Source organism: Nansenia antarctica (genome assembly GCF_963989245.1).
Source record: "Nansenia antarctica genome assembly, chromosome: 9".
NCBI lineage: Eukaryota > Metazoa > Chordata > Actinopteri > Argentiniformes > Microstomatidae > Nansenia > Nansenia antarctica.
In genome coordinates, this window is record NC_137679.1 from 23,705,372 (window position 1) to 23,777,460 (window position 72,089).

Sequence of the window (72,089 nt, forward strand, 5' to 3'; positions counted from 1 at the left end):
ATCAGTCTCATTAACAGTATCATCTTTGTAGTAATACAATTAAAGATTTCTGGCCCAGTCCTGATTACATTTGTCATACAGTGAACAAGTGTGTAGGTTTTATAAACATCATATTATTAATTAATTAATTAATTTTGCCATTTAGCAGACGCTTTTAATCCAAAGCGACTTACAATTACGAATTACAGGGACATTCCCCCTGGAGTAACTGAGGGCTAAGTGCCTTACTCAAGGGCACACTAGTAGTGGTGTGGTTTCAGGCGGGATTTGAACTCACAACCTTCCGATCACAAGTCCAACTCACTATCCACTAGACCACCACTACCCCATATTATGTTACTATACACTCAACTCAAAAACTGCTTTAACAAAAACAACTATTCTTCCTCTTCTCTTGCTCAAGAAAGTAGTGTACTGTTCTTCTAATGCTTCATGTTTCGATGGCTCTATACTCTCCTTGGTCTAAATCTCACAAGTACCTTGCTCTCTGTTCTTTTTCTCCCTATTATCCAGATACCCCGTCTTGGACAAACCTTGGTATGTTGACGTGCTTGTGTGTGTGTGTGTGTGTGTGTGTGTGTGTGTGTGTGTGTGTGTTTCTCTCTATTTTTGTGACTATGTGTGTTTTCATATGCATGCTTGCTTGCTCATCTGAACCTTATCTAACTTGACATCACTGCTCATACTAAGCCATTAGTCCTTTTCAGTCAAGGAATGAGTTGCTGACCTGACTGACTCACAAAAGAGAACTTTATCACAGTGGCCTATTGCTGGCCAAGACATTTACAGAGTAATTATAAAATGTGTTTGTTTTTGTAAAGGAAAGCTGTATACCTTGGACATGAAGTCATGTGGTCAACTAGGCACCAAGTCTACAGTATCATTTGCCACTAATGATATCATGGAAAGAAAAAGCACTTGGTAGCACCTTACGTGACACAATGTTCAAGGTAGTGAAATGTTCACTCTTTGAGCAAAATGTGAGCTGTGTATTGAACTATGGCATCAGTTTTGCTCAAATGTACTGACACATTTTTTTGTGATGGAAACATACATTTACACAGATATTTTTAAAACAACTGAACTGTTTTAACTATGCCCTTACATTTGGGTTTGTGAACTTGTGGTTGTCATGTCTCTTTAATGTATTCTCATCATTTTCCTCACAAGTGTGATAACTTCAACAACAAACAAACACACATTTACATTTACATTTTTGGCATTTAGCAGACGCCTTATTCCAAAGCGACTTACAATGCATGTACGCACGCACACACACACATGCACACACACACACACACACACACACACACACACACACACACACACACACACACACACACACACACACACACACACACACACAGTTCAAGACCCTATGTGGCCTATTATTGTTCCATCAGTAAGGTACTGTTGGTCATCTCCTTCATTACTCCCATGCCTTGCAGGTGTACTAGTTTCCATAATGGTTGCCTCGGTGCTGGGACTTGTTCTCATTGTGTCACTCCTTTGCTGTCTATTGAGGCGAACCAGGTAAGTAACACGAAGGTACTCTAGTTAGAGAGACCCACTGATTGTTATGAAGCCTAAACCTAAACCAGGAGGGGCAGATTCAACTCCTGAGGGGCGGACACCTGTTGATGTCCATTCTGGCCTCACTTAGACCTGGAAAACCACATGTGTTTATCCCAGTGGAGACAGAAATCAAAGGACGGGCACTTTGTAATGCATGGGACAGAATGAGGAAGGGTCTACCTTCCTCATTCCATGCATTACATTGAGTCTGTCATCCGATTTCTACCTTCACCAGCCTCCCCTTGTTGGCTCTGTACGAATGCAAGAATTATAGACAAGATTATAGGGCAGTACTGAAAAAACAAAAACATCTTTCCAAACCTCTCACTGACCTCTCAACCCTCTCACTGAAAATCACAGCAACACAAAGTGTCCAAGACTAAACAAGTGGCCTGATGTCTGACAGGGTTATGTAAACCTACTATGACATCTTAACTTTAGATGACAACATCACAACAACTGTAGTTCTGTAGTTCGGGCGATGTGCTCGCTTATGCCACTGTATACTTGGAGCATGATGATGTCAAACTAGAGTGTGCAACGAGACCATAACAAAGGGCACATAAACCTTCTATATTGTCCACCTTCTTGGGTTTTGGAATGGTGTATCACCTGTAGCAACGCAGTGGGCACATTTATTGAGGAACATTCAATGACACTGGGGTCAGTGTTGTAGTATTGTAACTTCAGGGTTCTAACCATCCAGTTTCCATTTCCTGTTGTCAAAGCAAATAAAGGCATGATTCAGCACTGCACACCTGTTCGAGACACAACCTCCCCTTTTACATTTCCCCGATAGTAATGATGCAAAGCTCTCTCTTGGAGATGAAGGGCTGGGTTGCAGTCTGTGGACAGATGGGCTGGCACTGGGCTTGACTGACAGGTGCTCTCATCCTATCTGCATTGAGGAATTATGGTCCATTTACCATGGGGACAAAAAGAGAATACCAAATCAGCAGAATCCCTTTTCTGTATAATGTCCATACAGGCATTTTTTATCCAACGCAGATATACTGTAGCATCAACCTTCCTGCATCATAATAAACACTTAAGTACAACAGGGAAATGTCATTGTTACAACAGCAGCAGAGAGAAGTTAATATCCAACACTGCATTTGATGATATTATGTATATATTTGACTGAATTTGGCATTAACAGCGGAATAATAATTTATGTTTTTGAATGGATTTTTTATCATTTTGTCTCCAGGTCTGGAGCAGACCAGGAAAAAAGTAATGCTGTTGGGTTCAACCGTGGAGCTAAAGAAGCCCAAGTATAGCTCATCACACTATACTTACCTCTGAAGACACCTGAGTAACAAACAAATAAACAGCCCTCAAGATAAATCCCCAACATTCATCGTATCAAGCTCAATCCCAAATGGTAGTCATTAAACCAGTCATCTTTGTGTTTCTGACGTTGACATAACCCTAACGTTGACATAAAGTATGGGTCAGTTTGACAATCATGGTTACATGGGTATATTTAGATCAGAGGATGAAGTGTTTGGAAGGCGGGCTGTTTTGCTCTGGCCAGTCTGGACTTCCTTTATCATTGTCGGCAGAATGAAACCGGGGAGGGGACTATGGATGTCTCCATCTGTTCGTACGTTCATATGTCACACACAATGTCACAGCCACCACTGGGATAATGACATTGATAATTGACATAACTTGGGTGAATTGAGTCTTGCCATTGAGATCCAGCATTTATAAAATTACACTGATTGGTCCAAGGGGGGTACTATAGTAAACAACTGAAATATCAAACTTTGAATAAGCTTGTCTTCTGCCCCATTTGAGCTATAATCAGCATATTTGATGCATATTTGCAGCCCCTCATGAGAAACAAGTTTCCTATTATGACCTATATCATTTTGATACTTACCGTGGAGGACAACATGTTTACTGTATACTTGTTTGTTATTAGTAGGGGCAAGTGGAAAATGATATACAGTATGAGTGAAGAGGGGATGTGTTGTATTTACACTGTATTGCCTTTTGGCAGAGTTCATAGCTGTCCCCCATACAATATTATTTGATCCTCCATCGTCCCCCATCCACAAACGTTGTGTGTTGAGTGATACTCAGTACACAGTATCACTAGTAAAGCTTCTTGCCATGGAGAGGAGACCAGAGGGTGACCTGACAAACCCAGATTTTCAACCCAGAGTCAAGTTTGGCCATGCAACTGTTGCCTCTTGCCATCCAGACATGGTGGAAATGCACAACCACAGACCAAACAATAGGGTGATGAGAGTCGGTGGATGTCCACTGATGGCAGTGTGGCCTGAGAGGGATGGGCAGTACCAGTTATACCCAGCCTGTACTTAGAGCTTCTCTATGGATTTCATAATAAAAGGGCGCGGAGCTCCATGCGAACAGAGCCACAGTCCCTTCCCTGTGAATAACAGTGAGAATAGGCCTTTGTTCCCCAGACTGCATGTGGGCTGACCCTTGACCTCTCTACGACTATGATCATGAGACCAACTCCCCAGCACTTCAGTGACCTTCTCTGTTAGACTGTACCTAGTCTACCACAGTACGACTGTAGAATGAATACCATACCATCACTCCCTCACAGGGCAGACACCGACCATCACAGTCTGAATGCAATGCTGTTTATGTTTTATGTTATTACAAATCTTGTTAACTTGTTATGACATTCATGCATGCATGCACATACTATTGAAATGATATGATGAGGACATCACACATCTGGAATAGATAAATAGATTTTGATTAAGCATTGGAAAAGTAAAAAAACTACAGTGCAAAACTACAGTGTTGACTTTCTTATCCTCTTGATATTGATATTGTACTTCTCACATTGATTGATATGAAAAGACAGAACTGGTAGATAGGATCTGCAAGTTGAGAGTTACCTCATAATTTAGCTTTAGTCGTGGCACTAGATGTTTCATTACACAGTGTTATTTACAAGACTACTTACCATTCGCTTTACTCACTGCTGTCTGTGGTCTTATTTCACTACTCATGCCAATGATGCCATGTTTCCATATTCACTGTTACACTAGAAATATGATACCTGAGACACATATGTTCAGATTAGACATAAAACTATATCTGTGTACAGTAGGTCAGCTTTTTGTATCGCAGTAAGTTTCAATTGCAAACGTAAATGAAATGATGATTGCAGTGTCATTCTGGTATGTTTATTTTGTTACTTTGTGTACATTTTTGTAAACATTAGAGTTATACTTTTTATGAAGAATCTGATATTAAAACTATATTGTCCCATGACCTCTGTTTGTTTACTGTACACTGAGTCATTATCCAACTACATGAGCCTTCTCGGATAATATTAGGTCTACTTTAAATACAATATTAGGCCTAATGTAAAAGCTTTAGCGGCACAACATTTCCCTACACAGTTGTACCGGATAGCGAGAATTTAACTCACAAAGCAGTGCGGCGTATGCCTACTATTCCGAAATAATACAGTAGCAACAGCGACATCTATTGACTGATCTTTAGAAGGACAATAATATTCTATTGTGCTTCCGGGTGACTTATACCTGTACCAAAGTGTATGCTTGTGAAATAGAGTGGTTCCATTGATAGAGATTAGTCAAGCATTAAACCAAACAGCAAGGTAACAATGTATCACCAACCGGTGTTGAAGAACCGGCGCACTCTTTTCGAACGGGCGGAGAAATTTATATCTGACACTTATTTCACCGACTGCAATCTCAGAGGAAGGTAACCTAACCAGACACTTCACATTTCCCTGTAGGCTACCCCTTAGTCTAGTAAATAGCATTCAAGCTCTTGTGAGCTGCACTGTACAATCAATAATGATACATTACATTCGTATAGCGCTTTCTCATGGACTCAAAACACTTAACATGTCAAACTTATGAAAGTAAAAACATAGGAGGTCAGTCACAGAACATCAAACACATGCCCTCATCTGAGCTAATATTTCAGGTGGTGGTGGTGGTGGTGGTTGTTGTTGTTGTTGTTGTTGTTGTTGAACAAATCTGATAGCATTCAGGTTAATTTACATGTCTTTCTTATCTTTCTTATGACACATATTGCAGACTATATGGAGACACTTGTCCCTTGGAGTCCCTTTCTTCATCCCTGTCCTTCAAACGGATTCCATTCCTAGAGGCTATCAAGCAGAACTTTGAGCCATATAAAGTTGGTGATACCTTTGGACCTACGTAAGTAATGTGTTATTTTATAGCCCCCTGCACAATTCTATGCCATTTAGCTGACTACAATAAATGTATCATGTTTTTGCAGATGGTGGACCTGCTGGTTTAAAGTGTGTCTGCGGATCCCTGATGCCTGGAAAGGGAAAGAGGTCCATCTTCTGTGGGAGAGTGATGGGGAAGCAATGGTTTGGAGAGATGAGCAACCAGTGCAGGTGTGAATAAACAATGAATAAACCATACTTCACCAACCTTCTACCTACTTCACCAACCAACATTGCCCTACAGCAGCATGTGGAGTAACAATCTTTTGTCATAGGAGAGGGTTTCTGCACCTTTTCACTATAGCTTTGTGTATACACTCAGGTTTTACACCAGTGGGTGACATGCAACACATAATGGATGTCGCTGACGTGTACATAATAGAATGAGTTCATTCGTTGACATTTGGATGGTCACATGATAGCGACATTCAAAAGATATAACTGTTGTGAAAACACTTTTTTAGGGGTTGACAAAAGAGGGTGAGAAGACCAGCTACATCCTGAGTGAGTGTCTGGAGGATGAGGAGCCACACAGGTGAGTGGAGAGCATGTCAGGGGAGGCTGGAGGAGGAGGACGGGCTGGTCAGAGGACAGGCTCCTTGTAATGCATGGAATGGAGTCAGGAATGGTATCAAACATGTGTGCTAACTTCAGAGGTTATATCTAATCTGCTCTCAATCCCTGCATGCCATACCAGATGACGGCAGTGGAAAAAAGAAACATGGTCTTCATTGTGGTATTAAATCAGGGTATCCGCAGTGTCTTGAAAAGTATTAAAAGTTGATCAATCAATTTGGGGAAAATCAAGACCCTTAATAAGTATTAAAAAGTCTTATCACGATTTTATGAGGTCTTGAATTTTGTAGGTATTTTTCTGAATTAGACTCTGTCCAAAGAGTTTGAGTCCTAAAAACCTTTAGTAAAAGTTCGTGAATTTATTAGTTTTATTAAAAAACAAAGATGAACCGGAAATTGTGTTGTATGATAGTGGTCTAGTCTATTGCAAACTAAAGCTGTTAAGTTAAAGGTGTCACTGATGTCAACGGTTACAGCTCGAAGTGGCGGTGAGGTCTGGAAAAATATTGACAAGGTCTTTAAAAAGACTTAGAAAGGTATTGAAATTAACCTCAAGATTCCTGTGTATACCCTGTACATGGGGGAGAATGTGGCTTGCTGTTGTGGTTTCTCATGGTGTTTTTGTGCTTTTTTTGTGCTAGTGTCACCCTCTATGTGGAGCTGGCTTGTAATGGACTCTTTGGAGCAGGTCAAGGATCCATGATCGCAGCCCCAGACCCTAACAAGAAGTACTCGGTTCAGAAGGCGGAGCTTGTGGTGTTAAACCGTGATGTTAGGGAGTTGTTGACCGACTTTGAGATACTGGTTGACATTGTGAAGGTAGAATCTGAGATGCGACATTGGAAAATGACGTTGTGAAATTTAACCGTGTGTTTTTGTTCAATCAAGTTTCTGTTTCTCCTGCTTTCTGTCAGTTATTAGGGGAGGGAGAGCAACGTGGTTACCAGGCATTGTTCGCGGCCAATGAGATGGTAAACCTTTGTGATCCAGCCAATCCCAGCTCTTTTCCTAAAGTCCGTAGTGTTGCCCACAAGTTCTTCAGCCAGCGGAATGGACAAAGTCAGCACATTGTACACGCCATGGGCCACTGCCATATAGATTCAGGTCTCAATCTCTCACTCTATTAAACATTTCCTAAGAAATCCCTATGGATTATACTCCATTAAATAAAGTGACTGTCCTATTAGGAATGGTGACATAAGTAAATAATGACACTTATTCCTACTTCGTTAGCCTGGCTATGGCCCTATGAGGAGACCATCCGCAAGTGTGCCCGCAGCTGGGTGACTGTGATCCGACTCATGGAGAAGAATCCAGAGTTTGTGTTCACCTGTTCCCAGGTATTTTGCAACATACTTCATCTGTATGCTTCCTCCAGTTGTTGTTAGTCAGACATTTGAGAACTTATTGGACTCCCCTGTGGTCTGTATACAGGCCCAGCAGTTTCAGTGGGTGAAGAGTTGGTACCCAGGCCTGTACTCTCAGATTCAGCATTATGTGAAGAAGGGACAGTTCATCCCAGTAGGAGGAACATGGGTGGAAATGGTAAGCTCTATGCTAGAGTCCTTTTTTTTTTTGTGATCAAATATTTCTTTATTTTCTTTTAAAACAAACAAACATAATGACAAAACAAGACAACAAGGCCACATCCATATGCTAGAGTCCTTTGTTGATTTTCCCTTTTCACAGTTTTTATTGTTTTTTTTGTATTGCACTCCTTCACATGCAAACCATGTTAACCCTGTTCTAATGATGTGTGGTGCTGATCTCTCAATAAGGATGGGAATCTGTTCTAATGATGTGTGGTGCTGATCTCTCAATAAGGATGGGAATCTGTAACCCTGTTCTAATGATGTGTGGTGCTGATCTCTCAATAAGGATGGGAATCTGCCCTCAGGGGAATCCATGGTCAGGCAGTTCCTGGAGGGACAGCGCTTCTTTCAGAAAGAGTTTGGAAATTACTGCAAAGAGGTAGGGAAGATTTTTTTGTTTGTTTTGTTTACTCCCTTCCCCATGAATGACAATCAATCACATTTCTTATCATGTAGCCTACTTACTTGTCTATGAAATATGTAATTGGGCACCATATATAGTAAGGATGCTTGTGCTCTTTTTCCCCTCCAGTTCTGGTTGCCAGATACATTTGGCTACTCTGCCCAGCTCCCTCAGATCATGCAGGGCAGTGGCATCTCCCGCTTCCTGACTCAGAAGCTCAGCTGGAACCTGGTCAACACTTTCCCTGTGAGTATTCTCTGGGCATAGTGGCCAAGCTCATACCACTTGACCCCATTTAAAGTACACTTAAACTGGTCCAGTGTCAAATGCTAACACTTTGCAAGCTCTTAGGCTCCAATGGAATTACACTGGGTTCTGTGATATGCTATATATATACTATATATAATGGGATTATTAGTGTTCCTACTACTATGTAGTATATAGTACTATAGTATATATAGTATAGTACTACTATAGTACATGCTATAAATGTGCATGCCACTAGAGAGGATCAGTAACAATGCCAGAAATAATGACCATGATTAGACCATAGGTGGCGCTATAATAACAAATAGAAAATCAAGTAACTTCACAATCCTGGCATTTCTACCCCGTTGTATGAAAATGTATGAAACTTGGTACATATGTGTCTTTCCTCATGGGGAACATTTTTGCCTCAAGAACCCATAACGATTTGGCCAAACGTATAAAAATTCACTTAAAATCAACTGTAAGTCAGATTGGTCCGAAATGTTATATGAGCATGCGTGGTGCCTGTAGGGTGTTAAAGGATAAGAGATCCATTTAAAGATATTGGAGAAAATGATATGAAAAGAAAAACATATGAAAAGAAAAACATTTGGCACAGAATTTTCAAATGCTCTGAGAACAGGCTGATAGAGGGCACTACAATATGTTACTATGTTTAAGCACTCATCTTGACCGCTTTACCTGATTTAGTCAGATGGGGGTGGCATACTATGCTAGGCTTACAGAATATAATGTAAGCACATTATAAATAGTGAAATGCTTGACATAAACTATACAACATGGTCATTTATTGGGGAAGGTTAATCCACAATGCATTTTTGTACTTATGCTTAGTGTATATCATCATAGCATAGTAACCTATGTACAGTATATCAAGCCATAATTAGGTGACTGGTACCTTACAGGCCCGTGGTCCTAGGGTACTTCATAATATCATAGCTTAGTATATCATGAGTTCAACTTGGCCCATATTAGGTGAGTGGTCTACCCCCCTGTCTGTAGGTCTACCCCGTATCTGTCAATCTATAACCTGTCTGTAGATCTACCCAGTGTCTGTCAATCTCACCCCATTTATGGTTATAGGGGCATATCTGTAGGAACACGCCCCATTGCTGCTTGCCGTTATATTTCAAATTGACTTTGGATGTTTGATTAAAAAATAATAATCATTTTGAAATGTGAGTTTTGAACCAATGTTTCAAGTGAAATTCTTAATCAATTGAAACATTTTCTCTCTTTCTAGCACAACACATTTTTCTGGGAGGGGCTGGACGGCTCCCAAGTCCTTACCCACTTCCCACCAGGAAACTCCTATGAGATGAAGGTCACGGTTGAGGAGGTTCGTGAGATTTTCTATTTTATAATAATACATTAGACTTATATAGCGCTTTTCTAGACACTCAAAGACACTTTACAAACTGAAAAGATTGAGTAGTAATAATAAAAAGAAACAAAAAACAAGTAAAAGAAAGTATAGTACACACAGTATATACTGTATGTTACGGTACATGTGGGAATACGGTACATGTGGGAAAACTAGGGTTAGGGTTAGGTGCTAGAGTGACTTGGTACATGCTGGCATGTCTAACCCTAACCCTAACCTTACCCCTAACCCTAACCCTAACACTAGCACCCTAGCACCTAACCCTAACCCTAGTTTTCCCACATGTACCGTATTCCCACATGTACCGTAACATATACACTGCTGTAAGAGATTACACCCTGGTAGAGACATCATGTAACATCACAGTTGTGTTCTGATGCCTTTCCTCTGTCCTCAGCTGGTCAACACTGTGAAGAACAACAAGGACAAAGGCAGAGCCAATCACAGCGCGGCCTTGTTTGGTTTTGGTGATGGGGGCGGCGGTCCCACTCAGCTCATGCTGGACAGACTGCAGCGTGTCCAGGACACAGATGGCCTCCCCAAGTCAGTTCCTGTACCAGACTTTGCTCAAAGTGACTCAGCAACCATCCATAAAACACCCCCAGTCTAGACTGTTAAAATACAAAAGTAGTTAAAGCAGGGCGTATTCCAAAATAACAAATCCTGATTTTATTTTATTTTTTATTTTTTTTGCTGCTCAGTGGGAATTGCATTACATTTACATTTACATTTTTGGCATTTAGCAGATGTCTTATTTACTTACAATAAATACATTTGTCTAAGCAAGTGAATCATCAATTCACCAGTCGTAGTAGGAAGAGTAATCTAGCTCAGGCCAGCAGCCACTGGCAGTCATCGTGATAGAAGAAGAAAGAGAAACAGTACTAGGGGGTAGTAGAAATCTTAGGAGACACAGTGTAGGGGAAGCAGGTGTCTCTGGAGTCATAGTGCTGGGGGGTAGTAGATGTCTCAGGAGGAGCAGTTAAGGTGTAGCCTGAACAGATGGGTCTTCATTCTCCGACGGAAGATAGGGAGTGACTCTGCTGTTCTGACAGCCGTGGCTCATTTGCAACATACTTCATCTGTAAGCTCATTCCACCAGCGGGGAGCGAGTGTAGTGAAGAGACGTGACCGGGCAGCGTGACTGCCGCGTTGGCGTAGAGGTGGTGGGGCCAGTCGGCCAGCAGAGGTGGAGGAGCGAACAGAGTGAACAGGCTGAAGTTTGGGTGGTGAATTGTCTGACATATTTTCTCAGGCATTGACTACTCATGCCTTAGTCCCAAAAGAATTAATCCAGAAAAGATCCCCCGTTATGAGGTGTATCTGTGAATCAATTCATTGTGTTTTTGTTATGTGCATGTGGAATATCTTTGATACAGTTGCAAGACTAATTGCCTATGTCTGGGACAATAAAGCTATTCTGAATCGGAATGTTGTGTTCTCCAGGGTCCAGATGTCCAGTCCTGACAGGCTGTTCTCTGAACTCCAGGCTGACTCTGCTCTACTGTGCACCTGGACTGGAGAGCTCTTCCTGGAACTGCACAACGGCACCTACACCACACAGGCGCAGGTGGAACTGTCTTCTCCTCCTGGGTTCTCACTCTCAGCTTGATGTCTAGGTTTGTTGATACATTGCTACACTGTTGATTTGTGTTCAATAGATAAAGCTAGGGAACCGCCAATGTGAGACACTGCTCCATGACATCGAGGTGGCCAGCAGCTTGGCTCGGTATCGGGACCAGGCCTTCCAGTACCCCTCGCAACAACTTCAGGAGCTCTGGAGGTAGGGCCACACCACTTGACTTGGATAACACAAAGCAGCAAGAGATTCAGGGTTTTCCAGATGGAGAAAGCTGTTTGTTTTGTGTCTTACAGGCTGCTTCTCCTCAACCAGTTCCATGATGTGATTCCTGGCAGCTGTATAGAGATGGTTGTAGAGGATGCACTTAAATATTATGAAGGTATAAACATAAAAAAAGGATTCTCCAGAGTCTAGATTACACAATAATTCATTCCACTGAGTAGTTTTAGAAAAGGTCTCAAGCCTAAACTGGTTTCATGTGGTCTCTCTCTGTGCCTATGTCTGCCTCAGACATCCGCAGTGAGGGGGCCAGGCTGCTACGTGACGCATGTGAAGCTCTGTGGTCAGAAGCCCAGGGAGGTGACTCTAATGCTGTGTTCAACTCTCTCCCCTGGGAGCGGAATGAGGTCATCCTGCTGCCAGAGGGCGCTGCTCAGCCAGGCTTAGGTACCGTATAAACAGACATAATTATGTGACGGCAGCTGGTGAAACCGGGAACAAGTCGGCAACGTTGTTGAAAATCAATGACACACTCGGTAGTCAAGCCAAAATATTGCAATGCAATGGATTCGGTGAGTAATACCCACTACTGTACACTAACTAGGTAGTAGTGGGGATTACTCACCGAATCCATTGCATTCCAATATCTTGGCTTGGCTACCGAGTGTGTCATTGATTTTCAACAACGTTGAAAGTTATTTATAAAGAATCAAAATCGGAACAATTTGATTGGTTGCCGACTTGTTCCCAGTTTCACCAGCTGCCGTCACATATTCATATAGAGTCTATTAAAGAGGTTTTACTGGGATGTCTAATCTCTATGTGTCTCTGTTGTTGCAGCTCTGGTCAGCGTCCCTAGTGTGGGTGTTGCCACGGTCAAAGAAGCTACACAGCCTGGGACTTCTGTCTCTGTCACAGTTCAGGTGCTGCATCACACAGACATTTGTTTTTGGATTTTGATTTGTTATAATACTTTGAAGTGACTCTGATGTCTTTACCTCACAGGCTGATGGTACCGTGCTCATGGAGAATGGGATTTTGCGCACGGTTGTGAATAAGGATGGCTGTTTGGCATCACTATGCCTGGTTAAGGAGAACAGGTAAGACCATGCTAACTAGACTCCTGCATCCAGGACATTACACACTGTTAGGGACATTTTAAAGTATCTAAATAGAAAATAGAAAAAGGTAGCCAGGTCGTTGATGAAACAATGCTCTCTCTTTACTGGTTTGGTGGGTTCAGAGAGGCCATTTCAGGTGGCTGCCATGGAAACCAGTTTGTCCTGTTTGATGATGTGCCTCTGTACTGGGATGCTTGGGATGTGATGGACTACCATCTTCAGACAAGGTGGGAGAAGCGTTCTCATGACAGTTTAAAAAATATATAATATGTCATTGTTTACTACATTGTTAAATGTATTTTGCAAGGCCAGTTGTTTAGCATCATGCACTCTATATGCTCATTGCTGTCAACAGGAAGACAGTGGTGGAGGTGGTGCAACCTGCCCGGGTGGTCTGCTCAGGTGGGCTGAGAGGCAGTGTCACCTTCACTCTGAGGATCAGTGGCAAGAGTACCATCACACAGGAGATCATAGTAGATGCTATGTGTCCTTACCTCAAGTTCAACACACAGGTACTGTAAACAATACACATAATATGTGTATATTATAATATATGTCATTTTGATTAGCATTGATTTGCAAAAGTAAGTCTCTGCCAACAATTTATCACAGACCATTCCCACAGATGTCTCTTTGAACATGGAGTGTTGTGTGGCTTATTCCAGGTGGAATGGGCCGAGTCTCATAGGTTTCTCAAGGTGGAATTCCCTGTACGAGTGCGTAGCCCCAACGCCACCTATGAGATCCAGTTTGGCCACCTGCAGAGACCCACACACAGGAACACATCATGGGACTGGGCCCGCTTTGAGGTACTGCTGCACTGTTCTTTATAGAACTGCATTGGTTACAGCTCGGCGGCTGCTGACTGACATGCACACACAATACCTCAGTGGAGGTAGAAAAAGGAGGATGGACTCATGGTAATGCATGGAATAGAATCAGGAATCAAACTTGATACCATTCCTTATTCCATTCCATGCATTACATAGAACCCATCCTCCTCCGATTTCTACTGTGTGTGTGTGTGTGTGTGTGTGTGTGTGTGTGTGTGTGTGTGTGTGTGTGTGTGTGTGTGTGTGTGTGTGTGTGTGTGTGTGTGTGTGTGTGTGTGTGTGTGTGTGTGTGTGTGTGTGTGTGTGTGTGTGTGTGTGTGTGTGTGTGTGTGTGTGTGTGTGTGTGTGTGTGTGTGTGTGTGTGTGTGTGTGTGTGTGTGTGTGTGTGTGTGTGTGTGTGTGTGTGTGTGTGTGTGTGTGTGTGTGTGTGTGTGTGTGTGTGTGTGTGTGTGTGTGTGTGTGTGTGTGTGTGTGTGTGTGTGTGTGTGTGTGTGTGTGTGTGTGTGTGTGTGTGTGTGTGTGTGTGTGTGTGTGTGTGTGTGTGTGTGTGTGTGTGTGTGTGTGTGTGTGTGTGTGTGTGTGTGTGTGTGTGTGTGTGTGTGTGTGTGTGTGTGTGTGTGTGTGTGTGTGTGTGTGTGTGTGTGTGTGTGTGTGTGTGTGTGTGTGTGTGTGTGTGTGTGTGTGTGTGTGTGTGTGTGTGTGTGTGTGTGTGTGTGTGTGTGTGTGTGTGTGTGTGTGTGTGTGTGTGTGTGTGTGTGTGTGTGTGTGTGTGTGTGTGTGTGTGTGTGTGTGTGTGTGTGTGTGTGTGTGTGTGTGTGTGTGTGTGTGTGTGTGTGTGTGTGTGTGTGTGTGTGTGTTGACCAAAACATTGGGGTTGACATGCTTAGTGGAAGAGAAGAATGAAAGAGATATCAGAACAATTTTAACATGAACCATTTTTTTCAGTCAGATATGGTTCTCATCTCATTTCCTACTGTCACAGGTTCCTACACAGTGTTTACCTCCTGTCTACTGAACCTATTATAATCATACATGTAGCCTCCCATCCTGGCCCGGCCCAGCCTGTTCTGTTGGCTGATGCCCATCTCAATGACACACTGTGTGGGTGTGCAATTTATTCCGACAATACATTCAATTACAGAGAAGTGTTTATGAAGTGTTTATTTTTACTCATTTAGGAATTATAGATAATCTAGGACTGCCAACTGTCATCCAAATCGCAAGCTCCCTTATTCCATTAGCTAACATTTGCCATTTGAGTCTAAATCACACTGATATTTAGCTAGGTAAGATAGTGAATTTGCTATGCTAGCCAGAGTCAAACATGGCTACTGAATAGCTATGAGACGTCTACTGTACAGGGCTGGGGAAGGTGTGCAACAGCTAGCTAGCAGAAGTGTTACAGAAGACAACTGTCAAACTGTTTACTTACTGTACTATTGAGTCAAGAGACTGAGGTAAAACCAAGTGGATAGAGTATTTTGAAATCCAAGGGTTGGAACAATAATGACATTCCTTTTTATTTGCTGTGTGAGTGAGGAGAGTAACAGTTTGGTGTAATTTCGAGCCCTCTGATTGGCTGTAATATCGAGCCGACTGATGTTAAATACAGCCCTCTGATTGGCCGTTAAATACAGCCCTCTGATTAACTGTTAAATAAAGCCCTCTGATTGTTTGTTAATAATGCATGGAACAGAATAAGAAATGGTGTCAAACACATGTTCCATTCCATTCCATACATTACAATGAGCCCGTCCTCCACAAGCCTCCCCTGATATACAGTTCATGTTATCTTATCTATGTTGACGTTACTTGAACATTGTATTGAGATTGTTTTTGTGCCATACAGTCAGTTTGAAGCCAATCCACTGATGAAAGTCAATGCCTGTCTGTTTAATTGGTTGGAACTCAGTGACTGAAATTGATAAATGTAATTGAAGAATGTTATTGATGTATAGTTACAATACAAGCTTACAGTATATGGGATTGAAGGTGCATGCTTGTGTGTGTGCATGCATACGTATGTCTGTACAGTACCTCTACCAGGAATTTTTTAATGAATTGTATATTATTCAGCCTCAAGTACTCGAAAATAACACATTTCTGCCATCTGGATCACTGCTCCTTTTACAGTGCTTTGCTACTGGATCTTAGAACATCATCTATCATTCTACTTCACAGGTCTGGGGCCACAAATGGGCAGACCTGTCAGAGCATGGGTTTGGAGTTGCACTACTGAATGACTGCAAATATGGCCACTCAGTCCATCAGAACACCATGACCCTGTCTCTGTGAGTTTTCCCAATGTTACCATTTTATTTTTTACAATCCGTCAATCCAAATCAATATAAATCTGAGGACATATACAAGACACAACCTATTCACACATTCCTTGATTTAGCTAACAATAGTCCTTCTTTAGGCTCCGGGCTCCCAAGGCCCCAGACGCTAATGCTGACATGGGGACACATCGCTTCTCCTATGCAGTCATGCCACACACAGGTGAGCTACAATTTCGGTCTTGAAAAACTTGATGGAATTTGTGACGATACGTATTTCCTTTGGGCTTTTTACCCAGTGATCATGTGCAACTTGACGTCAAACCCTCATTGGCAGTAAATGCATGTGTTGTCCTGCAGGATCCTTCCAAGATGCATCAGTCATCCAGTGTGCATACAACCTGAACTTCCCTCTGCGGCTGATCCAGAACACCACTGACACTGCCCCCTGGAGCGCCTTCTCTGTCAGCTCTTCAGCAGTCATCCTTGAGACCCTTAAACAGGTGCCGTACCCTCCCAGGAAATGGCTCCAGTTTAACCCCACTCAGCCCAACCTGCAATAACACTGTCCTTCTCCTTTATAGGCAGAGGACAGGAAGGATGCCCTAGTGACCCGCCTGTATGAGGCACATGGGAGCAGTGTGACCACATTCCTCTCCACCTCCATCCCTATCCGAGAGGCTTGGCAGTGAGTATTCTCAGACTACAGTACACTGTCTGTATATTTATTTGTTCATCAGGATCCCCATTAGGTCCTGTACATGCAGCCACTATTCTTCCTGGTGGAGGTAGAAATCGGAGGAAGGGCTCATTGTAATGCAGGGAATGGAATGAGTAATGTTAACACGTGTGTTTGATACTCATTCCATTCCATGCGTTACAATGAGCCCATCCTTCGATTTCTACCTCCACCAACCTACCCTGGTCCACATAAACCCTGGTCGTACCCAGGACCAAACTAAGAACTCAAGAGGACAGAGCGTTTGAGGTGACGGCCCCAAGACTGGCTTACGGCCAAGCTCCACCTGCTGCGTTGCGTCAACTCGCCATCGGCGTGGCGTCAACTTCCCGTTGTCCAAGCTCCACCTGCTGCGTTGCGTCAACGTTGCGTCAACGTCAACGTTCTACTCTAGCTCCACTGGCTAGCTCGTACTTGGAGCTGTCCGTGGTACCACGTGGTACAATTGGTCTCATTGTGACGTCTGCGTCCACCGTCAAAAATCTAACTTTTTTGAATGTCTACTTTGGACGCAGCCATCGGACGCAACGCTGACGCAACGCAACGCTGACGCAACGCAGCAGGTGGAGCACCTTTCATTGATTACAATGCATTTGATCCCAATTTCGGACGCAACGCACATTAGACGCAACGCTGACGCAACGCTCGATGGCCATGGTGGAGCTTGGCCGCTATGTTGCCCCTTTGGGATGTTCCTCTGTTTTTTTTAATCTCTTTTGATTATGTTTTTTTGCGCTTTTCTTCATTTTATCCCTTATTTATGATGTAAAGCACCCTGTGCATTCGTGCTGTGAAGGGCGCTATATAAATAACGTTTTACTTACAAAACACATGACAGAGTACAGAACAGCTATAGACAGAACCGTTACATACGGGAACATAAATATACAAAAACAATATAAGGCAATAACAATGTATTCAATATATATGTATAATGTATACCCTGATGTTTGGAGTACTGAAACCTCTTCTTCTCTCCTCAGCTGTGATCTTCTGGAACGACCTGATCCCACCCGTCCTGCACCAATCACAGCGTCTGGAATTTCTCTGACTTTGAAACCCTTCCAAATTGTGACCCTCCTCCTTATTATGAAGTAATTTTTTTTTACATTGTCTCTGTATAGGACTGTTTCACACTGTCTGCAAAGTTGCACACCACATCTGAAAATGCCTGGATAAGTGTTTAATATGTCAGTAACTGATCAATATGATATAGCAATCTGCTGCACTGCACATTCTGACTACAATGTAGACAATCATTGGTTTGTGTAACGACACTACTGTGCTTTGCAGATCGCATGGAACACAGCCTGGTACTGTCTATGGTTGTCAATGCTAAAGTCTCTCAAGATACACTCATAAAACAGACCAATTTTTTAATGACACTTTGTTTATTGCAAAGCATTGCATTTACTGCATAGCATACATCATTGACAGTTTTGCTAAAAACATTCTAAAAAGTATGACATTTTACTAACATGTATTACAGTATTAAAATGGTCCTATGTACAGTAGTGGTTCTTTGCCTCCTGCTTATTCTTCCTCCCCAGTGAGATTGTGTTATTTATTGATCTGCCTGGCCACTCGCCCACTCCGCCTCTGTAGCACTGGAATACACATACACACAAACATTACATATAACTTTATTGTCATGGAAATGTGACTTCGGCATCACCAGCCACACAGTCACATAAAACATTAAATCACTCATCATTAATAGTATCTATTACTTTTGTATATTTTGTCTATGCCTGGACTTTGACAGACTGTATACTGAGGTTGGAAGAGGTAAGTTGTAGAACAGTTGTGTATCACCTTCAGCTGCCTCTGTACTGCTGCTTTTCCTACGTGCAGCTGGTCTCCTTTTGTCCTGAGGTGTGTCAACTGGCTTCCCCCTTCTGGATCCGGTCTGTGGAACTTCCTTTTCCTTCTCTACCTTAACCGTTGTTTCCTTTTTTACTGTCTCTGTCACACCTTCAGAGAGCTTTTTTTTTGTCACCTGATGAAATGGGAGAAGTGTTAATAATGTTTAATTATAATTTCCTGAACACTAAAAGGATAAGTGAGGGGATTCCTGGTTTAAAGGCTCACTTTTTTCTTTCCTGTATAATCGTGGTCATCCTCTTTCTTCACTCTCTTTTTTGCTTTGGCAGACTTCGAATCTACAGGATGGGGCATAACATTTAAATCAGTCAGATTCTTTTGAATAATGAAGTAACAGACTCCTCTCTGTCTCATTGAAGTGTATGAATACTATTTTTCATTTCGACAAATCATTCTTTACCTTTAGGGGCCATGGGACCAGGATCTCCCTGAAATTAGAGACAAACATATTTCAGATTACTTCAGATGTCCATGCTATCAGAAGTAGAAGTAGCTTCACATGCATTTCTCATAATTTACCTTGAACCACATAGTTCTGCCATTGTGGTCCCGTACTGACGTCATACCATCTACGTAGTAACACTGCAGCCACGCCTGGAAGTCTGAGTAATCCGCCTTCTCTGGGTCATATCCCTTCCCACCTATGTGTGTAAAACAGTCATACAAGAGAGGGGTAGTATGAGGCTCTGAAACAATGAATTTGCGTTACAGGAAATGAGGCTACATTTTTATATGCAATTGTAAACCTAGACGTATGACTCAGTTTGGTTCACAACATTAGTGGGTTGGTGGTCACGTCAGTGAAAATAAAGTGGAATAGTACATGTTGATGCACAAGCCTATATCATTTTGTGAGGAGTTATTCCCGTTCAGTAGAAAAAGTACCTAGCTTCACAACCTCCAGAGGCACTGTGTGACATAGCGTGAGCAGGTCAGGAGGAGTCTCAGTCTCGACCTTCACAGCTCTGTCGGAGATCTGTGAGAACAAGAGTTGTTATTGTGGAGCACAGGAAATGGTGTTTGCATGAGATGGTCATTGAATGACCTGAGTTTGGCCCCTCACCTCTGTGATCTCCTCTTTAGTGGGTTTCTGGTCCTCATGAAACACATCTTTTGACTCAAGTCCTTCCAGAACTGTCCTTGCCTTCACAAAAGGCGGGATGCTCAATCTAAAAGACCGAAGGGGAAATCGGCTCATTCAAGTTTCATTCTTTTCAAAGGCCTCTTTTGTTCTCAAGATCAAGGTGATGGATGGAATCAGAATCACAGTGGTAGAACGCCATTAACATTTTTACATCCACATACAATTGGAGGAAGGGCTTCCTGTAACAACAGTGGACAGATAACAGATGTTTTCAGTGTTTGATTCACAATCTGACACAATACATAGCTTTTTTTCTATTAGACAGAAGACTAAGCTTAACTGGGAAGTTTGCTGTCAGTCACCTGAAAAGAATTTCTGCTCGCAGGTAGTTCCCAATGCCATTAAAGTACTTCTGGTTTAGTAGTACTTCGCAGATGGGTCTGTTGAATGCACTGTCTGACAGGTGTGACAGGACGTTCTCCCTGCAAAATAAAAGTGACAATGTATCATACCCGTTCATGCCTGGGACCATGGATAAGATGAGGGGATGCAGAAATACACCCTACCTGAAGTTATTGTACTCAAACATGATACAAGGCCCCCTGTCAGGTTGCCAGGTCCCATTGTGCTGCCAGCTGCCGAACCTGCGTGCATCCACAAAGCTCAGCACTCTGCAGGGTTTCTCGTTGGAGTAGAAACGTAGATGGGCGTGCTTGGGGAGCTCAGCCTCAGTGGTGAAGCGGAAAAAGCCTGACATCCCGAAGCGGAAGACAATATCCATGGACTGGTGAGCCTGGCCTGCCTTGACCCTGCACCTGCCCTCATCATCACTCTTGATGGGTGTGAGCGTGAGCCTCACTTCCTTCCCTCTGGAGGTGGCAGCGATGCAGTAGGCCTCACAGGTGAAGGGCACGTCAGAATTCTTGCTGACCTCTGACTTCTGCACTGGTCCAGTGAAGACTACACCCTCACACATCCTGTTCACAAACAGACTGGCCAAGTGGAGCTCTGGTCCCTCTGGCATTTTGGGACAGTTGACTAGGGACATTGACAAAAGATGCATTGATTATTTATTAGCATTGCATCTTCAGTAACTGATTCCGGCCCGTTATTATACCAGATCAAATTATTATCAGATCTGGCTGCACCATGGCATGGAGATCCATAGTTAGCTGTATTTATCTGCACACAAAATTCTAGCGCACTTCAAACTAAATGGTATTGTATTACAGACCAGTTGGCAGGCGACATGATTTCTCTTGCGTTTAGTGATTTACACGCAATATCCAAAATGTAAGATTACGAGCGAGGGCGAGTACATGTGGATGTTACCTAAGCTGTAACTTTGACGTTGTGTTCTTTCATTTTAGAAAATAAGCGAAGCAGACCCCTCATTTACTTTTTGAGGTTGGACCTCAATCTCGGTTAAGAGGATACGCTAAATGTATCACATGTTTTGCAGTGTTTTAATTTAACTCTACTAGATATTATTAGACTTACCTAAACAGTTCTGCCACTGCTACACTGACTCACATTAACCCACCAACAACAAATGTAACGTTGATGATTGGCCAGTAGTAAACGCATTGGCTGTTGGGAATTGTAGTTCGTGCACATGGCGTGGTGGAGAGGAGAAAGATAGGAGATGGTATACTCTACCAACATATTTTCATATTCGTTACTGATGGATTTTCACATTTTCAAGTTACTTTGTGGATAAGCCTATCCATGAAAAATATATATTTTTAATACTGAAGATTCAAATTTCTTGAGATGACAGACACAATCCATTGTTTTCCTTTATTTTTCAGTACATTAATTAAATGTAGACACAACATTAAAATACATTACAAATACAAACAATCAATGTATCAAATAGTTCAAAAGAACGTGGTCCATCCATACTTTGAATGGTACTGCTTTCCTTCTTGGTTTCTTCTCTGATATTGTGTGTGATGTATGTTTGGCAAGAGTCTTTTTTCTAACAGTCTTTTTTCCCACAGTCATCTTCAGAAAGAGTGAATGTCCTGTAATACTCTTGCCTCATTGTAGCGCATTCATCATAGCTTGAGCTTGCTTGAGCTCTGAGAGGAAAAACAATACAAAAGAAACAGTGTTAGACCATGACGAATAAGGTTTTAAAGGGTGGCGCGGGGGTCATGGGAAGACTTATTTTCAAACCATATACAGAATATACTCACCCATCAGCAGGACTCTGAACTTGTCTGCAGAAATAGAGACGACTGTGGTTTCTGTGGAGCCTGACTCGGCACCCTGTGCCTGCAGTCTCAGCTGTACTGTCGGTTCGTTCACCTCCTTCAGCTCACTGGAGCTCAGGGTGTAGTCAACCCGCCAGGACACAGTCTCCAGACGCCCCACTACAACACAGGGTGACAGCTCATATGCACCATTCTGCATGGCATACGGGGAACAGATCCCAAACAGATCCTCTTCAGTGAAATAAAAGTGATTGACATTTAAAGTAATTCTAAATGACTTGGAGGCAGGCACATCTGGCTGTAGATGTTTTGACTGATTCATATTGCGCCAACATCCCTGATGTTGATGACTTATGATTAATATTTAGATATGTTTTGATTATGTAATTTATTGTTATGTTTTTTTTTATGTCTACAACCCTGCTATTGTGCTGCTGCATGTCTTGGCCAGGACACTTGTAAAAGAGATTTGTAATCTCAATGAGACTTTTCCTGGTAAAAAAAAAAAAAAAGACAACTTACATCTCAAACTGGTCTCCCTCAGTTTATCTTGCAGGGTGGTGTGCTTGTCCTCATATGATTTACAAAGGCCTGTGGTGTGTTCTGAAAGAGTCACAGTGACACAACATGCATGTCCAATAAGTGAATGGCATTATTCACATCATAACAATAATACATTACATTAAGCCTGTGCTTGATAAAGTCTGTAGTGTAACTTCTGAAACTTCAACTTCTTATTTTCAACCATTACTATCGATCCCATAGGGTTGTCTCGAGTCTAGACAATAAACAACCCTATACATATTCTTGCTGCGTTGGCAGTTTACATTTGCAGCGTGACAATGACCAGTACCTTTAGGAAGGCCAAGCTGCTGCAGCTCACTGGAGAGGGATTCACTGTCAACATCATGTTTTGCTGCGCTGGAGAGGATGAAGCTCAGCACTGCAACGCTGGCTTTAATGTCTCCACTCTCTAGGAGAAACACAGAGACGTCACCAAAAACTGATTGAGTTCTGAGTATTATGATTATTATGCATGCTAACAGTTTAGACATTTAAGTTGGTTATTTTGAGTTAGCAGGAAGGTTACAGCTCTTGACCATTCAACCAATGCTTAGGCTACACAGAACGTAACATACCAAACTTGGCATCTGCAGTTAGCTTTGCAACTTTGTCATACTGAAAGAGAAAATACATTCATTATAACGGATGCTCTCAACGTGAGACAATTAGATGTTGCCGACCAATTCATATTGGTTGTTAGATGAGAAACTTACATCAATGCCCTCTCCCAGCAGATCTTTCAACACTTGGGCACAGAGGAGTTTCATCTTGACGCTTGACTGTAAATCATAATTGTTTCAATGAGGGAATGACAGGCAATTCGCAGAATAAAGCAAGATGAACTGACTGAGCGTGTGTGTGTGTGTGTGTGTGTGTGTGTGTGTGTGTGTGTGTGTGTGTGTGTGTGTGTGTGTGTGTGTGTGTGTGTGTGTGTGTGTGTGTGTGTGTTATGCTTACTATTTTAGCCAAGGTGCTGATTTCCGCTAGAACCCAGTCTGGGCAGTCTAAATCTCCACAAAAACGAAATCGCTAGAAACAGTAAAGAAGATAAATCAATAGGAGACAGTCAAAGACATTCAGACAGATAACACGGTTCATTAATGGTTACATTACTAGCTAGCTAGACGCTGTCCAGTGAAAACTTGCTATCAAGCTGTAAATATCCAGGACAGCTGACTTGTTAGCTAGTTAGCTGAGTAGCAAATATATGGCTTGGAAACAAACATGTAATACATGACTTTGTGACAATATCGAAATAAAAACCAAGCTATAGTTAGTGAATAACAGCATTTACCATGTTCACAGATCTATCAGGTCAGGTGATAATTGTAGCTGTGGGGAGACAACCAAATGCTGAACACGGAAGTGGGCGGGGCTTTGCGCTGAGTCCACGCCCCTTAACTTAAGGCTTAAGGCTACAGTCCTTATTAACAACGTAGTATATGTCACTAAGGACCTCTGTGCTCTGATGTGATTACGAACATCGAAATGAAATTGTTTGTTGAAATATATCTTTGCCTTACTTGGAATTTTCTATTTACTTTGGAAATGAGGGATATCCCAAGACTCATTCTCCAAGGTAAGCGTCTGACTTGTAATTGTAGCTAGTCTGCATCTGTCTTCATCTGACAGTTGTAACTAGCCTTAAACCAATTGGGCTTTTAATCCTTGTACAATTCGATTTCATTCATTGAATTAATTCGGTTTATTGAATTAGGCAGAAATAGGCTTTGATCAATTATTGGTAAAAGTAGTTCATCAATGACGTCTGAGTCTAACCATTGTAATATTAGATAGTAGGTGTACTATCAGCCAAAGAGCAGATTAAAGTCTATTAGCAGGCTTAGTCTAAATCCCCATGTAAAGTAGGCTACTGTATTCGATTGAATGTTCGATTGAATGTTGAATGAATGTTGAATAATGCATCATCATGACTGAATATAATTATGTAGATAATAGTTCATTCTGAGCTTTATAGTTGTTTTTCTATGTGTCATGTTGATGCGTGAAACATCACTGTAAATAAGTTAGGCCTATTCGTTATTCCACACATTTCGTTTTTCTGCTGTATCCCATTTGTTCTCTGAAGCCTGTTTTACCTTGGTATTACCATTACTCTCTCCAGACAGAAGTGACACAGTGACATATCCCATGCACCAAAACCACACAGTGTTCTTCCATCCTGAGGACTCAGATCATCTATATGTTGGAGGAACTGACTTTGTGTTTCAAATTGATCTGGGGAACAGTACTATCATAGAGGTTGGTACTTGTCACTGTATACTCACTGTTCCCTCACTCAGCCTAGATCATGAAATGCTTTTGTATCATGTTAAAGTTAAGTTAAAACTATCTCTACCAGTTCTTTTTAGGCATCTTGACCAGTTATCAACAGCATTGCTCTTTTTGTAGACACATCTTGAATAATCTTACTGTCACTTTCCTGTTGATCTCTGACATTTTAAGTAGAACTTGTCTAGAATATAATTGTACTTGTTTTATTAACTCATTAGCCCGACACCACTGAGTTAAACAGGGCTAGTCTTGCAGAAGCAAGTATATCAAATGGCCATTGTGTTACATACAATGGTAGCCACTAAGGCATAATGGCAATGCCACCTCCTGCTGTACATCAAGCTAACAGCTGAAGGCGGATGACATTTCAACAATGGCAGCTGACTGCTTCAATGTCAGCAGCTCATGATTAACAAATCATCAGTGGACAAAAGCTATGAACAGTCAACTCAACATGCATTTTAAAAATGATAAGATGATGGTAAGATAGAATACAGCAGCTAGTGTACACTATACAGTCTATTTGACATCTTCTTATCAATGGAAAGAATGTTTTGGTAATAGTCACACAATAAATACAGTGGGGGAAATAAGTATTCAACATAAAAACATTTATATATTTTTTAATTCAACTTTCTGAATATTTCCATTGCAGTTATTCATTGCAGTTATTCACTTGAAATGTACCAGGCATTGTGTTACAACAACACTATACAATGTTTCCAATTATTTCAAATATTTGAGATGGTGCCAACATGGACTCAAAGAACTGGATGGTGATAACAGTATGCATACCTATTTGGACAGCCAATGATGGGGGAAACATGTTTGGGATTTCAAGTGGCTTATGATATTTATAAAAAGATATTTACTGTAGCTATTGTAAATAAATAAAAAATGGGGAATGTGATATTTATTTATCCAATAATGTCTTCTGCAGGAATTTCCTCTGAACACAACAGGAGAACAGACATGTGCAGAGGTTAGTAAATAACAATAGCATAGATGAGAAAGGCAGATAACCTCAACCTAATCTCAGTAACCCTAAATCCCTATGGAATTGGTTTGTCTGACTCTAGGGCCCATGTGAAAATGTCATCACTGTCATTCAGAAGTTCCAGGATAGCCTATTTGTGTGTGGGACTAACGGACATAAGCCCCAGTGTTGGAAGTTGGTGAGTCATTTTACAATACATTACTGTGACACATCTGTCTGGCATATGTTCACCACCCATACTGTATTACTTTGGGATAAATACAGTAAAAGAGCTGTGGCCTCATTAGGAACTCTCTGTGGTCCTTTAGTGTTGACTGATTAGACTGTAATTAAACGTCTGTGGCTGGGTGTGCAGGATTTTTGGGTTGAAGACCATACAAGGATGTGTGAGAAAACCTCACAATACTCATAATAGTCATGTCACTATCCAGCTTGTTGAATATGCTATAGAGTACCATCAGGGTTCCTGTTTTCTTTTCCATTGTGTTTTATCTTTAGTCTCTTTCTTTATGTGTATTTGCCTTTTTTCCCTCCAAAGTATTCCCAGGTGAATAATCAAACATGTGGGATAGTGGAGAGTTATGAGGGGACTGGAATCTCTCCACACGTTTACTCACACAACTGCTTGTCTCTTACAGTAGGTATGTTAAATGCAAATTGTGGTCTTCAGTGAAAATACTAATAGAATTCTGTGCGGTTGTTGCTAAGAGATGTAATCCATGGCTTTCATGCATATTTAAACTTGTCGCCCTTGTTGTGATGTCTTTATGCTATTTTTAGAGGGAGACTTGTATGCCGCTGCACCATTGGATAGTGATGGAGGTTCACTTCAATTCAGAAGGAAAGCAGGCACACGAACAAATGTTGGGATGTATGACAAGTGGGTGACAGGTCAGTCAATTTCACAAGAATAAGCATATTCAGAAGCAAATAACCAATGCTGCTCTAGTCCACAAGATTCATGATCCTTTGTTATCAGTTCCTTAATCGCCATTAATGAAAATATCTGTATGTCTATCTGTATGTCAGCTCTTAGTTTTGACTCTGTCATTCTTTGTTTAGCTTAAGTAATCACTCTGTCGCCTAATCAGGACAATCCCTGTCTGGCCTTCATGTCTTTGCCATGGCTACTGCGTCATGTGTCAAGGTGGCTGGCACTATGCTGTAAACAATGGACCAGGTTGGATAGAACTCAGGGTTCATCTGGGTCTAAACACATCCAATGCTCCTGTTACACTCTGTTTTGAGTGAACATTATGTAGATACAACACATTTGAACAGTGTTTGCACAGACCATTGTAGCCAGACATTTATTTGGATTGTCAGAGTGGGAACTATTTAAACGTTCATTGAAACTGAAAGAAGAACATCCAAAGCATATAAGAGGAATCAGTAGCTTGATTGACGGTATCAGCCAGGGCTCTTATCAAGTCTTCCCTTTTCTTACAGAACCCACCTTCATCTCCACCTCCTGGGTCAAGCGGCAAGAGGACCCAGACAATGAGAAGATCTATGTATTTTTCCGGGAGAAGAACTCTGACAGTAGTCCAGATGCTGACCCTTGGATCTCCAGAGTAGCCAGCGTGTGTAAGGTATGCTGAGACCGTTGGCTGAGACAGGGGACCTTTAGTTACAGAGTGTATGTCATGGCTTAGAGGAAAGCTCTACCCTCATCAAATAGATGGAAAAATCCTCTGCTTCAAGACTTGTTGCCTTGGATTTGGAAGGTCAGCTCAAGGTAGTTGAGAGGAAAACAGTGTGGCCCTGGACACACATTTTGTCAGTTTGTTATAGAGAACTTGAAACTTGAAAGCCATGTATTTTTCTATCGTTAGAAGGTTGTATGTTGTCGGCTATGTGATAGGCAAACTGTATTCCCATGCATAATGTATACTGCAATTCATCAGATGACAAGTCACTTGAATAATGTTACTTATTCAACAGTCCCACTGGTATTGGATGTGACCCCACAGAACAATGGTGTGGGTCAGACATTCATCTGTTGTATTGTGTTTGCCATGTATTGCTATTCCCCAATACAGAACAGCACAATATATCTTCATGGTTTCAGATAACATGACTACCCAGTAGGAAATTAATTATTTATGAGTTTGGACGGTAATGGGGAAGCTGAGGTGATGGGAAATGTACCAGGGGCATTGAGACTCATAGGTCATGAGAACTTGAAACTCAGCTGATGCTAGGTTTTGGCTAGTGACTAGAGCTGAATTCCGTATTCGTTCAGCTCAAATGCTGTTCAGCAGTGACTGCAATACTATCTTGTGGCCTAACACCTGCACTGATACAGTGCTACACATTTCCCACTAATCTAGAACAACTGCCAAAGCACCGTTGCTATTTATGCTGCTGTAGTATCATGTTCACCAAGGACTTCACGAACAGCCCAGCATTGTTCTCTGTTGTTTTAGGACATATCATATTATGATAACCATGTTCAGGGCCACCTGTCCACACAGGAATTGGCCTTCAGAGCTAGATATCCACTAAGAGATGTTTTGCTTGGCTCCATGTTTATTAGTTACTGGTCCAAATAAACTGTTGAGGACTGCAAGTTCACATGACATAAAGGCCCCTGTAAGACATTGATTATGTTGAACTTTGTATCTTTATTCTTCTTCAATGATTGTGCTATCATAATATTATTCTGCAGGTGGATGAAGGTGGGTCGAAGAGATTCTTCCAGAACATGTGGACATCATTCCTCAAGGCGCGTCTCGTATGTGGCATTCCAAAAGAGTCCCTCTATTTCAACCGTCTCCAAGACATCTATGTCCTGCATGCTGAGGACTGGAGGGAGTCCAGAGTGTACGCACTCTTCACGAGCAGCTGGTAAGCTAGTTCCCCTGTCTGTGTGATCAAAGAGTTAAAACTGAGAAGAAGTGTGCTGGCCGAAGGACCTGTGAACATTATTGCTCAAGAGAAGGATGTGTTCCATGGCACATATATCCAGTGATATATTTCAGATGCAAATAGTTTGTGGCTTACAGACAAAACATTTGCTCCACAAACAACATCAAAGAAATGTCTTTTTTTTTTAAGAAGTCCACCGCAGGTCCACAAGCCTCCCAACATCTGTTTGTCCTCTCTGTAGAAATACATGCAGTACATTCATGCAGCACTGCCTAAGTCCTAAGTGCCTCTAACCAATATTATTAATTTTCATAAAATTGCCTGCTTGTCAAAAGGACAGATGGGGAAATGATGGTCACGTGGGTTAAAGTGTTTTCAACTACATTTTAAAGACTCAAAATCAATAATGAAGGATCAGACTGTGGCTCTGCAGAGTATAAGATGATGTGCAGAGTATAAGATGATGTGCAGAGTATAAGATGATGTGCAGAGTATAAGATGATGTGCAGAGTATAAGATGATGTGCAGAGTATAAGATGATGTGCAGAGTATAAGACAGGTGCAGACAAAACAGGTGCAAAAGCAGCAGACAAGACAGGTGCCTCTGAGAAAATTCTGGATCAGCCATTTCTTATTTATTGTCCATTCACATTTATATCAGATTTAGCGTTGCACTGATTGGTCTTTTCTTATGGGAGGAATCAAAATCAGGTTTTCATTTTCAAATCAACAGTGAGCTCTTTACATACATTTGTTGCAGGATATGAAGTCACATGCAGATGTGAGACATTGACCAAATAATCAGCTCCTACTTCTCCCTGTCTTATCTTCCACTGTTCCAGACTATGTGGACCTCAAAGTCTCTAGTATTCAAATACAACAAAACCAGAATCACTATGCCCCCACTTTTATGTCTAGGCTTGTATTTACTTCTGATCTATGACACACACACACACACACACACACACACACACACACACACACACACACACACACTATGAATGATCATACATTTCACACTACAGCAGGTTCTGTACAATATCTAACTACACTCATTCTTTCCACTTATAGGAACTCCACTGCTGTTTGCATTTACTCTATGGCAGAGATTGACAGAATATTTGAGACTTCCACCTTCAAAGGCTTCGATAAAGAAATTCCCAACCCAAGACCAGGAATAGTAAGAAGTCTTTCATAGAAACAATATCTCACTGTTTTTATCTGTTTTTACTCTGAACTTAATTTCCAGCAACCATATTTAGCTTCTTTTGGGCTATTATGACAATGGAATAACAGAGGGAATTTTGAGTCAGACAATGGAAAGGACTCATGATCCATGGGTGGATCTCATGTGGAAAATGTGTGTCTCTTGATTTAAAGGAACATCTGTATCCCAGTGACTAGGTAAATAACCATACAGAGCTCAGTTTACAGTTTCCATATTTTGGGGTATGAGCGCATACTGTCCTGGGTGACCCTTAGTTAGTTTATGGCCAACGCCTTGTTCGATTTTATGAGCAGTCCTTTAATGTTGTGTATTACAGCATTAGAGTTGTGACATTTGCCTCCACTCAGAGGTCCAGGTTTTATGCTTACAGTGTGGCCAACTTTATTGTTTGAACAACTTCCTCAATCTGACCTTCTCTTCCCTTCACCCTGACCCAACAGTGATCAAGCTTCCTTTGTGAATGTATTGTTTTTGCTGCCAATATGACAAAAGACATTGTGTTGTGGCTTTTTTGGTAGTATACAGAGATGTGTGTACATGTAGTTTTGGTCACATTTAGCAGTGCAATCACAAACTCTGCATACCTACTTGCACTATGAGATATAAGAAGAACATAAACATAAAGCACTTCCATATTGCTATGGTTCTGACATTGCTATGCTTTACACTGCTTTACATTCCTTGCTAGAGCATGTCGTGCAGGTTGTATGCCTATATTTGGACTGAGAGCTTTTCTGTGTTCCTTATCTTTCAGTGTGTCAAACACAGTAAGAGCCTTCCACTGGCTACTGTCAACATTGTGAAGGACCACCCAGAGATGAGCAAGTGGATCCACCCCATCCACCCCTACACTCCCTTCTACATTAGCAGCAACAACTACACCAAGATAGCTGTGGATAGAGTCCAGGCAGCGGACCAACACATGCACAATGTGCTGCTACTAGCTACTGGTATGTGCATGCCTGTAAATCTATTTTGACATGAAATTAACTTCCCCTTTCTAAATCTTATTGAGGTTCTGCATATGGCTGGAGTAAACAGACCATAATCACTCTTTATTTAGCACAGAGGAGGATATTAAGAACAATGGGCTGACAATGCTGTGTTTGTCCTAACAAATACACAACAATAGACCATGGTTTATTTTCAGCTCAGCTTTCATCTTGTGAACATCACTGCACATTGTTTATCCTATCCATCTGCTCCTTCAGAATCTGGAATGATCCACAAGATCCTAGAAGATGGCTTTAAACCTTTTATCATCTCAGAGATCCATCTCTCCAACCACTCAGCCATTATTAGATCGATGAAACTGGATTCCAAAAAGGTGATTGGAATATGCAATACAAAGTGCTTTTAAGGGGTATTTATAAATATATTCAGAAAAAGTAATTCTACATTGATTTACTTGCTTTCCTGTTATTGTATCCAGCAGAGGTTAGTTGTTGGCCTCTCAGAGCAGATCTTCAACGTGGACCTGCAGAGATGCCAGGAATACAATGCCTCCTGTGCAGATTGTGTTCTGGCACGTGACCCCTACTGTGCTTGGTCAGAGTCTGGGTGCTCACCTACAGTCTTGTAAGTTGGACAGAAAGCAAACATGATTACACACATACTCACATATCTAGCATTGTGCTCTACTGTATCTAAACTGCTATTTCCTGATTAATAATCCTTGCTGGTCAACAGAATGTTTGTGTGGGTAAAATTGCTGTGTTTTGTCCGTAGGGGAGGCATTCAAAATATTGCTGGAGGAAACACAAGTGTGTGCTCTGAACCAGCAGAAGGTACATTCAACACACTAATAACAATACACAATAAATAACTAAATACAATAACAATATTATTGTGCAATATATGTTGAATACATGGCTGGATCAGCTTATGTTAATATGGAGTTTGATAGACGTCTACATCTCCATTCTGTTTCTATCTCTGCAGAGCCAAAGAAACAAACCAACAAAACCAAGCGAGAGGCTGAGCCACGTTCGTCAGACTTTCTGACAGTGGCCCACTCTATCCCCCTGGATGCCCCCTTCTACCTGTCCTGTCCCATAGACTCTTACCATGCCATCTACACATGGGAGCACAAAGGCCAGAGCAGCCCCTGTCAGCGCATGCAGTCTGACTGCCTGCACCTCATCCCGGCCATGACCACAGAGAACTACGGTGGCTATCAGTGTGTGTCCAAAGAGAGAGACTATACTAAAGTAGTGATAGCATACAAACTTTCCCAAACAGACTTAGACAAAAACAGCAAACATTACATTCCCATGCCCCCAAAGGACAGCAGTAGTGCAATAGCACTCATAGCGCAGATGGGATTGATTGTGAGTTTAGCATTTGTCCAAACAGGCATCTTACTGTAGGCATGATGACACTTTCCATCACCTTCTTTCTTGCTCTTCTCCTGCATTGCACCTTATTAAAAGCATCTGTCAGAAGTTTTGAGGGAAAGTGAAAGTTTATGCAGGCAAAGTAAGTCATGTGTAAGACACAGCTTCGGCTGTTGGTGCGATGGCCAGCTAGGGTCTGTGGGGCCAGGGCATAGACAGGTGGTCCAGCCTACTGTAGGGCCAGCTGTGCCAGGAGCTGTGCCAGGAGCTGTGCCAGGAGAAGCCCATTCTCACATCAGAGCAGACTCTGGCATAGTCTCTAAGAAACACCTCCCATCAAGTGCAGAGGGACATCAGTTAGAATCTTAAATCTAAGGTGTTTTATTCATCCTGTGGCAGGAATAGTATTCCTAATAGCTAAGGTGGAGTAGGCGATAATGCTTTCTGTTCTCTTGCCCATTGATTATGAGTAAGATTTCTTGAGGGAAGAAAAACGAGTTGACACAAGCATGATTACATTGAAATGTCAACAGGAAGTTTTCAAGTGCAACGTTTATACAAGGTTAATCTTGGTCTTTCCTATTGAACCTGTACTAACAGTCGGCTTCCTGATACATACTCACAATGCATTATCAATGTAGGCTACAGTAGTATTGAGTCGGATGTATTTTTCACATGTTGTTTAAAGGCCTGGCCTGTTTTGTTAATTGAGGTGGTGAGAGATCTCCAGGGATATGGAAATAGTTACAGGAAAGGGTGGAGTAAAGGGACAATGAATGCTTGGGGATTTCCTTGTTTTATTTGAACTGGCCTGGCACCATCACTCCCTGCTCTGATAATTATTTTGAGTTTGACACGTTTTTTGTCATTATCATTTTGACCAAAAATGAAGGATATGAATGTGAAAGATAGTAGCCATGTCAGCTTGTAATGGCATAGGATGTCAAGGGGAATATTTTGCTAAGAATACTATGGCCTTTCCAACAACTCTCACATGTATAAATGGCATTTATACATGTGAGAGTTGTTGGAAATTGATGGATAGAAAGATTGAGTAAGTTGCCTGTAAGGTTGAAGCGGTTATCAGAGTTGAAAAAAGAAATTTAATTTATTTATTTACTTTACTTTGTTTGCCTCAAAAGCCTTGAATAATATGCAGTAAAAATAGCAGCATATTATATCAGCGGAGTATAACAGTTTGCTGCCAGCAATAAAGCCTAAGCAGTTGCTTTGGCTATGGACATGGATCAATCAATAATACATTTTGTCACACCGTAAAAATTGAGCTGAAGTTTGTTCTATTCACTGTTTATGTTTCAACTGTATTATTCTAATATATTTATTTTCCATACTGGAAATGTTCATGCTTGTCATTCAATAAGTTGCTCCCTGTGTTGTGGCAATGTGTTTTATACTCAGGTGTATATTTTCATAATATTACTATATTTTGGGGTGATTGAGAATTCTGGTATTCATTTGAGATGTACTTATACACTAATAAGTAAACAATAATATCCTGGAAAATACTGTTTTGGTAAGACTGGAAAGTGATGACACTCGTTTAAAGGAACCCATCTAGTAATTGGATAGCATGTTGTTGTGACATTAACTATTTATGTTAAAGTAGCCTACAATGAAACCCAGAGAAAGAGCATCAATAAGGAATGGAGTGGGTGGTAAATAAACAAGAGAGAAGACTCCCAGTGACTATCACAAATGGCAGCCTTTGAATACCTTTGACTCATCTGCCACGTCATCAGCAGTAATGCACTCAACCCCTCTGCCTCTTTGAGCTATTACTGTAGGCTGGTCATTGCTTATCAGGACACACAGATGGTATACAGACTCCTGGTTGTGACTGTGAATTAAGTTGTTGGTTAGAGACTATTAGTGGAACAAAGTACTGTGACAATCTATTTTAATCAGGCTTAGTCAAGGGTCTCTGTCCCCAGTCATACTGACCTATTATGACACACAAGGTGCAAGACAGTAGAGTCTAGTAGAGAGATGCTATACAGAGTATAACAGCACCAATAAGTATAGGGCATAGTTACAGTACATATGAGTGGATTTTGAGACCAAGGCCCAATCCCAATTCATCCCTACGGCTCAGTTTTCACCCCTACGGCTCCGCGTTCACATTTAGGGTAGGGGTGTCCCAATCATGTTTTCATCGAGGGGAAGGGGGAGGGCTATCCACGGCTCCGTTCTGAGATTTTTCGGCACCACGTTCGATCCGGAGCCATAACCCTACCTCCCAGGATGCATTGCGACTGATTTCACTCTATGCGGAAGACAACCACAAATGTCATTACTTTTTCTGTAATTACTTGTTAATAAAGATTTGAAAAATTATGATAACCATCTTATTATCTTAGTTTAATGTCATTTCAATGCATTATAGACCTTTTTTTTATAACAAGCAGAACAAAAAATCGCTATTATTCCGATGTGCTGTGCCTATGCTTAACATAGAAATACACCATTCCACCGTTCCAAAGTCCAGCACGCTTCAGCCAAGTTTAAGATCCAAGGGTTTTGGTGCTCAGCAGTAGAGGACAATAATAGCAAAACTATTACCTGGGCACTTCCATTAGACTACCAAAGCAAGACACCGGAGCACTCATATCTGTGCGTTTGTCACCCTGTTCCTCTGCAACAAACGCAGAGATTGTATGAGCGCCCCGGCGTCCCAGTCCAATGGAAGTCAGGCACAGCCTCCCCATAGAAATACACCATGTCATCGGAGACTGATTCACATTTCCGAGATGTACAATCCTGTTTATTTAGAAATAAATTATTTTATGTGGTGGTTTGACAGAGGATGATGGTAGGCATATTTAATGTAAAGTTATCTATCTAACATTAGGCTGATTTGTGCATGATAGATTAGATACTTAAATATTTCCCTAACAGTTGTTTGATCGGTTGATAGCGTAACAAATTTAAGTTAAGAATAAATCGTGAACGTCAATGCTTTTCTATTATACTACTGATGACGTACCAGGGTCTTGAAGGGTTGTCCCATTTGTGACTGCTCCTGGTGTTTCTGGACACCTCTCGGAAATGAGAAAGACGTCAAATTCGTCTTTAAAGTTTTTTTTTTTTTTCTTCAAATTTTCGTTTTTTTAGCTAACATTCACCTCGAAGATGTGAAGTACCCACTCGTTATTTTTCCGAACAGTTTTACGTTCATTAAATAAGTGTAATCTATAACACAATGATTTCGTTTCTTGTTGTTTGATGGGGATTCATTATCTTTGATGGGGATTTTCTGTGCTTAGTGATTTCCGGTGTAGCAACTTTCAAATACTCATGTCGTCTTCAATTTGTTTCCGATTTCAATGTATGATGCATCATTTGAAAGCTTACAATCTGTAGTTTAAGCACATGTAAAAAACTGAAAAATGATTTCGCCTACAGGTAGCCGTTTTCATTGGGCTGTGTCACATTTGATAGGGAAAGATTTCAACCACTATGCCTTGTGGCTCTGTTCAGAGGCCTTGGCTCCAAAGCAAGTGGCACTCCCAAAACGAGCCGTAGGGGTAGGGAAGGGAATCGGGATCGGGCCCAAGACTGTAATTTTCTCATTGAAGTTAGGCTCTAATGTATATGGATTAGAGGTTCTCTTTGAATACCACGTGGAGTTAATGGGACAGTAGAGCCATTAAGATTCTACAGTATGTCAACCGTAAAAACAGTCACAAAGTGATGTAGAACTCTGGTCATACATTGAATGATGAGCTGCCAGGTTTTAAATGGCATAATCTGTCTTGTTGATTTATTTAGGAACTGCTTTATAAGCTCTCAGAAGGGGCCACTGGAATGTCTGAGACAACAGCTATGTCCAACTATGCCAACAGAGCATGAGGAGGCTTCCAGCCACAGTAATTATATGTCTGTTGTTACGGCCTCCTCCCTCCACTGCTGTCTTATTCATTCTGTCTTATATGTTCCTTTGTTTTGGCTTGGTTTTCATCCCAGTACCATTTGTCTGGTTAAGTAAAAAAAGTGAGCTTTGACCTCAGGTTACTTGAATGATGATCATGGTAGTCTCAGCTTTAAGCCGGAGCTGACACGGAATGACCCACAAAACCATTTCCTAAGGCTGCTGATAACATCTCCACAGTAATTGGCGTAAAACAGTAGAATAGTAGCAGTAACAGTAATAGTAACATAATGACGAAAAGGATGATGGGTATGTGGTTATCATACGATTTGATATCACATGATTTTCTTATAGTAATTACTATTTCACTCCATTGACTGTATTGTCATGTGGAAGGGAAGACAAACCTGTGGATTCATCAACGGAAAGGGTGTAGGCAGGGCAAAATAAACTCTTGAGTTCCTGGTTATTATAGTAACCCTTGGAACTCCTCATGGTCTGCTGCATCAGCAACATTTTTGTCAACCGTAGTTGTTTCACTGTTTCAACAACTCCACACTTCCATACCGTCAGCAGCACCATTGACACAACAGACTTTCCTGCCACTATGAATCAGCTTATAGCTTAAGTGTGTCTGCTGGGACACCCATGAGCCACTTACTGTATTTCTATCTTGGCTACTGATTGGGGGGGGGGTTGTATAAGGGCTGCAGCCAGACATTATCAAGTTACAAATGCATTAGACCTTGAACCCTGATGAGGTTGCATCTATTATGGTGAAGGCTGTGTTCTAACCCCCGATAAGGTTGCGTCCCTAATAGTATACAATCTGTTGTGTTGAGATTGTGGTTTTCGGTTGTTTTTTCCTCTTTCATTTTTCTACAGCTAAGTTCAAAGGGAAAACTGTCCACATGTGAACTGCTACTTGAAACCATAATATTGTCTGTTGAAACAAAAACACAAAACCATACTTTTGCTCTTTTAAGGGACATATTTCTTGAACATTTCCCACTGGACCAAACAGAAACAAGAACAGAAAACTTATTTTAGTCTTATCATCAAATGTGAAGAAGAACTCCTCTCATTGCATCTCCACATTTATGAATACATGTGTGAAGTTGACTTGACCAACGACATGTTGATAAGATGTTAATTGCTATTTATTAGGCATCACAAAAAGAGACAGTGTGGAGGTGTCAATGTTGCTCTGAAATATTCCTTTCACTTTAATCACTTACAATAAAACAGTTTGTAAACTCAGCATGGGGGATGATGACTGCGTTATGAGTAACGGTCTGGTAGAGAATCTCGTTCATTGAAACATTCAAACAAACATTCAAACAATGACTGAGTGATGTGAGGCACAACCCAACCACAGCAGTGAGGTGACTTAGCACATACATACAAGCATGTCCAATGTGCTGAAATGCACAACTGCACTATGACACATCATAGGGTTGGAGAATATCTGGTCATCTCGACTGAAATAGATAACTCAAGTGCTTAATAGATAGACATAGTAGGCTATATGGACCTACAGTGAACACATGTGACACATTCTAGTGTTTTGGTCTGCATGTCGGCAACCAATCAAACTGTTCTGACTTTTATTTTGAAATACAGAACTATGTTTTAACGTTGTTGAGAATCATAACACAAACTTGCTAGTCAAGCCAAAATACTGCAACGCAATGGATTCGGTGAGTAATCCCCACTGCTACCTAGCTAACTATAACACTACTTTACATTGTTAGCAGGCTCACAAAACAAGCTGTGTTAGTCGACTAGAGATGTGTCATTGATTTTCATAAACCGTCTCCAAAGGCTGGTTGACTGACCTGTTGTCATCTGACTGGTTGTCGTCTGACTGGTTGACTGCCTGGTTGTTGTCTGACTGGTTGTGGTATGACTGGTCATCTGACGGGTTGTTGTCTGACTGATTGACTGACTTGTCTGACTGGTTGTCGTCTGACTGTCTGGTTGACTGCCTGCTTGTTGTCTGACTGGTTGTCGTCTGACTGATTGACTGACTGCTTGACTGCCTGGTTGTTTTCTGACTGGTTGATTGTCTGGTTGTTTTCTGACTAGTTGACTGCCTGGTTGTTATCTGACTGGTTGTTGTCTGACTGATTGACTGACTTGTTGTCTTACTGGTTGTCGTCCGCCTGGAGAGGCGCCTCCCTGAAGACCCTGAAGGAGGATTTGATGGAGGGCATGAGCCTGGTGGAGACCAGGAGGCGACTACCTGAATCGCAACAGAGTTTAGACGAAACCACGCCCGGGTGATTCTCACGAAATCTTGGTTTCAAAGATTTCAAACATGAAAAAAAAAAAAGTCTTGCATTAACAAATTTCCTTTTTAGCCATTTATAACAAGGTCTGAAGTAATTATACATGTTAATTTAAAAACATTAACTGGCAATTTAACACCTTTTTTTTTTAGCATATTTTGCTAAACAAGTCCTTAGAATTCTCATTACCGCAACACTCTGAAAACGTCAAGACCATTAGGAAAGCTGATATATTTTCAAATGTTTTTTAATGGATTATTAACAGTCATGCACACAGTTACTTGAAACTCTGAAATAATATACATTTTAAAATTATAATTTCTATCTAATTTTTCTCATTACCGCAACACCTTCCGCAATCTACAACCCAAGTCTGTCAAAATTAACAATAAATATTTAGATAAATAAATGAATGTATGAATAAATCAATGAATGAATACACACAGTAATAAGGAAATAATTAAATATAAATATATGTAATTATAAATACATTTATATATTTATTTATTCTTTTACGCATTCATTCTTTGTTTTTCACATTCATTCTTTGTTTTCCATATTCATTCTTTGTTTTCCATATTCATTCTTTGTTTTCCACATTCATTCTTTCTTTTCCACATTCATTCTTTCTTTTCCACATTTATTCTTTCGAAATTCGAAATTCTTTTTGAAAATGCATTTGCGCGGTTGGACTGGATAAATAGCATTTAGGCGGTATCAAAATGTCAGTGCCTGAAAGTTACAAAATGTGTGAAGTTAAAACACACAACCTAATAGCTACATACAATGTGCAGGGTTTTTATTTTATTTTACAAACATCATTGGCAACAGACATACAGTTTAGGGGGCAGGAGATGGGCACCTGCCCAATAGTAATGAGCGGTTTTCTGACAATATAGGTTTTGGGCTTGTTTTTGGTGGATTTTTAGACTGTGGTTAGGCTGGACATTTTTTCTGGTGCCGTCCTAAGGGTAAAAGTCAAACTCTGCGTATGAATCATAGTTGAGGTATGATATATGGCATATATATATATATATACACACGGTTCTTTGGTGGAAAGGCATTTTTTAAAGCCATTTTTAGTCACCACAAGTCTGTTCAAACCCAGGCAGCGAGACCAGGAGGAAAACACAACTAGATATTGTTATGCACACCTTAAAACTGGAAAAGCCAAATGTGGTGGAACCCCAGAGAAACAGAGACAGAGGCCAGGAGAATATACAATGATTTATTAAGGATGATATACACAAAGAAATAGGCCCTACACTAACTAGTGGAAAAACAAACATAAGGTGTGATGCAGGCGATAGTTATGGGGTGTGTAATTATGTGTGTGTGCGTGTATGAGGTCAGGGGTGTTGTATTATGTGCTGCGATACTACCCTAGTGAGCAAAGTCCGAGATCCAGAGGGGGTAGTCAAGGGGAATGTCCAGGGGTCGGGCCAGGGAGAGTGATCCAGGAGAGAGTAGTCCAGAGGGGAGTCCAGGGGTCGAGCCAGGGAGGGAAATCCAGAAGAGAGTAGTCAGAGGGGGTCCAGGGGTCGAGCCAGGGAGAGAGATCCGGGAGAGAGTAGTCCAGAGGGGTGTCCAGGGGTCGAGCCAGGGAGATCAGTCCGAGAGGGTCCAGGGGGTCCAGGGAGACACAGGAGAGGGTAGCTCGGGCGGAACGAGACACAGGGGTAAGGAGGGAGCCATACAGATAGTTATGTTCAAGCGTTGGATCTCCGTCTGTAGCAGGGTTAAGTAGGCGGCTGTCCAGGTGGTGATTGGGACAGCTGGGCTGAAAGGTAATAGCCCACACCTGCTGCAAACAGAGCCAGAGATCCGGCCCACTCAATCCGGCCGGGAGGGGGCGCCAGAACGAGGCTCACGGGGGCGTGTCAGATTTAGGAGGCACAACAGATATTCTATCATTCTAACTGGATAGTACTTAATTTCCAATCATAGTCAGCTAGATTACTTACTTAGCTAGCTTACTTTTACTTATCAAATGTACATTTTGTGATATAAACGCAGTGCAGACACACTCTCAGCTGTCTTGCATCGTGCATAGCCCACAGCGCAGAGCGCATATGTCTAATTGAGTCAACTGGTATTATGGTTATCACCAAGTTCTCCCATACTGTGCTGATGGACTAGTATAGACCATTGCCGACATGTGTGAAAGGGGACAACACGGGAATAGCTTGGGATGTCGACATAGTTTGGGATTCCATGGAAATTATAGGGTTAAAGAGGGCGCTCTTCCCTTGTGTGGTGATAACTGAGACAAGACTGCGTCGCTGCTTTCACCACATCACGCGCGGTATCAACCAATGAAAATGCGTAGGGGCGTGGACAACATGCAAAATACGCCCCTATATTTGCATACAGATCTGATTATCTGGGAAATAATGAAAGAATGAATGTGGAAAACAAAGAATGAATGTGGAAAACAAAGAATGAATGTCTGTCTAGAGTTTGGTCACTCAAGATCACCAACACTAGCTATTGAGTCTAGTCTGAGTAGAGTGCAACATTTATTTTGAGCTTGCGTGGACTGGTAGAACCAGTACCACGTTTTACACCTTTGACCACTTCACCTAATTTCCAGACACAAGTTATTTTACTTGAGTAAAGTATCAAAATTCCTTTTTGTTCCACTGATATCATTTGAGAAACTAAATTCATGGATCTTTGTATTGATAGAAGCCCTCCCTGGATCCAGTGCTGTTGGAGCCTCTCACCCAGTGCTGCTGGAAGAACCTGGTTAGTTATGAACATTGACCAGCACGTACACTAGTGATGCGCGGGTGGGGTTTGAGTAGGTTACTGACCAAAATAATGAATTGCCCCGTTGTCACACATAGGCTACATGTGTTTCAGTACTTTTCATTGTGATAAAGCTACACCAAAGGGTGATGTGGCCTCTGAAGATGAGCGAAATCCCCTCCTCAGTGGTAAGCAAGATGGATGGGCTGGCAAACTCGTTCATCAGGAAGTGGCTGGGACTGCCAAGATGCCTCTCAGACGTGGGCCTCTTTGGTAGGAACACACTTCAACTGCCACTGCGATCCATCAGCTCTGGATACAAGCAAGAGAAGGCTCGGTTGGTGCTAGAGCTGAGGGAATCCACTGACCAGCTGGTGAGAGCAGCGGGCACCCAGATAAGAACTGGAAGGAAGTGGAAAGCCCAAGAGGAGGTTGATTTGGCAATCGGCCAGCTGAAGCACCGCGAGGTGGTCGGCAGAGTCCAGGAGGGTAGAGCAGGCCTTGGAAGGGGTGAGACTCCCTTGTTCTGGTCAAAGGCTTCCAAAGAAGATTGAAGAGCCATGGTGGTGGCAGAAGTGGCAAGAACTGAGCAGGAACGCCTTAACATAAAGGCGGTGTTCCAGGGCCAGCAAGGACGCTGGACGTCATGGGAAGGTCTCACAAACAGGCCCATGTCATGGTCTGACCTGTGGAAGATCCCCCAAGCTAGGCTCAGCTTCCTGATCAGAGCAACATATGACACCTTGCCTTGTCCCCGAAACCTCCACCAATGGTTTTCTGCCGAAGAGACCTGCCCCCTTTGCAACACCATCAATGCGAGCCTCCAGCACATCCTGACAGGCTGCAAGACAGCGCTGTCCCAAGGCCGCTACACATGGCGACACGACCTGGTGCTGAAAAAGCTGGCAGAGGTGGCAGAGTCATGCAGACAGGAGGCAAACAGCAGACCTTCCGCTCCAGACAGACATCCCATCCAGTTTGCCAGGGCTGGAGAGAGTCAAACCCTCCCGTCAGAGAGATACAGCAAGACTCCTCGCACCGGGTAGTGAGTGGACCATGAGGGTCGACCTGGGGAGACAGCTCCAGTTCCCCAGGGAGATCGTGGAAACATCGCTCCGACCAGACCTGGTCATGTGGTCAGAGGCTTGCAAGACAGTCCTTCTGGTCGAACTCACTGTCCCTTGGGAGGGTGGTTTGGAGGCAGCCAACGAGCGGAAGCGAGCCAAGTATGCAGATCTGGCGGCGGAGTGCAGGGAGGCTGGCTGGAAAGCCGTTACGTGCCCTGTGGAAGTGGGGTGTAGGGGCTTCGTAGGTTCCTCAGCTGCTCGCCTACTCCGTGACATAGGATGCACAGGAGCAAGGCATCGGAAAGTCATGAAAGAGCTGGCTGAGGAGGCGGAGAAAGGCAGCTTCTGGCTGTGGCTAAGAAGGAAGCATAAGGGTTGGGGGGCGAACAACACCTAGGGCATCAGCAGGGGGTGGCAGGGAGAGATCCCTGCCATCGCTCCGCCACCAGGAGATGTACTGGGGTTAAAGGAGCGAAACGTCAATGACTGGTGGTCCCCAGCTGATGACCCAGTTAGGCCCACATAGGTGTTCAGTGAGGTGTCACAGCACACCTGTTCTAAAGGCACTGTTGGAGGTGCGTCAGGCAGCAATGCCCAGCAGGAGTACCATCACCTGTATCATGATTTGTTCACTATGTGGTTATTGATACCAATTCCATTATTGATTCTGCTTATCAATTTGATTCTTTATCGATTCCTCGATTCCCTTATTGATTCCTGTGTGGGAAAAAAGCAGGCATACACAGGTGTTCTGTGTCAATACAACTGTTTTATTTTTTCCAGTCTCTGAACACAGTCTAAACATAGCATTTGAACATAAATAAAAATACATTTTAAAATATGGAAAATAAATTAAATGGTCCTTTTCTTAAAGGGATATAACTAGTGTGTTAACTTAAACAACAAGTTAATATAACTTAAAATAATGGACCATACACTTACTTTTACAGGAATTATTTATTATTAGAACCAAATGGTTTAGTTGAATGGTTTGATGAAAGTTTCATATTTTAATCCGTGCCATATGATCATAATGAACTGCACCATCTCTGTGTCTCTTGCTCTGTTAGCTTGATCAAGAAACTGACCATGTAAGTGCCATGAATGGAACCAGAGGAAAGATATCACAATAGAAATGTGCCACAATAAAAAGGATTGTCAGTCAAATACCTCGTCTGCCACTGTGGTATTCACTGCTACTGCTGCTGCGCTCAACCTGTCCCAGATGGTATCAACTGTTAGATATTGATGGGATTGTCTAGAAACATATATGCTTATGTCACTCACACACACATACACATACATACACACACATATACACTCTATTCTCATGTCACTCAGACACACACATAACACATACCCACACACTTACACACACACATTCTGCTTCTTCCAGGTCAGCCTGATCTTCACGGGTAGCAGTGACACCACAATAGACAGATTCGGTGTTGTTATCTTAAGACCGTGGGGGGTTGTGGGCGCCAGGGAGGGTGAGCTCATTCACAACGTAACATCTGAGATTACATGAAAAGTATTTAAACCTGTCTGTATTTCACAATGATGTCGAATGTCGAATGCTGGTACTCTGCTGACGAAGCTAGTTGGCTGTTGTCTTAATAAATCTTATAGTACAGATTCCGACCCGTGTTGAACATTCTATTTCCTTGTCAAATCGTGTATGCTGCACACCTAATCTATCCTCAGATGACACAACGCATTTAAGATCACGAGTCCTCAATAGATTGATCCATTCCATCTATTTTACCGACAAGAAGATTCTTCACAACCATAGATCTCGGGTCCATCACTGTGGCCTCCTCCAGGAAGGTCTGGACATCATCCTCCTTCGTTTAAAAAAAGGAAAAAGGAAGACACATTCATTCATGTTCAACAATCTGGGAAAAATGTGACGGAATGTGAACTTGTTTTAGTGTCTGTGATATCTGCCACATTCATGGTGAAATTAATAAATGTCAGTCACAGTACCTGGTAACGTGTGGAGAGATCGGTCCAAATCTCCTCCTTGATGTTCCTCTCCAATGTGGAGTCCTCTGTCTGGGCTGAGTAACGGCCCTCCGACTTCTGTAGGATGGGAAGAATCTGACGACAGGTTGGACATAAGGCCGGTTTAGGCTTCTGCGTAAAGTCGCTTACGTAGTCCCGCATGACCGTGCGTAGCCTTGACGTGCTCCTCTCAAAAAATCTAACCACGCGTCAGAGCGCACGTAACCGTAAGCTCTGTGATTGGTCCGCTTGGTAGCACATGATTCAGACAAGATTCCGACTCTCTCGTCGCCCAAAATGCGGAAGTCATGACAGAAATGTCATTCACCTTTTCTGTAATTACTTATTAATAAAGATTTGAAAAATTATGATAACCATCGTATTATCTTAGTTTAATGTCATTTCAATGCATCATAGAACTTTTATTCATAACAACATAACAACAAAAAGATCGCTATTATGCCGCTTAGAGCTTTGAGCTCCGTTGAGTTCCTAACCGGAAGAGGCACAGCACAGGGGCTGAAAACACACTGCCACCTAGCGATGTGACGGTGTAATTGCAGCGCGGCCTACGCAGAAGTGTAAATTGCGAGACCTACGTAAGAATTTACGTAAGCTACGCACGTAAATTCGACGCAGAAGCCTAAACCGGCCTTTAGTCCATGCTAGAGTAGTGAAGAGCATATAGACTGTGTGTGTGTTTACGTGTGTGTGTGTGCGTGTGTGTGTGCGTGTGCGTGAGAGTGTGTAGGATATTTACGTAGGTAGTTGGTTGAAATAGATCACGAGCAAAGCTTCTGAGTTACAGACTATTTATTTAAGCAAAGTTAAGGCCGATTTAGACTTCTGCGTATTATCAACGCCGTAGCCTTGCGTAGTCCCGCGTGGGCCCGCCTTGCCTACAGCGTAGGTTGACGTGCACATCTCCAAAAATTTACGAACGCGTCAGTTTCTACGCAACCGTAAGCTCTGTGATTGGTCCGCTTGGTAGCACATGATTCCGACTCTCTCGTAGACCAAAATGCGGAAGCCATGACAGAAATGTCATTGACCTTTTCTGTAATTACTCATTAATAAAGATTTGAAAAATTATGATAACCATCGTATTATCTTAGTTTAATGTCATTTCAATGCATCATAGAACTTTTATTTACAACAAGCATAACAACAAAAAGATCGCTATTATGCCGCTTTGAGTACACGTTCCAACGGAGCTCCCTATGGAAGCGTCAGGCACAGCCTTCCTGAGCGCGATTCACATTTACGAGATGTACAATCCTGTTTATTTAGAAATAAATGATTAGTTACAGGGAGCTGTATGCCCCATGGCTGTTCGTTGGGTTTAAATTATATTTATGATAGACATATTTAATGTTAAGTTATCATGATTGGTCCGCTTGGTAGCGTCACATTCCGACTCTCGTAAATGTGGAAGTCATGACAGAAATGTCATTTACTTTTTCTGTAATTACTTATTAATAAAGATTTGAAAGATTTGAAAATGTATGATAACCATCTTATTATCTTAGTTTACTGTAATTTCAATGCATTATAGACATTTTCTTTACAACAAGCACGTTTTCTGATCGCTATTATGCCGCTATGAGTACACCGACCAACGTCGAACTATAAACTTGGAGAGCCCTCGCGTAGGCTACGGCGTAGCCGCGCGTAAATTCGACGCAGGAGTATAAATCAGGCTTTACATACAGCAAACTAAAAGGCACTTAATGAGCGACGTCTTCTTCAAATCAAATCAAATCAAATTTTATTTGTATAGCGCATTTCTTACAAGATGCAACTCAATGCGCTTCACATACTGACAGAGCCGCAAGCAGGCAAAAGTAAAAAACCTGTACACTATGTAGCCAGGAAAATTCCCTTGCAGCCCTCTACACATAAAGCGACTACTAACCAGTTTGCCTACCAGCACCCAGCGGTGGACCCCCACCCCCCCCCTGGGGAGCCCCCGCCGCCCCACACACCCCACCACCAGCACACTCGGCCCAGCCAAGCAAGCACAGACCATAAAGGACTGCCAAGCAGGTGCCCCGGCGGCGGAATAGACCAGGCACACGGGGCAGCCGGGGGCCCCCAAGGGGAGGCCCAAGGACCACCGGCGCATAGCAAGCAAGCAAGGGCGAAAAACCTGTACACCATGTATCCAGGAAAAGTTCCTTGCATATTATCCGCATACACACTGTTCGGTGTACACTCTGTTCGGCGTACACACTGTTCTTGGTTGTTGCTTCTTCAGGGACAGAGGTTACCAGCACGTGACCCCTGTTGGAGAACAGCCTTTACCGCTGTCTCAATTACATAGAGGGTATAGAGCTAAAAGGCACTTAATGAGCGAGGTCTTCTTGGTTGTTGCTTCTTCAGGGACAGAGGTTACCAGCACGTGACCCCTGTTGGAAAACAGCCTTTACCGCTGTCTCAATTAGATAGAGGGTATAGAGGTGAGAGATTAATGTAAACTTAAACTTTTTAGCACAATCACATAGCAAGCTGAAAGGCACTTAATGACCGACGTCTTCTTGGTTGTTGCTTCTTCAGGGACAGAGGTTACCAGCACGTGACCCCCGTTGGAGAACAGCCTTTACCGCTGTCTCAATTAGACTTCAACTTTTTAGCACAATCACATAGCAAGCTGAAAGGCACTTAATGACCGACGTCTTCTTGGTTGTTGCTTCTTCAGGGACAGAGGTTACCAGCACGTGACCCCCGTTGGAGAACAGCCTTTACCGCTGTCTCAATTAGACTTCAACTTTTTAGCACAATCACATAACAAGCTAAAGGGCACTTAAAGACCGACGTCTTCTTGGTTGTTGCTTCTTCAGGGACAGAGGTTACCAGCACGTGACCCCTGTTGGAAAACAGCCTTTACCGCTGTCTCAATTACATAGAGGGTATAGAGGTGAGAGATTAATGTAAACTTAAACTTTTTAGCACAATCACATAGCAAGCTAAAGGGTTGTTGCTTCTTCAGGGACAGAGGTTACCAGCACGTGACCCCCGTTGGAGAACAGCCTTTACCGCTGTCTCAATTACATAGAGGGTATAGAGCTAAAAGGCACTTAATGACCGACGTCTTCTTGGTTGTTGCTTCTTCAGGGACAGAGGTTACCAGCACGTGACCCCTGTTGGAGAACAGCCTTTACCGCTGTCTCAATTAGACTTAAACTTTTTAGCACAATCACATAGCAAGCTAAAAGGCACTTAATGAGCGACGTCTTCTTGGTTGTTGCTTCTTCAGGCACAGAGGTTACCAGCACGTGACCCCCGTTGGAGAACAGCCTTTACCACTGTCTCAATTAGATAGAGGGTATAGAGGTGAGGGATTAATGTAAACTTAAACTTTTTAGCACAATCACATAGCAAGCTAAAAGGCACTTAATGACCGACGTCTTCTTGGTTGTTGCTTCTTCAGGGACAGAGGTTACCAGCACGTGACCCCTGTTGGAGAACAGCCTTTACCGCTGTCTCAATTAAACTTAAACTTATTAGCACAATCACATAGCTAGTTAAAAGGCACTTAATGAGCGATGTCTTCTTGGTTGTTGCTTCTTCTGGGACAGAGGTTACCAGCACGTGACCCCTGTTGGAGAACAGCCTTTACCGCTGTCTCAATTAGACTTAAACTTATTAGCACAATCACATAGCTAGTTAAAAGGCACTTAATGAGCGAGGTCTTCTTGGTTGTTGCTTCTTCAGGGACAGAGGTTACCAGCACGTGACCCCTGTTGGAGAACAGCCTTTACCACTGTCTCAGTTAGATAGAGGGTCTAGAGGTGAGAGATTAATGTAAACTTAAACTGTTTAGCACGATCACATAGCAAGCTAAAGGGCACTTAATGACCAACGTTTTCTTGGTTGTTGCTTCTTCAGGGACAGAGGTTACCAGCACGTGACCCCCGTTGGAGAACAGCCTTTACCGCTGTCTCAATTAGACTTCAACTTTTTAGCACAATCACATAGCAAGCTAAAAGGCACTTAATGAGCGACGTCTTCTTGGTTGTTGCTTCTTCAGGGACAGAGGTTACCAGCACGTGACCCCCGTTGGAGAACAGCCTTTACCGCTGTCTCAATTAGATAGAGGGTATCGAGGTGAGAGATAGACAGAGATGAGAGAATGTCAGTGGAGTGGGGAATGGTGTGTGTATGGGCCAAGGGGTGGTGTATACGGACATATACAGCTACATGGGACATTGACAGAGAGCTACATGGGACATTGACAGACAGCTACATGGGACACTGATAGACAGCTACATGGGACACTGACAGACAGCTACATGGGACACTGATAGACAGACAGCTACATGGGACACTGACAGACAGCTACATGGGACATTGACAGACAGCTACATGGGACACTGACAGACAGCTACATGGGACATTGACAGACAGCTACATGGGACACTGACAGACAGCTACATGGGACACTGACAGACAGCTACATGGGACACTGACAGACAGCTACATGGGACATTGACAGATAGACAGCTACATGGGACACTGACAGACAGCTATATGGGACATTGACAGACAGACAGCTACATGGGATATTGACAGATAGACAGCTACATGGGACACTGACAGACAGCTACATGGGACACTGACAGACAGCTACATGGGACATTGACAGATAGACAGCTACATGGGACACTGACAGACAGCTATATGGGACATTGACAGACAGACAGCTACATGGGACATTGACAGATAGACAGCTACATGGGACACTGACAGACAGACAGCTACATGGAACACTGACAGATAGACAGCTACATGGGACACTGACAGACAGACAGCTACAATGAACACGGACAGACAGACAGCTACATGGGACACTGACAGACAGACAGCTAAATGGGACACTGACAGACAGACAGCTACATGGGACAATGACAGACAGCTACATGAGACACTGACAGACAGACAGCTACATGGGATGTTGACAGGCAGCTACATGGGACATTGACAGACAGACAGCTACATGGGACACTGACAGACAGCTACATGGGACATCTCTTAGCAAATACACACATTTTCGTTTTTTACATTTTGATTTTTTTCAAAAAATTGACCAGAGAAATACATGCTGCTTAGCAATAAAATAAAATAAAATGTTAATTCACACCACAAGACAAAACTTGAATATCTGCTGTGCACAATACTGTACAAATTAGCAGGACATTACATTGCTTTTTTGATAACAATCATTGCTTTTTCAATGGATTATTTTGAACATTTGGTACAGAGGACTTACCAATGCGTAGTCTTTCTCCAACTGCCTGACTCCCAGAATGTTCACATCCCAAGACTCTATCCCTATGTATGGCATCATTGTGACATCACATCACTGTGACATCACATCACACTGCACTTGAGCCTGTGGGGGACACTGACAGACAGCTACATGGGACACTGACAGACAGACAGCTACATGGGACATTGACAGACAGACAGCTACATGGGACACTGACAGACAGACAGCTACATGGGACACTGACAGACAGCTACATGGTACACTGACAGACAGACAACTACATGGGACACTGACAGACAGACAAGTACATGGGACACTGACAGACAGACAGCTACATGGGACACTGACAGGCTGGGCCTGCATAGTGATAAAACCACCTACAATGCCCACCTACACAGCCCAAAACAAACAAATACCCCAACTACAACTATCTGTTAGCAAACACTTATCCAGTCTTCATTTTATTCTAACAATATATTAAAAAGCAAACAACATATACATGGAACACTAGTAAGTCTTTTCAGAGGTATTTTGGGAATTCATGCATAATACCCTGAGCAAAAAACATATCAATTCAAGTTGTTCAGAAACATATATTCAAGTTTTGTCTTGATGTGAATTAACATTAACAAACCAATTCATTGGTAAGCAGCATGTATTTCTCTGATGCAATTTTGCTGTGAACAATACTGTACAAATTAGCTGGACTTTACATTGCCTTTTTGATAACAATCATTGCTTTTTCAATGAAAGATTTTGAACATTTGGTACAGAGGACTTACCAATGCGTAGTCTTTCTCCAACTGCCTGACTCCCAGAATGTTCACATCCCAAGACTCTATCCCTATGTATGGCATCATTGTGACATCACATCGCTGTGACATCACATCACACTTGAGCCTGTGAAGATGCAGTTTGGACATTTTCTCTCTAGTTACTATAACTGTTTTAAATCAGCTGAGTTTGTTACAGTATTAACAAACCTCTCTTTCACATTTATAAATAAAATCTGATAGTTGTTTGGAGTAGAAACCCTTTACCACTTCCATCACAGAATGATGATTTCAGTTCTCATAATTTGTACAAGTGTTATACACCAAGGAAATACACCACTTGTAAAATACACCATTCTGATTTCATCTCAAAATAAGACGTGTTGAATCTCTGCTTTTGACTGAATTGGTAGGATGGAGAAGGTTTTATTTCGTTTTGTTCTCAGTTCTAACCTAAAAACACGTCAATACAAATTAATCAGGGGGAATAAATCAATTCCTGATGACTTCCAATCTTACAAGAGAAATACAGTACTATTTTGCTCTCCATTAATTACTTCTGTAAATCGTTGTCAATCAATGAGACCTCACTAGTCAACTAATACAGCTGTTACAGCTGTAACAATGTAGTGTTATAGTTAACTAGGTAGTAGTGGGGATTACTCACCGGATCCATTGCATTGCAATATGTTGGCTTGACCAGCGAGTGTGTTATTGATTTCCCCAACATTTACATTTATTTACATTGTTCATATTAAAAGTCTGGACAATTTGATTGGTTGCTGACTTGTTCCAGGTTTCTCTGTGTGATCCAGCTGTTCTGTCACCTGACTTCCAGCCCCCTGTCTGAACTAATGCTATCTTCAGACGGTCACAACAAGCAGGTGTGCCACGCAACCTCTCTCTCAAAGACGCCTCAACTGAAGAATGTACAGTAGACACGTGACAACAGAGCTTATTGATCATGAAAACATACAGACACAAATATGCCTTTCAACTAACTTCACGAAAATCCGCCTTTCAAGCCAAGCAGAGTTACAGAGTAGCATTAGTGTAGCAGTCATTGATGGTCATTCATCTTGATTATCCGTCTTGTCATTTACTTGGCCTCTTATGTCTTCAACGCCTAAATACCTGAGTAGGGTCCAAAACCAAAATTCCGTGACCACTCTCTGGCTAACATGTTTTGATGATTTATTTGACTTCTAGGGACCTTTTATGAAAAATGTTGCCTCCAGGTCCCTCCCAAAAATCCCGTTTTTTTTTGCCAGAGGGCCAAATCCAAAATACCTGTAACCTTTAAGGCAGGTGAATAGGGTAAAAAAATTAACTAATAGCTATCACTATGAAACTTCCCCAGTTAATCACTTACATTAAGACAATTATTTTTTGTATTACAAGTTTTCTGAAATTGTATGTTTAAATATGCAAATGAGGCGTTACCTAATTAAATATGCGGTAATTTGCATAACATTCAAGAACTTAAATCTGAACATTGGATAAAGCCAGGTTAAAAATTCTTGTTTCATCTTGTTGATAGAGTCAAAGGCTTGATTAATAATTAATAATGGTAGCGTACGATAACAATAGGTATGGGAGGTGGCCAGTGTGCGAATTAAATCTAGTAGTATCTAAAACTAGTCTAGCTGTCTAGTTGTTTAGCTGTCTAGTTGTCTAGCTGTCTAGCTGTCTAGCTGTCTAGCTAGTTGTCTAGCTGTCTAGCTGTCTAGTTGTCTAGTTGTCTAGCTGTCTAGCTGTCTAGCTGTCTATCTGTCTATGTTACTGTGTCCGCGAATGCTATGCTATTGTTGTGCTAGGTGCATTGCCTGACTGTGTCCGCGAATGCTATGCTATTGTTATGCTATGTTGAATGGTGTACTAGTTTTCACTGAATAAATCGCGATTTCTTTCAAAGAAGGTAGCAGGTGTGTTTATGTCCATGTCAAGGAGAAGGTACGACTTGTATGACAGTAGTGTGATTAGGACATAAGTTGAGGATATGAGTGTAGTTGTACTTTAGCCTGTGGAGACGCGATAGCATTATATGTGTTTTCATATATAAACGGGTTATTTTGATAAACCGGATACATTTTGTGAATATATATGGTTACTTTCTCGCCTGAAAACATATTAAAACTTCATAAAATGACATATTAACACTTGTAGAGGCAAATTAAAGCTTTTCGCTAATGGGCTGTCAAAACGGAGGTTTCAAAAACACTAGACTGACGCGTCACAGTCGCCAGCTGGTCGTGACGCGTGCGCGTGCCAGCTGGTCGTGACGCGTTAGGCCGCACCCCCGGCAGCTTTTGGCAAGCGGCAGGTTTTGGCCTGACAGAGCCCAGGGATTAAAGCAAAAAAAAAAATCTCCTAACGGAAAAAATATTTCTGGCCAAATCAGGGCCGGTGGCTTTCCGTGCGCAAAGCGCGCGTGCAATTTTCCGTTCTACGTTCTAATGCTTTGACTTTTCTTTCGAAAAATGTGAATACATTTCCGCGTTGTCGAAAATCAATGACACATCGCTAGTCAACTAACACGGCTTGTTTTGTGAGCCTGCTAAACAATGTACAGTAGTGTTCTAGTTAACTAGGTAACAATGTAAAGTAGTGTTCTAGTTAACTAGGTAACAATGTAAAGTGTTCTAGTTAACTAGGTAACAATGTAAAGTAGTGTTCTAGTTAACTAGGTAGCAGTCCAATCAATTTCGCTGCTGTATTTTGGCTTGACTAGCGAGTTTGTGTTGTGATTCTCAACAACGTAGTTTCACCCTTTTCCATAGTTTTGAATAATAAATGTGTGGACTGACGATGTAGCGCAGCCTAACTTATTCTAATAATTATTTAACATAGTTTTATTCTGATAATGATTCCCCCCTCCTCCCAGACTTACAAGGTCACATTATTATTGGATTGGTTGTTTGGTGCCGGGTGAAGTTAGCTAAACATTTAACCTGCTAGCTAGCAAGAGAAACATAATGTCACTCTCCAAAGGTCTAAAGAGGAAAGTTGACGGTGGAAACAGGGCATTTAAACAGGAATGGACAGCGAACTATGCGTTCATCCTACCTGGTTTCATCAATGCAAAGCCGTTGTGAGACTCACATTTTCCGTGCTCACAATGAATGTTCCCTTCCACCTATACATGCGAGTTGTCCTTTTCATCAATGAATGCGATAAAGACGGACTAGAGGAATCGATTCGTGCATAAAAACCTTGAGAACTGCCGGATTAAAGTGACGTCCATAATAATAATAAATAATAATAATACATTAGACTTATAGCGCTTTTCTAGACACTCAAAGACGTCCATATCACCAGATAGCCAACAAATAGTGACCGATGGGAGATGTTTTCTCATTAAGTGAGATTTAATAGCCTAATATTATTTTTTCTATTTTTAATGAATGGCTCATTGTAATTATTATCCCTAGTAATGTAGCGTGTTTCCTCTGTCATTAAATGTTTTTCAGGAGCATATAGGCTAAGCGGATTCAGCTTTTTTTTTTTTTTGCGCCGATTTAGTTGTCAATGTTTTTCATAAAATTAAACTGCATTTGCTTTGTTACTGTTCACATGTGTGGTGCAGTCACATTCACATAGCCTATAAGTAAACATTAAGTTTGAATTATTTACTGAGCTGGCGTTACTTTTTTCAAACCACACACCGCATGTCGGCTATTTCAGCACCACGCGTTGTCCACCTACTTATCACTATGAGGGGTTCAGCGTCAGTGCACCCCGCTGCAAATTACTGTCGCATAGTTGTAGCCAATAAAGGCCTATATGTAGGCTATATAGGCTATTATATATCATTTATATACCTAATACCAACATCAAAATAGATTGTATGCCTCTACAAATCATATTACACCAGGTAAAATCCGTCACAACTTGGAATAAATCCATCGCAATTTGGAATATTTTAGAGCTCCCCCAAAATGTCACAAACCATGTTTCCAGGGGAGCTCATGTCACCACTAGGGGAGCTATAGCTCCCCGAGCTCCCCCTTATTTCGCACCCTGGAGGTGGCTGCCTGACTTCTGGGAAATGCTGACTAGCTCTCCTTGCTGGTCAGGTCGCCATTACTGTGCCGTAATTTCCGGACTATAAGCCGCTACTTTTTTTCCCACGCTTTGAACCTCGCGGCTTATACAATGACGCGGCAAATTTTTGGATTTTTCCCGCTTTCACAGGCTTCATGACGCCAAAATGGTCTTTTTTTTTTCCGAGCGTGCTCAAACTTCCCATCATTCTGATTACGGTAGTCATTTTATCACCCTCATCATGGCAAAGACACGGAGAAATGCATATGATGCAGCTTTCAAGTTGAAGGCGATCGATCTGGCAGTTGGAAAAGGAAATAGAGCTGCTGCACGGGAGCTTGATCGATGATAAGACGTTGGAAACAGCAGCGTGAGGAACTAACTCAGTGCAAAAAGACAACAAAAGCTTTCAGAGGGAAGAAAAGCAGATGGCCAGAACTAGAAAATGAGCTCGAAGACTGGATCAACACACAGAGAGCAGACGGCCGAGGTGTTTCAACTGTGCAGATCCGGCTGAAAGCCAAAACAATCGCCACCACAATGACGTTTGAGGATTTTAGAGGTGGACCATCGTGGTGTCTAAGATTTATGAGACGTAAAGGCCTGTCCATCAGGGTACGGACGAGTCTGTGTCAGCAGCTCCCTGCCGACTACGAGGAAAAAGTTTCAAACTTCCGCAAATTCACTGATGCAAAGATAGCGGAGCATTCAATATGGATGAGGTTCCTCTGACGTTTGACCTGCCTCTCACTCGGACTGTCAACAGGAAAGGCGAATCATCAGTCACGCTGAAAACAACTGGGCATGAAAAAACGCACTTCACCTGTGTTCTGAGCTGCACGGCATCGGGAGAAAAGCTTCCACCGATGTTGATTTTTAAACGCATGACGATGCCAAAAGAAAAATTCCCGAAAGGAATTGTTGTGAAAGTCAACAAGAAACGATGGATGACGGAAGGCCTAATACTTTTACTAAACATGTTGTTTTGGACCAATACAGCTCTATTCCATGAGCATTCTCATCCCTGGATGGCTGCTGATTCATCATGGCCGTTGATTAGATTAGAGTCGACGTTAGTTCGGCATCAAACCAGCTGAGCCGTGAATGTATGGACACTGCATGGTGGGACAGTATACGGTGTTACACTGACGATCAGTAAATTAATGTCAGTACGGTATACGTGCAATGAATATGAATATGAAAAGTCAATATATGTCCATGAATATCAATGTGATATGTACAGTAAAGATGTATGTGCAGTGTGATATGTGCAGGACAAGAGGGAAGATATGTACAGTTAAGATATGTATAGAACATGGGCGATGGATATCCATACAATATGTGCAGTTAGGGTATATGTATGTGTATAGAGTATGAAATGTATAGAGCAAGGGCAGTAGGTTTTGGAGATGTGTAATGAGAGACCAGTATAATAAGACGGTGTGTGTAAAACAGCAGTGGGGCAAAAGCTAATTTGAAGTCCTTGAGCACTATTTTAGATCGACAAATCGACCTGGACCTGTACAATTTCAACTCCGGCTGATGATTTCTTCATCAGAGCTGTGAAAGGCGTCGCCCTTCAGTACAGACACCAAACAGAGGCACTGACAGACAAGACACTGTGAGGCAGAAGGAGCTGTGCTTCATGGTGAACACAGTCACAGCTGAGGGTGTTGTTGGGTCGTGGGGAAGTGGGGGGCCGGCAACCCCTCAGCTGTGATTTTATACACTATAAAACACGGCCTCCTGTGCCTTATTTGCTTTTATACAATGGTTCCAAACAAAAGAGAGTCGTGACAAGAACATATTAGATATATAATATACACCGTGCCCTGTGAAAGAAGAAATATTAGATATATAATATATACAGTGCCTTGTGAAAGCAGAAATATTAGATATATAATATATACAGAGCCCTGTGAAAGCAGAAATATTAGATGTATAATATATACAGTGCCAGTGCCCCACGGTGGTGTAGCGGTCTAAGCACTGGCCACTAGTGCATGCTGCCCACCGGGGACTGGGTTCGAATCCCAGCTCGCCAGATCCGGATATGGCTGGGGCACACACGGGGAGCGGCATATTGGGCGGCCGCTCCCGAGGGCGGTATAGGAGTATTTCCGGACAAGGATCCGTCGCGCAACAACGCCCCCGGGGTGCCGGAATAACAGGTGCTGGGCTCGAGGAGCCAGTCAGCTAGTCTGCCTGGCGGCCTCTTCTGGGACTGCCGGCCACGGGGTCGTGCGGCAATCCTTCGCAATAGGCAGGGGATAATTGGATGCTAGGTTGGGTTCAATTGGCTACCAAATTGGGTGAAAAAGGGATAAAATCTGAAAAACAAATTTAAAAAAAAAAATAAATATATATATACAGTGCCCTGTGTCCCTACCAATATTGAGACCAAACCTATGCCCTTGATTAACTCCCAATTTCACTTAGAACTCCTATGACTCCTGCATACCTCAATAGTAAATGACTGTGTGGCTGTTCCGTATGAGAAACTAAATGTATGTATATCTTTGTATTGATTGAAGCCCTCTCCGGACTCAGCGGTACTACTGAAGCCTCTCAGGAGCAAGAGCTTCTGCAGGAACCTGGTTAGTTATGAACATTGACACACACACACACACACACACACACACACACACACGTATAGAATATAATTGTAAAATATTTTGTTCTTATTGTATCACACATTCAGATGATGTATCTCTTGTGAGGGAGATGTTGGAGGACCTGAATAGACATGCCCAGGATCCCCTCTTCACTCCTGGGCTAGTGGCGATGGCACAGCAGTACCAGTGCATTAAGACCCCCTCCCACCTCCTTTCAGCCTTCCACACGTTTGGTAAATCCAGCAGTCTGACCAGCAAGAGAGCTGCCGCATGAAGGCGGGCTGCCAAACGCCAAGGCCCAATGATTGGCTGCCAGCCCACAGCTTTGGCATGGAGGAAGCAGAGCTGTGGGTCCAAGAGGCATGTGTCAGCAGGGCGGCCGGTCAAACGGCACAGCTTGAGTTCCTCAGTAGCCTTAAACACCAGCCTGGCCAAAAAGCACTGAGGAACTGTTTCCTCAGTTCCTGTTGAAGTATTGTTCCATGTCTGTGGTGTTTCCCCGGTATTTGAGTACAGTGTTTAAAGTCAGTTCGAGCTTTGTGCCTTCCTACCGAGCGGCTGTTCCGGCTTAGAGCCTTCCACAAACTTTGGACTGTCTCGTCTACTCACAGAGACCTTTAATGTCTGTTTTTACTATTTGTTACTCTTTGTTGCACTGAGGAAATTCACCTAATTTCGTTGTACTTGTTGCAATGACAATAAAATATATTATATTATATTCCATAGTAGGATATAGCCGATACATCTATTGTGGATGTCATATTCACTGTCTTTTATACAAGTCTATACATACAGGTATATAGGCTACATACACTATGTCTGTGTACAAATACAACATGTTCTGTATGGTGTTATCATTAAAAATTATTTTCATCTGTATGGTGTTATCATTAAAAATTATCAAAATTGCATTTTGAGAAAGATGACAGGCCTACCCAAGAAGTGGGCTTGCTTGCTGATATCTGAGCTCAAACACAAGGGGGGGGGGGGGGGGGGGGGGTCTGACTGGCTTCTTGTAACCCATGGGTCGTCAATAGGCTGCCCGTGGGCCATTGTTGGCCCGGAAGATTATTTTGAGATTATTATTTTTTTTTTTTTACAATATCGGACCGACAGTCCCACATGTAGGCTATAATGTCCGAATAGAGAATCTACCCCTAACTGAAGAATGCTTATTGTACTTGTATCCATGTTGAGAGTGAATGACACAGGCACAGACAATCAGACAGCGGGGTGCACTGACACTGAACCCCTCATAGTGATAAGTAGGTGGACAACGCATGGTGCTGAAATAGAAAAGAATAACGCCAGCTCAGTAAATCATTCAAACTTAATGTTAACTTATATGTGACTGTGAGCAGGGGTGCCGCTAGGGGGTGGTAAGTTAGGACGATTCTAAAGGCCAATGCACACGGCGATTTTGTTGCCGGACAACATTCGATTGCAATGCACACGGCGTGCAATACGATTTTGTCGCACCACAAAATTCGATTTTCAACTCACACCACTGAAGTCTATGAGAAAATCTCATCCCAATGCACACGGCGTGCGATGCGATTTTGTCGCACCACAACATTCCATTCTCAATTGTTACTTTATTGTTACGTAGTCGGACCAGGCAGGCTGATTACAATAGGCTCTACCAATATTGCTTGCCTTGCTTCCACAATTTCTACAAGATACAACTGGACATATTGTAATGATATATGTGGGTCCCCAGATTTAGGGGTATTGGTAAAATGTCAGGAGAGGGAGCGCACAAAACCCACAGCCAGAAAGGTGTATTATAAAAGCCACTTTATTATTATGGGCGATGATCAGGCGGACATAGATTCGGAGGACGGCATAGTTCAATAAGTTAGACCTGGTTTCCCTAATTACCATTACAAACAGTGGACAAAAAAGGCACGCTCTATTGGAGCCACAGCACGCTCATAAAGCCACACATAGAAGCATGCTCATATCGAGCCACAGCATAACCATACGGGCCGACACGAGGCCATAGGACACCACACAACTCCACTACAAGGGGCGGTCAGCAAGAATGGGTGCTCACCACTACACGGCACACTAAAATATGCAAATTGGCTTAGGCTACTCAAGTCCAACATCTAGCTATTCGCCCCTAGGACTCAACTTCCACAACTGACCATGCATCTCAATTAATCATCATAAATATACAGTAATACAAATTCATCTCATTCAAATAATCATAGGCCTATAAATAAGACAACCATTGGACATATTGGCTGAATAGCAAATAATTAAAAGGGCATGTAACTCGCCGGGTTTTTGAGACCCCCCCGTGGGGTCTGAGCGGTGCACTGCGTTCAACCGATTAGGCTCAATAGGTAAGAGTCGGTCTGGCTGACCATCGGTGGCGCAGAAACAGAGGAAGTGTGACATTTGCTTTACACTTTATTCAAGCTACTATGTGTCAGCTTCGTTGATAAATAAAAACCATAGGCATAACACTGTAACTCCATTATTACATTTCTTTGAACCATTTATTTCTGCTAAACCTATTTGTTTACTTTCCAGTTTATTATAATAAATTGTACGTTTTATACTTTAATGGTGATACAATGATTAAATAAATTACTTGGTTAACTTGTGACACACATTGCTGTCTTAAGACATACATTTTTCCCTTGACTTATGAATATGACTCGAGGGCGTCTGAGTGAGAGCTGCACGCTAACGTTAGTTATCTGAGGTAGCTAGCTACATAGCTAGTCTGAGTGAGAGCTGCACAATAACGTTAGTTATCTGAAGTAGTGTGGGGAGCATGGCGCGTTCTGGCCTGCAGAGGGAGCCAGACTGTCGTTGGGAGGGGGATGGTGAGCTGATTACGGACAGGTGTCAGTGATCAGACTCGTTATCCCACTGGTCTATTTAACCTGTGTGGGTTTGTTCCCTCGGGAGAGTGGAGGAGGCGGTGAAAACCGAGTGCGAGAGCGGACCACACAAGGAGAACCTGTGAGAGAGAGAGAGAGAGAGAGCTGTGGTGAGGACCAGATAGATCCCGAAAGGGGGTGTGGTGCCGAGAGCCAGGCGGCTGAACAAGTCCCGAAAGGGGAAGCAGCGGAGAGAGCGAGAGAGCTCTGCCGAGGAGCGAACGGTCCCGAGAAGGAGGCGTGTCGCCGAGAGTCGGGCAGCGGACCAAGTCCCGAAAGGGGACGCAGCGGGCGTGACGGCAGTGACGGCCGCACGCTGGAGTTATTATTTATTCTTTATTATTTTGAACAACGGGCTCAGAACGTCAGTGACGTTGCTGAGCCGTGCTGTAGAAGGATTCTTAATAGGACTGGTTGTTAAAATCCCTAAATATTCAGCACAACAATTGAGTGGAGTTGGAGATGTCCTCTTGGGTGGAGTGGAATTTGGCAATGATCACCTGGTGCCACCAGTACGACACATCTTCAGTTGTGGTCCCCGACCTCATTGGGTGTTTCGGCCAGTTATCACAAGACACCCTCTGCCGAGGTTGGCCCACCACAGGCTGATCAGGCCTGGGTGTGTGTCGCACGGTGGCACCACGTGGTCATTTGGGAGCCCATGTTGGGTCCCTACGTTTCAGCCACAGCCAGTGACTGCTCCGTTCTGCTGCAGTGGACAGTTCTCTGATTGCCTTCCGTTAGGCCTGTCCTCTGATCCCTACTGCCCTCAGGAGCCTTGTGGTGGAGATGGCTACAAAGCCTCTGCAGCCCACCTCCACTGGCCACACCTTCACGTTCCAGCCCCGCCCCTCTGCTTCGACTGCTAAGTTGGCATACCGCAGCCTCTTCCGTTCGAATGCCTCATCGATGGCCTCCTCCCATGGGACCGTCAGTTCTACGATGAAGACACGCCGGCAGGACTTGGACCAGAGGACTAGGTCTGGGCGCAGGTTGGTCGCTGCAATTTCGGGTGGGAAGGTGAGCCTCTGGCTGAGGTCTACCCGCATTTCCCAATCCCGGGCTGCGTTCAGTGGGCCTGAGTCTGGAGGTGATGGCTTGGTCCGCTGTTTCTCCCCTTCCCGGATGAAGGTTGTTTTCCGTGGAAAGGTAGTCTGGGCATTTAGAGGCATGGCGTTGGTGGTTACCCTCTTGTGTTCAAGTTCGGCAGCCAAGCACTTTAGCACTTGGTTGTGGCGCCAGGTGTATCTTCCTTGAGTTAGACTGGTCTTGCAACCCACCAAGATGTGTTTGAGGGTTGCTGGGGCTGCACACTGGAGACAGGCTGGGTCCTCTCCATACCAGAGATGTAGGTTGGTAGGAGAGGGCAGGACATCATATGTGGCTCTGATGATGAAACTTAGCCTATTAGACTCCATGCTCCACAGCTCGTTCCACGTGATTTTCCTCCTCTCCACGCTCTCCCACTTCATCCAGCGGCCTTGCTGGGCTTGGGAGACTGCCTTGGCGCACCTGGCTGCTTCCTCCTGGTGGCGCACCTCCTCACCCACCATCTTCCGCCGTTCGGTTGGAGTAGCCTTTTGCCATGTGGGTGTTGTTGTTTCCAAGCCAAGGCCCCCTCTGCCATGTTGGACATGCCCCACTATATCCCGGTGTCTGAGGGCGGTCTTTGCCACCGCAACTGCTGCAGATGGCTTCCATTTCCTCCCCGTTGCTAGGATTGGAGCAGCACCTCTGACGAATGGATCCCGGGATTCTGTGAGAGTCATTTCCAGCCTTGATTTGGCACATTTGTACTCCTCCACCAGGCTTGAGATTGGTAGGGAGAGGGCTCCGTTGCCATACAGGCCTATGCTGCTAAGGCCTCTCGGCAGTCCAAGCCACTTCCTCACTTGTGCATTCACCAGTCTCTCCAGCCGGTTGGCATGGGATAGTGTGACCTCGTAGATGGAAATTGGCCACATGAGACGGGGCAGCAGTCCAAACTGAAAGCACCACAGTTTCAGCTTCCCAGGGAGAGCAGTGTTGTTGATCTGCTTGAGGCCACTGATTGTATCCTGCTTGAGTTGTTCCACCTGCTTCGAGTCTTTGAGTTCTGCGCTATACCAGCGGCCAAGGCTTTTGATGGGCTTCTCCAGAACAACAACCCATCGGGATGCTCGAATAATGAGCTCCATTGCCATGGTAAACGCCAGTGGAGAGATGGTGCAGCCCGCCATTATGCCTATCTCGAGGTGCTGCCAAGCAGTTGTACTGGCTTGTGCTGTAACACAGAACTGGAGGTCCTGGAAGTAGGCTTTGACCAGCCTTGTGATGCCCTCTGGGACTTGGAAGAAGTTGAACGCTGTCCACAAAATCTCATGAGGCACTGACCCGAAGGCATTGGCAAGATCTAAGAAAACCACATGCAGGTCTTTCTTCTCCTTCTTGGCCGTTTGTATCTGGTGCCAGATGACATTTGTGTGTTCCAGGCATCCTGAGAATCCACTTATCCCTGCCTTCTGCACTGAGGTGTCGACAAAGTTGTTCTTCTGCAAGAATACTGAGAGCCTCTGGGCCACAACACTGAAGAAAATCTTTCCTTCCACGTTCAGTAGACTGATCTGGCGGAACTGGTCGATGGTTGAGGAATTCTTCTCTTTGGGAATCAGGACAATAAATACCTATTCTGCAACTGTTCCACTGTGTCGACCTCCCTCTGTGCCTAGAGACTCTTACAAGTAGCTACTTAGCTAACTTACCAGATAATCCGATAGCAACAGATATTGCACTCCATGATTGGTCTCTTCTGGTTATGTCCTTATACATCTCATAGCTGGGGTCGTATAGCTCCCTATGGCACTGAATAAACGTTATCAGCTTTTCGTCATCCATTTTTACATACACGTAGCCTACGTACAGTAGAGTAAATATAAATTTGGGGTTGCCAGATTTGGGTTGCCGGTTTTCAGTGGACAGTGTCTATACAACATGTGTATAATTTGGCTGGTCATTCAGTCGTGCTAGATTAGAAATCTGGCAACCCTGTGCAGCCAAAAACTATATTGTAGATGAGTAAACTAATATAATATAGTATAGTATATATTATAAGTATAAATAACGTTACTTGTTCAAAGATTTACGATAGCCTTCAACCTTCAGCACGTCAACAAAATATGTTTACATGTCTCTGATTCCTTTTCTGTTTCACCCTATCCTGCCTTGCAAAGTCACACATTGTTTTGGAGAGTTAAAAATATGTTTTAAAATAGGTCATTGATGTCGTCATGCAATTAGCGAAAAGGCGAGAAATTGCTAATGACAGCTGTGCCACGGATTAGTGAATGATGTGCCTGGCACACTGAAAAGAAGATGAGGTTTACCAAATGGCATCCATTATCCGTTGTGTCCAGTATGTATTTGAAATATATGATATGACAATGAAATGATAATGTTGTACGTCATAAACCCTTCATGTACCGTAGGTGTATGTACTGTATCAGACCTTTTGGGTCAGACCTTCAGCCTTTAACTTCTCTTCAAAAAGGGAGACAGTAGGTGCCCCACGGTGGTGTAGCGGTCTAAGCACTGGCCACTAGTGCAAGCTGCCCACCGGGGACTGGGATCGTATCCCAGCTCGCCAGATCCGGATATGGCTGGGGCACACACGGGGAGCGGCATATTGGGCGGCCGCTCCCGAGGGCGGTATAGGAGTATTTCCGGACAAGGATCCGTCGCGCAACAGCGCCCCCGGGGTGCCGGAATAACAGGTGCTGGGCTCGAGGAGCCAGTCAGCTAGTCTGCCTGGCGGCCTCTTCTGGGACTGCCGGCCACGGGGTCGTGCGGCGGATCCTTCGCAATAGGCAGGGGATAATTGGATGCTAGGTTGGGTTCAATTGGCTACCAAATTGGGTGAAAAAGGGATAAAATCTGGGGGGGGGGAAAAAACAAAAAAATGGAGACAGTCAAAAATGTATGCTCCAGTCTCTCTCCCCGTTATGAGTGACTCAATTAATTTAGATAGACCAGTTGAAGTTTTTCCAATTGTCCCATTGTGACGCAATAATCTGTCGCACCACAAAATGTGACAAAATTTTACAGTGCGACAAAATCGCACGCCGTGTGCTTTGTCCCATTCAAAATTTATGGAATCGAATTTTCGCGGTGCTATTAAATCGCACGCCGTGTGCATTGGGATGAGATTTTCTCATAGACTTCAATGGTGTGAGTTGAAAATCGAATTTTGTGCTGCGACAAAATCGCACGCCGTGTGCATTGGCCCTAAGGGCCCAGCACTGACAGGGGCCCAAGATAATCTTTTTTGGAAATAATATTATTGATTGAGATTGATTTTTTGATTGAGAATGTTTATTTTGGTCCCCTATACAATTCACAATACAGATGTAAAAGATTTACAGAGTCACAATGCATAACACCAGGACCAAAAAGGTGTAGGCTGAAGCCATGGCTTATTGCGCCTACCCTTGTTACATGTATGTTGTTGTTTTTCCCCCCCCATGAATGCATAATCAAAACATTGAAACCTTTACAAACAAAATTTCACTTACGCATGTCAACAAAAAGTTCAAAAATACCAAACAAAAACTATATTTAACACTAGAGGCGCAACGTTTTTTTAACCTACTTTTAGCGAGATGAGGTGTCGAATCACACGACCACTCTTCACAATGGGGGAGTGTGTACTGACGCACAAAAATCGCTGGATGGCGATGTCACACAAGAAGAGAAAATGACAAGACACTACCTCTAAAAATGCAGTTCCAGAGAAGTGGGGACAGAGCAGAGAGTCAGCTGATAAGGAACTATGGAACAAATGATGGCATATATATATATATATATATATATATATATATATATATATAATAACGTATGCATGTATGTAACGTAAGTGGAGAGGAGATTGATCTAGGAGATTGATCGAGACTGCGGGAGTTTTCATTACTAACGAATGAAAGTTGATTATCATTATTAAAAAATAACTGTGATATATATTGCAATGTTGTCCCTTTCACACATACAGCCCGTTCCAAATTATTATGCAAATGATATTTTTCTCAGATTTTCCTAAATAGTCGATGCAAATGACAATCAGTATAATTTTCAAGTCATCAACCGTTAGAGTATAATTCAAATTGTATTGAACAAACCTCCCAATGATAACAGTATTTTTTTTTTAAATAGAAAACTCAAAATCCACTGTTCCAAATTATTATGCACAACAGAGTTTCAAAACATTTTATAGGTTGTAAAGAACTACAAATGGTAATTTGATGAATTTAGGGTTAGGAGGTCATATTAGGAGGTCATATTTACTGAAATCAAAAGCTATTTCAAACAAAAACATCTTAACAGGTCAAGTTACATGTTAACATAGGACCCCTTCTTTGATATCACCTTCACAATTCTTGCATCCATTGAACTTGTGAGTTTTTGGACAGTTTCTGCTTGAATTTCTTTGCAGGATGCCAGAATAGCCTCCCAGAGCTGCTGTTTTGATGTGAACTGCCTCCCACCCTCATATATATTTTGCTTGAGGATGCTCCAAAGGTTCTCAATAGGGTTGAGGTCAGGGGAAGATGGGGGCCACACCATGAGTTTCTCTCCTTTTATGCCTATAGCAGCCAATGACACAGAGGTATTCTTTGCAGCATGACATCGTGCATTGTCATGCATGAAGATGATTTTGCTACGGAAGGCACGGTTCTACTTTTTGTACCACGGAAGAAAGTGGTCAGTCAGAAACTCTACATACTTTGCCGAGGTCATTTTCACACCTTCAGGGACCTTAAAAGGGCCTACCAGCTCTCTCCCCATGATTCCGGCCCAAAACATGACTCCGCCACCTCCTTGCTGACGTCGCAGCCTTGTTGGGACATGGTGGCCATCCACCAACCATCCACTACTCCATCCATCTGGACCATCCAGGGTTGCACGGCACTCATCAGTAAACAAGACTGTTTGGAAATTAGTCTTCATGTATTTCTGAGCCCACTGTCATGCTGCAAAGAATACCTCTGTGTCATTGGCTGCTATAGGCATAAAAGGAGAGAAACTCATGGTGTGGCCCCCATCTTCCCTTGACCTCAACCCTATTGAGAACCTTTGGAGCATCCTCAAGCAAAATATATATGAGGGTGGGAGGCAGTTCACATCAAAACAGCAGCTCTGGGAGGCTATTCTGGCATCCTGCAAAGAAATTCAAGCAGAAACTGTCCAAAAACTCACAAGTTCAATGGATGCAAGAATTGTGAAGGTGATATCAAGGAAGGGGTCCTATGTTAACATGTAACTTGACCTGTTAAGATGTTTTTGTTTGAAATAGCTTTTGATTTCAGTAAATATGACCTCCTAATATGACCCCCTAACCCTAAATTCATCAAATTACCATTTGTAGTTCTTTACAACCTATAAAATGTTTTGAAACTCTGTTGTGCATAATAATTTGGAACAGTGGATTTTGAGTTTTTTATTTAAAAAAAAAAAATACTGTTATCATTGGGAGGTTTGTTCAATAAAATTTGAATTATACTCTAACGGTTGATGACTTGAAAATTATACTGATTGTCATTTGCATCGACTATTTAGGAAAATCTGAGAAAAATATCATTTGCATAATAATTTGGAACGGGCTGTAGTTCCAAGTAATTTCCTTGGAATCCCAAGCTGTGTTGACCAGGTATCTGTAATGTTCACATTTATATATATATATATAACATTAATAAATATAGTAATAAATGACAGCGCTGTAAATAGTGTTATTCTTGCACAATTGCACCCACAACGTGCTATTGCCGTCCGGAGTTGATCAGCTCCAGATTGAACCAAGGTTCTTCGCTACAGAAACATTTTCACACAATGACAAACATGTGATGCGTTTTATATTATATTCTTTGAACAACAGAACGGGACAGGCGCCAGAAACTGCCATAATATACCATACATACTGTATATCTGCCATATATCGTACCTCCGTTTTATATTGAGAAATATGATGATAAATACATATAGGGCGGAGGTATGATATGTAGTGTGTGGCTAGATATTTTCATGTAGCACTGACTGTGCCTATCTGTGGATTATTATTTATAAATAGTGGTCTCCTGAGAGGAGCGAGTCTTGATTTGTTTTATGCAACAAGGAGGAGAACATTATTACAGAAACACACCGTTGGGACGTGGTGGAGTGGGGGAAACACGATGTCTTTGTTCATTGATCGGAAACGATCGAGAGCCATCATCAACCCTCCCCCATCAACCATTAGGCCTACATCAAGTGATTGTAACTCACTTTTTCGAAACGAGTTGTCCCATACAGTGATCTTGTTAGAAGCCTACTTGTTAGAAACAGAGCCTAGTATGTTTATAATCAAGTGCTTTAGTTGGCGAGCGGACATGCCACATATCATCCCCGTACACGGTTCGAGTTATAAACTGAGCTTTAAGGGGGTCTCCAAAATAACAGTGCGAAATGTTCTCATGCACGCGCGCAAATCATGCCCTACAATAATTTTGTTGTTTTTGCTATACAGTCCATTCACTTTCCCTGTTAGCACGACACATTGTCCACATCTCCATTTCCAGTGACATCGCACCTGACATAAATAATCATGTATGCTCGTCCATGAATTGTGCTTTCATCTAATGTTATGCTACTACGGGAATCAAGTGATTTGACATTAGAAATGAATTTGTTTCATCTCTTGTGCAATGTGCTCTACAATCTGGGCACATGAATGATCGTATCGGTGAGCAGGGGCCAACTGTCGTGCCATTCATCTCATTAAGTTTCATAATTGGATTCAGTTTTGTATAAGGCATCCTTTCTTTAACGACAGTATAAGCTGCTCTGAACGAACTAGCTGTCTCCTTATACATACTGGAGGTGAGTTCTGCTACTTTCTTCGGAAGCACTTGGTTTTGTTTGAGCTCTGCTATTTCAACAGTTTCAACGTTAGGTGTCATAACAGGGCAGCTGAATTCAAGTTTGGTTTCTTGGATGAAAACACGAAACTTTCCAGGCTTGTCGACTCGGTCGGAAGCAGTGGCCTTTTTTGGGGCGGCATGATAGCTAGCTACTGAATGTTTTCTTCTCAATAATCGTGTTTTCACGTTCGCAAGCGCTCAACGATCATATTCTGCTGTTGCACAATATTCTACTGCGCCCCATAGTGTCTTGGTGGTAAAGTGCAGGCAGTCAAAGGCATACTGTCATTCACAGGAGATTAATGCTGGTGCGCGTAGTTCTTTTGGAAAACGTGTTTATTTTAGAATATTTCTCATATAAATAAATATAAATAATACTCATTACATTGACATTTTTGATCAAATAATGGTTGTGGCGACCCCCACAGATGTATGATTTTACTGCTTTCATGGGAGCGCAGACCTTCCTTATGGGAGCTCAGCTCCCATTGGCTCCCACATAACTCAAACCCTGTCCCCGTACCTCCATCCCATATGTAATTAATACACTCTGCAATTGGCTACTACAATGTTGCCAAAATCAACTAGGCCTATCTAATGTTCGAAAACGAATCTACAAATATTAATCTGCGTAGATCTATGGTACAACCGTCTTACCTGTTGTGTATTATTATCATTGCCGACACAGGTCTAATCATAACTGAACATCTGATAATAAGGTGAAGGGCAGTATTATTCATCTTTACTTTATTGGGTGAAAAAGCTCAATATGAATGATTGTACAGTTGTCTATAGGCAAGAAGGGGCTTTAGTTGGCGAGCGGACATGCCACATATCATCCCCGTACCTCCATCCCACATGTATTCATCATCATATTTTTCAATATATGTTGTATTGTCTGAACGAACATTTATTTCGCCATATTACGTGACTTATGCACCTTAGGTTTTTGTGAACGGGACGATCAGAAAGAGATTAGTTTACCACGAAACAAGGAATGCAAAATCAAAAAAACAACGCGTTACATTGGCCGTCCTATTGAGATGATAACTGTTTACAGATTGAACTCATTATCACTAGGCTACCGAGTCTCAATCTCAAATGGCATTCAATTGTCAGGATTCATCTTTGATAAACAATGGCCTACTAATTACATCCCATTGAGTATGTTTGTATATGAACACACTTATTCCTATGTAGCCTATTGCATTATTTTCATACCAGTGGCGGCTGGCCGATAGAGGGCGCTGGGGCGCCGCCCCCACCTTCACTTCCTAGTTGCGATTTGTAAAAGTTTTTTTTTTTTAAATAAACATTGTTTATTCACAAAATGCGGCTGATATTCTGTCGGCGCCTATCAGCATTCATTAAAAATCCTCCAATACAATAATCATTTTATCTGTGTGTGTGTGTAAAATTCACTGTTAAAATACATAGGGGGAGGAGTCTGGGCGCCGGCCGAATGCAAGTCTATGGCAGGCCAAATACTTTTGACTTACACGTGAGCTGTAGCAGCGCTCCAATTGTCTGTCTCCTATTTCTCGGCCGGGGCGCAAAAATTGCGCCCCTGAATATCCGGTTGTTAAGTCTGACGTCAAACTTGACGTTTTGCAATTTCCGGCTCCAAACCAGAAATACAACATTGTGTGCGCGACGCGAGAGAGTTTTTGCCGGGTGAGATGTCTTCAGATCAGAGGCGCCCCGTCCATAGAGGCAACCAAGGCAATTGCTTGGGGCCACCAAACAAAAAGGGCCTTTTTGTCAAACTAAAACTGTCCTTGGATGAATGTATTTTCAATGGAAATCATGGCATTCAGCGTTCAGTCGCTCTGAGTCTGCTCGCGCTGCGCATACATTCATCCAAGGACAGTTTTAGTTTGACAAGCTAAACAATATGAGGGTAGTTAAGAGTTTAACTACTTTTCATTGTGAAATAGCTAGTTTGGTAAAGTATTCCCTGCAATTACGGCGTTATTAATTAACATTAATTTCGCAATGAAGACCGAACTGCAGCGTTTTAGCCAACACCTAGCTTGCTAGACAGGTGTTTTTTTTTTTTTTTTCCAGCTGACGTTATGTGAGACTCTAGAATCATGGGCATCATTTATTTTGTAAATAGTTTTTTGTCAAAAGTAGCTTATTATTGCCTATTAATGCTTGTACTTTACTCAATATCATTTTTGTTATATTTTTTAATTCTCACTGATTATTTTGGTGAAAAATGTCAATTATTATGACAAAAATTGGCGGACCCCCTGCAGTACCTCTGCGGACCCCCGGTTGAAGACCACTGGTCTATAACAACTCCCAAAAATGTGTTTTCATAAACTCTTTCAATTTCAACATTATCTATCTTGATTTGTACTTGACTATTAATTTTTCGATTTCCAAATATCATAAGTTTAGTTTTTTCTAAGTTCAATGACAACTTGTTTGTGTCAAACCATCGGTTTATAGTTTTTAGTTCCGTTTCCACTGTATCCAGAAGCTGCTCCAAATCTTTGCCAGAACAAAATACATTTGTATCATCTGCAAACAAAACAAAATTTAACAACTTGGACACATTGCAAATATCATTGATGTACAAAATAAACAGCTTTGGACCCAGCACTGAACCTTGTGGGACCCCACATGTGACCCTTAGCAGTTCAGATTTATCATTGTTTATTTGTACATACTGGTGTCTATTATCAAGATAGTTTCTAATCCATAAATTTGCTATCCCTCTCAGAGGCGCCCCGTCCATAGAGGCAACCAAGGCAATCGCTTGGGGCCCTTTTTGTCAAACTAAAACTGTCCTTGGATGAATGTATTTTCAATGGAAATCATGGCATTCAGCGTTCAGTTGCTCTGAGTCTGCTCGCGCTGCGCTGCACAGTGCACTACATTCATCCAAGGACAGTTTTAGTTTGACAAGCTAAACAATATGAGGGTAGTTAAGAGTTTAACTACTTTTCATTGTGAAATAGCTAGTTTGGTAAAGTATTCCCTGCAATTACGGCGTTATTATATGATCTATAACACCACGGACATCCATATCCGTAACCACTATTGGCAGTATCCACGCCGCTGCCCCAAAAAACCCCTAGTGGGGTCCCGCCCCCTTCTAGCTTGAAATTGACTTCTAGCTGCCTCTCAACTGTCAGCAGCAATCATGAAGCGATCGCACATTTCTGGTCACCAAAAAAGAAAAAAGAAACGAGAAGACAATGAAAAACGACACCAGGATAGTGGTAAGTGGATATAATTATGATAAATAAATACACCACGATTAAATACCTAACTAGCAAACGTTTGTATTGTAGTTTATTGATAGCTGGCTAGTCTCGCGGTGCCAGCCGTTTCCACTTCCGCTTTGCTCTCACTCCAAACGTCTGGAGACCTTTATCCATAGAACGGATTCTATGTGCCGCCCGGAGCTAAGTTAACTATTTATTTGTTACGTATTTAGTTGACAGCTGGGTACAAAATACAAATAGTTAATACATCATATACCCTATATTAAAGCCTTTAAAAAAAGGCTAGCTAATGTGACAGTGTAGTATGTTAGCTTAGCTTCACATTGCAAGCCATGCAGTTCGTTTTTATCACATTCTTGCCATGTAATGTGTTTTCCATTTTGGCCTTAGGAGCATTGTTGAAATTTTTGAAGCCATCGGAACCATCTCCAGGTACCACTTCTGATACTGACTGTAAGTTCAATGTATCCTATGCTTACAGGCCCCTTTATTTACCTCTCTCGCTCTCGCTCTCTCTCTCGCTCTCTTTCATGCAGTATGTATTATTTTTCTTGCAGTAGTTCCATCAACATCCACACAACCACATGTCGTTCATGACGAGGGAGAGGATTCAGCACATGAGCATGGCACCCTGCTGCCTCTCCATCATGCCATCACTCCTACAGAAGGTAGGCCTACTCCAAGCCCTTTCATAATATTAGATAGTCTTGCCCAGTGGCCAATTGAGACAAGTGAACACTGTTATTCTCTCTCTAGTGGAAGAGGATAATCACCACGACAAGGACACCCTACCCCCTAGTGCCAGCAGCAGCCCGACCAAGAGTTCAGATATAATCGAGACATTGACAATATCTGATGACCCTGCAGAATGGCCTACTGGTAAAATACCAGATGCAGCATGTTTGTTTCTTGTCAGGAAAGGGCCTGTCCAGGTTACTGACTTAGAGTTTCCAAAAAATACAGATACGATTCCACGTAGATTCACAATTGATCACTACAATAGAAAAATGAAAAATGGGGGGAAAATTAAAAGGTCATGGCTACTCTACTCT

General features: G+C 42.5%; 4 protein-coding genes across 4 annotated transcripts; 2 read left to right on the top strand and 2 right to left on the bottom strand.

Moving 5' to 3' along the window:
• Nucleotides 1-5,197: 5,197 nt before the first annotated feature.
• man2c1 (mannosidase, alpha, class 2C, member 1) lies at nt 5,198-17,918 on the top strand (the record flags this gene model as incomplete). Its single annotated transcript, XM_080538863.1, has 26 exons — nt 5,198-5,298; nt 5,640-5,765; nt 5,848-5,971; nt 6,265-6,335; nt 7,018-7,195; nt 7,291-7,480; nt 7,610-7,716; nt 7,811-7,921; nt 8,255-8,347; nt 8,501-8,617; nt 9,885-9,980; nt 10,423-10,568; nt 11,472-11,595; nt 11,687-11,808; nt 11,901-11,986; nt 12,118-12,273; nt 12,667-12,749; nt 12,832-12,926; nt 13,070-13,174; nt 13,303-13,459; nt 13,613-13,756; nt 15,962-16,071; nt 16,203-16,282; nt 16,420-16,562; nt 16,644-16,747; nt 17,782-17,918. The coding sequence occupies 26 exons, from the start codon at nt 5,198-5,200 to the stop codon at nt 17,894-17,896; spliced, it is 3,084 nt and encodes a 1,027-aa protein (XP_080394989.1). The 3' UTR covers nt 17,897-17,918.
• A 371-nt stretch (nt 17,919-18,289) lies between these two features.
• On the bottom strand, nt 18,290-21,306 carry neil1 (nei-like DNA glycosylase 1). Its single transcript, XM_080538864.1, has 10 exons — nt 21,267-21,306; nt 20,333-20,804; nt 20,129-20,248; nt 19,746-19,851; nt 19,568-19,658; nt 19,202-19,323; nt 19,083-19,110; nt 18,890-18,960; nt 18,614-18,797; nt 18,290-18,405 (listed from the first exon to the last, which is right to left on the bottom strand). The coding sequence occupies exons 2-10, from the start codon at nt 20,788-20,790 to the stop codon at nt 18,359-18,361; spliced, it is 1,227 nt and encodes a 408-aa protein (XP_080394990.1). The 5' UTR covers nt 20,791-20,804; nt 21,267-21,306; the 3' UTR covers nt 18,290-18,358.
• Nucleotides 21,307-21,661: 355 nt separating this feature from the next.
• Nucleotides 21,662-23,901, bottom strand: commd4 (COMM domain containing 4). The gene is made up of 8 exons (XM_080538932.1): nt 23,844-23,901; nt 23,507-23,578; nt 23,263-23,328; nt 23,125-23,164; nt 22,839-22,958; nt 22,508-22,588; nt 21,968-22,144; nt 21,662-21,850 (listed from the first exon to the last, which is right to left on the bottom strand). The coding sequence occupies exons 1-8, from the start codon at nt 23,844-23,846 to the stop codon at nt 21,810-21,812; spliced, it is 600 nt and encodes a 199-aa protein (XP_080395058.1). The 5' UTR covers nt 23,847-23,901; the 3' UTR covers nt 21,662-21,809.
• A 196-nt stretch (nt 23,902-24,097) lies between these two features.
• sema7a (semaphorin 7A (JohnMiltonHagen blood group)) lies at nt 24,098-32,309 on the top strand (the record flags this gene model as incomplete). Its single annotated transcript, XM_080539627.1, has 14 exons — nt 24,098-24,128; nt 24,675-24,811; nt 25,785-25,826; nt 25,924-26,019; nt 26,380-26,482; nt 26,622-26,732; nt 27,291-27,433; nt 28,513-28,691; nt 29,784-29,892; nt 30,695-30,890; nt 31,152-31,267; nt 31,373-31,518; nt 31,669-31,707; nt 31,847-32,309. 14 exons carry the CDS (start codon nt 24,098-24,100, stop codon nt 32,307-32,309), a joined length of 1,911 nt encoding a protein of 636 aa, XP_080395753.1.
• Between the last annotated feature and the right edge of the window lie 39,780 nt (nt 32,310-72,089).

Excerpts from the sequence above, each read along its gene's own strand:
- neil1 (XM_080538864.1), bottom strand. The coding sequence starts at position 20,790 with ATGCCAGAGGGACCAGAGCTCCACTTGGCCAGTCTGTTTGTGAACAGG. Across the intron at positions 18,961-19,082 it reads TGGTCCCATGGCCCCTAAAG|ATTCGAAGTCTGCCAAAGCA; the intron begins GTAAAGAATGAT and ends CCCATCCTGTAG. Across the intron at positions 18,406-18,613 it reads CAGTACAGAGGCAGCTGAAG|TGCTACAGAGGCGGAGTGGG; the intron begins GTGATACACAAC and ends TGTGTATTCCAG.
- commd4 (XM_080538932.1), bottom strand. Across the intron at positions 22,589-22,838 it reads GCAGCTTGGCCTTCCTAAAG|AACACACCACAGGCCTTTGT; the intron begins GTACTGGTCATT and ends TGACTCTTTCAG. Across the intron at positions 22,145-22,507 it reads GAGGGAGACCAGTTTGAGAT|TGGGGCGTCTGGAGACTGTG; the intron begins GTAAGTTGTCTT and ends CCTGTGTTGTAG.